Source organism: Esox lucius, chromosome 1 (genome assembly GCF_011004845.1).
Source record: "Esox lucius isolate fEsoLuc1 chromosome 1, fEsoLuc1.pri, whole genome shotgun sequence".
Lineage (NCBI taxonomy): Eukaryota > Metazoa > Chordata > Actinopteri > Esociformes > Esocidae > Esox > Esox lucius.
The window spans coordinates 34,893,172-34,965,260 of NC_047569.1; the positions used below are offsets into that span (position 1 = coordinate 34,893,172).

A 72,089-nucleotide genomic window follows, 5' to 3' on the forward strand; every position below is an offset into this window, starting at 1 on the left:
GACTATGGTCCCAGCTGCCTTGAGATCATTGACAAGATCCTCCCATGTAGTTCTGGGCTGATTCCTCACCGTTCTCATGATCATTGCAACTCCACAAGGTGAGATCTTGCGTGGAGCCCCAGACCGAGGGAGATTGACAGTTCTTTTGTGTTTCTTCCATTTGCGAATAATCACACCAACTGTTGTCACCTTCTCACCAAGCTGCTTGGCGATGGTCTTGTAGCCCATCCCAGCCTTGTGTAGGTCTACAATCCTGTCCTTGACATCCTTGGACTGCTCTTTGGTTTTGGCCATGGTGGAGAGTTTGGAATCTGATTGATTGATTGCTTCTGTAGACAGGTGTCTTTTATACAGGTAACAAGCTGAGCTTAGGAGCACTACCTTTAAGAGTTTGCTCCTAATCTCAGCTCATTACCTGTATAAAAGATGCCTGGGAGACAGAAATATTTCTGATTGGGAGGGGATCAAATACTTATTTCACTCATTAAAATGCAAATAAATGTATAACATTTATGACATGAGTTTTTTGGGGATTTTATTTTTATTTTTCTGTCACTCACTGTTTAAATACACCTACCATAAAAATGTTTGACTGATCATTTCTTTGTCAGTGGGCAAACGTACAAAATCAGCAGGGGATCAAATACTTTTTTCCCTCACTGTAAACTACCTGGCCTATATCTGATACACCATTGGATAATCATTGTAGCCAACAACCACTCGACTACAACAGTCTTTTGGGACTATTACTACAATACTATATATATACAGCTCCGGAAAAAATTTAAAGACCTGCACCTTTTTCTTTCCTTTCCCAAAAAGTCGAAAAGGAAGATTTTGAGTGAGGAATAGAAGGGTTAAAATTATGAGTTGAAACCATACACACGCGCACACACACACAATTATATTTTTATTTATTTTATTGTTTGTGTCTGGCATGGTTTCTAGAATAAACATGGTGTGCTAGAATAAAATACACCAAATTTTGTCTCAGTCTAAACAGCATAATAATAATTTATCTCAGTCACTGGGAGTCACTTAGGTAGCCCATGATACACTCTTATTCATGCCAAGGGGCCCTGAACTCCAGAGGGCCATTCATATTGATGGTCACTCTCACTCAGAAATCATATTAACCTAAGTGTATATTAGTAAGTAAGTGTATGAAATGTGTCATAACATTTCACTTTGCCAATCCCTCCACCCCATGGCAAAGTGAAAAGGTGTGCAGAAAATGAATTGAAAAATAATAAAAGCTGGGCTTGGATGTTTTTCTTTGTAAGAAAAGGCTGCCATCTTGCCACCCTACCCCATGGCTCATTCATATGAAGAATACGGGAGATTGTTGTCACATGTAGCACACGGCCAGTACTTGCCAGAAACTGATTCTCATCGCCCACCAGGGGGGGCAATAAGAGGTTTTGTCTGTGTTTGGGTGTGTGTTTGTAGCTAGCATGCAAATTAATGTTGTTAATTTTTGTTTAGATGTTTGGAACCGCTGACTGTCACTGATTCTCTTTATCTACTTTGCCAGAATCAGATTAACTAGTGGATAACATTCTTATACATCTGCGTCCATTATCCATAAAGTTGGAGGTAGTTTTGTGAGAGAAAGCATACTAGCATAAGCACAATTACTAACAGACACATACTTCCAGTAATTGGTCTAACACTAGTTAGCAAGTGCACAAGAACGGGTTAAAAATATATTTTTTAAAGTGCATGCTTGACATAGAACTATTCTTTCCACTCTGGGGATGTAGCCTAAAAAAAATGTCATTGCCAAAATCCGGAAATGTCCCTTTATATCTAGCATTTCGGTAGCCTATAAATATGAACTCTTCCTCACATGAAGGCTGAGCTGTTTACCAATATGTTGACATTGTCTCTCAATTAAGGTTGAACAGATAATTGGTCACTCACGGTACATGTTTCTCTCCCAATGTGTACTGTAATAGCCATACCATGATAAATGATGAAAGGTCATTATTTTGTTTGCTGAATTTTGGAGAGCAGAGGCTATATCTCATCAAATGTGTTTTAAGGCTATCGTATTTTCCCTACCAATAGACTGGTCGGACGGCGGACTGTAAATCACTGTCATTCAGATGGAAATAACTCAGAAACTGTAATTGAAATAATACAGAAAATAAAGGGTACTCTAAACTCAAGATAACTGTCATTTCATGAGAACATTTAAGATCTAACCGCGCCTTATTTTTCAACCGTCTTTATTTCTGCCTTTTATAGTTGGATCGAGTGCTGAACTGTTGGTATTGAAGGTTACCTCGTGCGTACTGCGTAAACAGCGCGGGGACTACAGGGATTCTCCTCTGGTCTCAGGCAGTAGGCTGCACACCATCCTCAGCACGCTAAATGAATATATCTTGAACCTTACCAGAGGTATAGAAAAGGAAAAAATGTAAACATGATTTGGATATTGTAAAACAATGTTTTGGTGAATAGCGTCCATAACGCCTTTGGTGGCGCAACTTCTCATTTGCTTTTGAACAGACTCGATAAACAATTTGAGAACTGTGAGCAGAATGCACTGCCAAACAGAGGACATCCAAAACGGTGAATGTGGATTTCTTTGGATTTAAAATAATAGGTCTACCTGCAAGAGTAGTGACTCTGTTATACTTATGGCGTGAAGGTAAGACAATTTCCTACTTTGACATTTAATCAGCCAAACAACCATACATGTATAACCTCAGTTAATAATTTAGATTTATTCACGTAAGGGTTATTTGGAACATAATCCACTTAATTTATAGTGATTCTCAGCCGTCAGTCGTAGGCTGAAACTAAATATTATGATAATGAGTTAGGATGATGAGGTTGATGGCATTTATAAAAAAAATATTTTATTGTATTTTATTTTTTATGATCGCTCATCACATTGCATTGTCATAAATGTCTGCAAGCCTTTGAGAGTACACTATGTTTAATTCAACCTGCTTTAGCAGGGAGTTTGCTGAGACACAGGTCTCCCAGATGAGCCCTGTGTTAACACATAGATAGATAACAACTACACAATACCTGTCTATACACTGTCACCATCAATGACAAAATACATAGACACATCAATTATAAACAATTTAATCAATTAGTTATAAAAAAATCTTGAGTAAATATGACCTCTAAAATCTGCCCAAATTGCATTAGAGGCACGAACTCCTGTACCTTTAGGCAATTTTGTAGATCATACTGGATAGTAAGTGCAATAAAACCAAAAGCAGATTTGCCTAAGGGGAAATTTCAGGTTTCTCCAGTTGGTTATCAGACTGTTTTGGTCTGGTAACTTGTACGTCACTATAAGGTAATGAAAAGTACAAATTAACCTAAATAGTATCAAATGTTAATGACTTAATACTCTCCAAATGAAGAGGAACAACTGGGGTTGGTAAGAGGGTTCAATTAACAAAATGTCATAATTATATCATAAACAAGTACTAAAACAATCAGCGATAGCACACTCACTGCACATCTCTATACCTGTATAGATATTGACATGTGCAACCAACACATATTTCCCACACTAGTCCATCTCTTCCGACCGCGTCGACTTCCGCGCATCTCTCACATGCAACGCTGTCAACGAGAGGAGATGGAGGAGGAAATTAAGTCCAAAAGCCAATAAAAGGTTCATTGTGTTCTTCCTATGAAGGTGGGGGTTGCAGTCTTCTGGGGTGTCTCCACATGGGGTTCAGGTCAACATCATCCATGAAGTGTCTGACCCGTAGTTACCATTTTATGTGTTTTACAGAATATGTAACACTGTATGTTTTTAGTAGTAGATGGTGTGATTGTATGAGATGCCAGATAGGCGGGGTTTGCACTGTTGGGACTTCTGTTTGTTTCATTGTGCCAGGCTAGTATAATGACAGAAAGCATCAGCAGTTTAACAGACAATACTTTTTGTAACCAGATCTGATGTAGATTAATTGTAGTATTTGTTGTATCCAAAATATGATCTGTATGTCTTCATACGTATATATGCCTGTTTGAAGCAGAGGAATACCTTTTTTAAAACGTAATAACCTTCCATGCTAAGCAAATGCAGAGAAACAATCAGTTGGAGAGCAAAAACCAGAAACAATAATTCATCTTGAATGACACTTGCTCTAAATGTTTCAGTTGCTTGTGAAAGTCGGTCCTCATCTTAATTAGTCTTTTTCGTCCTCCCTGGATCCGTTCTCCCCCTCCATCCCTCCACAATCCACTCCCGGACTATAAGAGACAATGCTCCCCAGGGAGACATGTTACTTCTTTACTCTCAGTAAATTGTCAAAGCTTGCTCTCTCCACAGACACTCACAACTACACACGGGGACTCGTGTACACAGACACACACGTGCAGACATGCATGCAAACAGAAACACACTTGCGCATAGACAAACAAAAACAAACATTCATTTGGATGTCCTTGGTGGTGACATCTGCATGGCATGATAAAGAATCACAGGTAGAAGATAAAGAAAAGGAAACATGTTAGGCTACTCAGGGAACTCCCTATGTGTTTGAAAAGATCTGAGGGGAAGATTCTATCTGTCATTTTGTCCAAATGTGTTTATTGACATAACATTGTTCTATTGAAAAATGCTGTAAATAACAAATTCATGTTCATTAGGTATGAAGAACACAAGATCAAAACAGCGGACTCCATTCAAACCAATGATAGTTTGTACGTTTTAAGCCTATTGTCTCAAAACCTTCCTTTTGCCTTTTTATATCTAATTATTGCCATTCAAATAATAGACTGTTGTTCCTACTGAAATAGAACAAAAAGCCAGACAAAGAAAAATAATGGAGAAAAGTGCTCCAGAGAAAGATCTCTCAGCAATCCTAGTATGAAACATGTTCAGTCAAAAGACCATTAACTGTGATTGTGGCACTAGATTTCAGCTGGTCCCCCAAGACATTTAATCAGAATGACTAGCCTTAAATTAAACCTCGGCACAAACAGATGGTGGTTGACATTGATAGACCCTGAGGTGTGAGCGAAACAAGCTTGAAGTGCAGAACCACTTTTTTGTGAGTCAAGAATTTAACAGAGGTTAAATGTTTCAAGAAAATGTTGCATTAGTAGAAAGCATTATGTACCCTATGTTAAGTATATACTGTAGTTTAAATCACTTTTTAATTGCAGTTTGTCATTTTTCCCGAAGAGGGCAGTGTACTAATTTGGTGTCATGCATGTACTGTACAGAATTCTACATCAACACAGTATGATGAATTCACTTCAGGATTTAAATGTTCGTTCCTACTGGTGAAGTCAACAATGAAGGTTTGGGAAAACCTTAAAACCAAATGCAACTGTAATAGTTTTCAAATTGAGCCTAGTGGCCTTTTTTCAAGACACACGGCATACAGACATTTTCCATACTTTTTCTGGTGTAACCCCCGGAAAACCGAGTGAAAATGTGCTTAGGTTCTTATTGTCACAATAGCAACATTTCCCTAGCAAAATGATACGACGCAAATTATCATTAAACATGCGCCATTAGAGTTTGGTTTTCCCTGTCCCTATCAGACACCAAATGTTCCCATTTTCAATGTTGTGCCTATGTGCTACATAAAAACCGGTCTCTGATATTCCTTCATTAAACACAATAAAACACTTCACACGGTTTACTATACTACAGAATAAACAACTTGCAAAACAATTCAGGTTTCCTCATATCCAAAGCCCGTCTTTGATATGGAGGTAATGAAAGTATAATGATCTGCATGTCATTTTGGCAGTAAATGGAAAACACTATAAAATGTAGTTTAGTTTTCAGAAAAAAACTTCCCTACCTCACACACATCCTCTCTCTCTCTCTCTCACACACACACACACACACACACACACACACACACACACACACACACACACACACACACACACACACACACACACACACACACACACACACACACACACACACACACAGTTTAACTTACACCCAAAAGGTAAGGCACCCAAAATTACACTGACTAGACAATCCTGCATCATTTTACTGTCATTCTTTAGTCACTGCAAAAGTAACCTATTTTTGTCAGTTCTTCCTATGTTTTCCTAACGTGTGCATGACCAATGGTTCTATTTTGGACTGACAGGTATTGTTAGCTAGCTAGCGAAGTACAGTGGCATGACTAAATGTTATTTTAAAATGGCCTAGGACATCATTTTTCTACACTTCTCAGACATAGTTGTATAGATGGCATTTCCTCAGAGTGAAGCATGTCCATCACTATGCAACCAGAACTGTCAATCCAATAATTTTGAGCTGCATTCACAAACAGGGCCTCCCTGCTGTCTGGTGCAGGCCACTTTCTCACAAAAAAGTACTTGGTAGAATATATTGTTTATTAATAACCTAACTTAAGAAGTTATGTTGCATCTTGCTACATCTGACATGCATTTGAATTGGTTAGATGATGGACAGAGCTGCTTTGTCTTGTCTTTGTGGTAGGTTAGGCACCTGCAACCTCAATGATGGTTGTTGGCTTTGAAATTCGTTCACCTCCGTCGCATGTGTGCCGTTAGAAACGTCCTGTTTGAACAAACACTGTAATAATTAGCAGTACTATGAAAGAAAAAAAAACAGTCCATTTGTACATACAATAATAATCATAATAGTTCTAAAACTAAAATAAAAGTCATTATTTATTCAAGAATCTAAAATTATTCACAATATTGTAGCAAGAGATCAAAGGCAGAATACTCTGTTGCTTGCTGCTTCAGGTACTTAAAATCATGACATTCGTATGGGTCACCTATGCAGACAACTAGCATGAACATAGGCAGAAGAGCTCACCAGGGACATGGCTGGTTGTTAGAATAGAGCTTCCCCAACATAATAAAAGAGCTTCCCCAACCAAATAAGGCCATTGGAGGCTTGTTATTGTCCAACAGGCTGATTTTGCCACGTATGTTGCTTCCCAGCTGACTGAATTTAAATATCTTGTAGTATAGCTTAATTCAAAAGAACTGCTGTAACTGAGTTCCCAGCCAATTGAAAACAGATTTTCAAGAAAATACGCATTTCTTTCCCCAGTGGTGTGTTTTATCCACACAGACTTGTTGGGAATAAAAAGCAGTGAGTAATGATCTAGTGGACAACATGTTCAGCTCTGCAGATTTCCACTAAAAACATTTGTTTTACATTTCCGAATGTGCCCAGTCTGGTCTTGGCACATGCGTTTAAGCCAACTGCTCACAAATTCAGTGTTGGCACAGTAGGCTACATTATAAGAATTAGAGATAGTAGCAAGATAATATGCATGGGTCTGTGTTCCATCACTTGTAATGCCACCAGTGTAAGGCCATGCATATTTATTGGAAACAAGCACCATATATTATTATAGTCATAAATGGATCCCATCATGTCGTTTTAACCAATTGTGTCAAAAATAACACCAATTTACCATCACATCTGGATGTACTATAAATCTAGATTTCTTTCATACAGCAGTGTGGGTTCTTGCCTGAAACCTTTTCTGCTTTCTCCAAGTGGCAGATGCTCACAGCTTCTAATATAATTTGGTTTCAATAGTTTGTAGCTAAATGCAGTAGAACTAGCACATTGTTTCTGTTTTATTTTTAGAGCATGGAGTTAAAGGGATACTTTCGAAAAATATGCCAAACCTCCCTGACTTGAACTTTGAGTGGGTGCAACTCTCATCCATGCAAAGTGATGGAGCATCATTGCGTGCTACGCCACAAGGTGATACACCCCCAACTACATAAATCTTTTTTTTATATACAGCAAATCAGTGCTAATTTTATCAACCAAAAATGTTTTGCATTTTGGTTGATGGAAATTCTGAGAGCTTTTCAGTGCGTTCAGTTTTTTTTCCTACTAACATAATATTCATGCCAGTTCATTAGATGCAAGACTTTACTTCAGACACGGATTTGAGAGAGGTTTTGCTACTCCATCTTTGTCAAACAGAAGCAGCTGAACAGTGAAGCATACACCCCTGTCTCATGGTTCTTTCAGGTAAACTGAAAATATACACTACAGTTCGAAAGTTTGGGGTCACTTAAAAATGTCCTTGTTTAAAAATGTCCAATTTATTGTCCATTAAAATAACATCAAATTGATCATAAACACAGTTAAGACACTGTTAATGTTGTAAATTACTATTGTAGCTGGAATCTATTGTAGCTGATTTCTTGTAGAATATTTACATTAGCTTTTAGAGGTCCATTATTACCCACCATCACGCCCGTGTTCCAATAGCTTTTGTCTTTGTTTAATCCAAGTGCATCATTTTAAAAGGCTAATTGATCATTAGAAAACCCATTTGCATCAGCAATGGTGGGTTCGATTACAGCCTCAAAATGTCCCGAAACAAATAACTTTCTTCTGAAACCCATTAGTCAATTCTTGTTCTGAGACATTAAGGCTATTTCATGTTAGAAATTGCCAAGAAACTGAAGATCTCGTAAAATGCTGTGTATTAATTATTTTGCAGAACAGTGCAAACTGGCTCTAACCAGAATAGAAAGAGGAGTGGCAGGCCGCGGTGCACAACTGAGCCACAGGACAAATACATTAGTGTCTAGTTTGAGAAACAGACAGGTTCTCAACTGGCAGCTTCATTAAATAGTACCTGTAAAACACCAGTCTCAACATCCATTCTGAAAAGGCAACTGTCTCAGACTGGCCAATAAAAAGCTCAGTGGCTCAGTGGCTATCCACCAAAGTGGCTTTAAGGTTGACAGGTGTTAATTTTATTCCCTGAATTCAGTGATTTGTGAAAATTTGATTTGACTAAAATGGAATTTCAGGATTCTTTTTTTGTCCTCACTGTTTTTGTCATTTTGACATTAACTAGAGAAAATCCTAGTAAAATGTGACTAAAATACAGTATTTTTATCAAAATGTCTAAGACTAGACTAAATAACAAAGAGTGCCAAAATGAACACTATCAAAAACAGGACAATAAAAAAAAATATCTGGTTACTGCAAACATGAAGGATTGATTGTGAGATTTGACATTGTGCATTTCATGCAGGGCTTACTGTAGGACACCCCGTGAAACCCACTTGTGCACAACAACACATGAGTGATGAACCTCCTCACATGAACACACCAGCTGCTTTCAAAACACATCAGACACATCATCCAAAACAACACCTTTAACAAGGCCGATTGTCAGAAGCCATTTATATTAATGTCTTTCTCTGTAGCCTAAACCAATGTGAGTCCTGTGCATGACACAAACAACTTTAGTGCTGATGAAAAAATACTGAAGCTGTAGGGCACAGTATCTATCGAAATCAAATAATTCCTTGTTTTTACTTCAATTCTTACTTGGCCATGGTGTGTTATTGGATCCCCAGTTAGCATCTGTCGCCAACTGCAAAGACTTTGACATTGCTTCCATTTTCAGTGGTCTTGATTTCAACACCCACAGACAAGAACAAACCTAAACCAACAGTAGGTGTATATATTGCTGATTCAGAATTGGTCCAGTCTGGACAGCTGTGGGTGTTTTTCCAAATTTTCTACATTCTACAGTAATATTAAAGACATCAAACCTATGAAATAATCAATCAATCAGTCAAATGTATTTATAAAGCCCTTTTTACAACAGCAGTTGTCACAAAGTGCTTTACAGAGACACCCAGCCTTAAACCCCAAGGAACAAACAACACTAGTGTTGGATTTCAGTGGCTAGGAAAAACTCCCTAAGAAGGCCGAATTTTAGGAAGAAACCTAGAGAGGACCCAGGCTCAGAGGGGTGACCAGTCCTCTTCTGGCTGTGCCGGGTGAGATATTAAGAGTCCAATTGGAATAATTTATAAATGTATCTGGGCTAAATCCAGAGTCTATTTGATTTTAGACTAGGTCAGAAGTATGACCAGGTGGACAAGGACAGGGACAGGGACAGCAATGGGCCTCCCAAACCGGGTACTCCGCAGGTTTGGACCAGGACCTCTTCTCCTAAAATTTTAAACTGGAGGGGACTGAGAAATATTAGAAAGTGCAAATAACATTTATGGAATCATGTAAAAAATATTTTTTTTACAAATTAATATACATTTCATATTGTAGATTCATCAAATTTTCTACTCTTTGACTCGAAGACAGCTTAGCAAAATCATGACAGTGGTCATCTGGAACGCATTTCAGTTAATAGGTGTGCTTTGTTAAAAGTGAATTTGTGGATTTCTTTTCTTCTTAATTTATTTGAGCTAGACAGTATTGTTGTGACAAGGCAGGGTTTATATACAGAAGACCATCTTTATCTCTGTGCTGCAGTAGTCCATATGGCAAGAACAGCTCAAATAAGCAAAGAGAAATGACAGCCCATCACTATTTTAAGACATGAAGGTTAGTCAATCTGGAAAATGTCATTTGTCACAAGTGCAGTCACAAAAACCTGTTATTTGCTATGATGAATCTGGCTCTCATGCGGACCACCACAGGACAGGAAAACTCTGAGTTACCTCTGCTGCAAAGGTTCACCAGCCTCAGAAATCTGCAATTAACTACAATTCAGATTTTAGCTGGCCCAAATAAATGCTTCCCATGGTCCAAGCAACAGACACATCTCAACATCAACTGTTCAGAGGAGACCGTGTGAATCAGACTTTCATGGTCGAATGGCTGCAAATAAACCACTACTGAAGGACACCAATGAGAAGAAGAGACATGCTTGGGCCAAGACACGTGAGAAATTGACATTAGACTGTTGAAAATCTGTCTTTGGGTCCAAATCTGAGATTTTGTGTTGGTACACGAAATAAACTGCCTTTTAAGTTCACTAGAAAATCGTGTCCTGTACACAAAAAAAGTAATTTTACGTTTGCATGTCACAATTTTTGTAATACGGAATTGGTGCAGATGGATTTTTTGGTTTCAACCACATTTGGTTTGTGATATTCTGGGGACAATGTCAGTGATTTTACAATTCATAGAATTTGACCCAGAAGGAGAGTTATGAGCGCTACGTTATCAATCACCCAACCTCATCCCAATTGAGATTTCATAGTGTTGATGTCTTCACTATTATTCTACAATTTAAAAATAAAGAAATACCCTGGAATAAGTGGGTGTGTCCATTTCTGGTGTAACCTGGGGGGAAAAAACTGAAAATGTGCTTAGTTTAGTTTGACTAACTATATGATAGGACACAGAGTATCTTGTGTCCTTGTGTCATTACGGTTCGGTTTGCTCTGCCCCATTGTACACCTGTTCCCTGAAGTCTCAGAAGAAGTGGAGGAAGGTCCTAAAATAGATATGTTTGGCCTCAACACTAAACACGGTTTTCTTGTGCAAGCCTAATGCGGCACATTATCCTGAGAACACCATCCATACCTTGAAGCATAGTGGTGGCTGCATCATGTTATGCGGATGTTTCTCTGTGTCAGTGCCTGGAAAGCTTGTAAAGATAGAAAGGGTAAAATAGATTACGCAAAAGTCCTGAAAAAAGTCTGCAAAGGACCTGGTACTCGGGAGAGGGCAACGACCCTAAACATACAGCCCATGCAACACTGGAGTGACTTGAAAACATCCAAGTTCAATATCCTGGAGATGAATACTTTTCCTCCTTTTTCCATTTTATCTCAATTTATTTTTGTGTAAATCACAGTCAGAAACACCTAAATAAATCCATGTGGATTTCATGTTGTACCACAATAAAATGTGTAGAAGTTCAAGGGGTGAATACAGTGTGGGACACTGTACATGCTACCTCAAGCTTTCTTTCAAATACTTTTCCAGCAATCACTTTCTATGGCTAGCTAGTGTTAGATAATTGATAATTCCTGTATTCTCCAAAATGATTTCTAAATAACAATTGTGCAAAAACTTGAAGTTCCATATATCCAAGGTATATCCAGGTTCATCAAATAAGGACAACTGCAACTACACACAAAACAACTCATAGCACAATTGGTATAACATGGAAACATGGGAAATGAAACAAAACAATACTAGATTTATTTTTCAGATCTCTCTCACCCTTCAATACACATTCTGACATACTAGAGTGTGTTATTTACCACATAAATCCCATTCCCATGCTCCTTCTGGCCAATTATGTGTGTAACTACTTAAATAAATATGGTTATTCCTTATTTGGTTTAGCTAAGTATGTGTTATGACTGACTATATGACTGAATATGACTGACTATATGCATGGGCCCCCTCACTTATAGATGAACAGTTTATTATTACCATAACCGGGCCCTGTCATATCCACCTGTCCCCATGTTAGCTACAGCCCTGTTTATAATACAGTGTAATAAGGAATTCATGTACAGTGGAGCAAAAAGTATTTAGTCAGCCACCAATTGTGCAAGTTCTCCCACTTAAAAAAATGAGAGAGGCATGTACACTTCAACTATGAGAGACAAAATGAGAAAAACAAATCCAGAAAATCACATTGTAGAATTTTTTATGAATTTATTGCTAATTCCTCTGTAAAATAAGTATTTGTTCACTTACAAACAAGCAAGTTTTCTGGCTCTCACAGACCTGTAACTTCTTCTTTTAGAGCAGAGGTGTCAAACCGGTTCCACGGAGGGCCGAGTGTCTGCAGGTTTTTGCTCTCTCCTTGTACTTGATTGGTTAATTAGGTCACTGATTGGTTAGTTTCTACCCTCACCTGGTTGTGTAGGTATGAACTAGGAACCAATTCATAGGAAAAACCAAAAACCTGCAGACACTCGGCCCTTTGTGGAACCGGTTTGACACCTGTGTTTTAGAGGCTCCTCTGTCTTCCACTCGTTACCTGTATTAGTGGCACCTGTTTGAACTTGTTATCAGTATAAAAGACACCTGTCCACAACCTCAAACAGTCACACTCCAAACTGCACTATGGCCAAAGCCCAAGAGCTGTCAAAGAACACCAGAAACAAAATTGTAGACCTGCACCAGGCTGGGAAGACTGAATCTGCAACAGGTAAGCAGCTTGGTGTGAAGAAATCAACTGTGGGAGCAATTATAAGAAAATTGAAGACATAAGACCACTGATAATCTCCCTTGAACCGTTCTTGGGTCAAAATGATCACAGGAACGGTGAGCAAAAAAAAGTGACAAAGGCTACCATCAGTAACACACTACGCCGCAAGGGGCTCAAATCCGTCAGTGCCAGACGTGTCCCCCTGCTTAAGCCAGTACATGTCCAGGCCCATCTGAGGTTTGCTAGAGAGCATTTGGATGGTCCAGAAGAGGATTGAAGATGGGTCGTGGTTGGGTCTTCCAGCATGACAACGACCTGAAACACACAGCCAGGGCAACTAAGGAGTGGCTCCGTAAGAAGCATCTCAAGGTCCTCCAGACCTGAACCCAATAGAAAATCTTTGGAGGGAGCTGAAAGTCTGTATTGCCCAGCAACAGCCCCGAAACCTGAAGGATCTGGAGAAGGTCAGTATGGAGGAGTGGGCCAAAATCCCTGCTGCAGTGTGTGCAAATCTGGTCAAGAACTACAGGAAACGTATGATCTCTGAAATTGCAAACAAAGGTTTCTGTACCAAATATTAAGTTCTGCTTTTCTGATGTATCAAATACTTGTGTCATGCAATAAATGCTAATTAGTTACTTAAAAATCATACAATGAGATTTTCTGGATAATTTTTTTAGATTCCGTCTCTCACAGTTGAAAACTACCTATGATAAAAATGACAGACTTCTACATGCTTTGTAAATGGGAAAACCTGCAAAATCGGCAGTGTATCAAATACTTGTTCTCCCCACTGTATATGTAAAAAATGGGTGGGGCACAAACCATTTCAAAATATAGGATACATATCAGTAAAGCTACAAAACTCCCTCTTGCTACTGATATGTTTATTTAACACATCAACAAACAGCGTGGCTCCACACAACACCTTTAATGACAGAGCGGTTTGCTTCTACCAGGTGATGTAGGACACATACTGGAGAAAGAGAGAGAGAGAGACCTTCTTGTGTAATTGCTCTCCTTCTCTCTCACACACATATAAAATTACCACTGTCACATTTACAAACCTAAATTAGGAATGCAACCAAGCTCAGAACCAATGTGCCTACAGGGCCACATGCGAACAGCAATGAGCTCAACACCACTGAAGGCCACAACAAAGCGGAAAGACAACCTTTTAGGGATACAGATCCATTCTATGACAACAACCTTAATAGATAAGCATGGTCACACTGACACTAGTCACCATCTATATCAATCGATCCAGCACAAAAATATGACCAATGCACGGACCAGCACCACAAAGGCAGGATGATAAAATATGCTTTCACTCACCAAGGCTGAGTGCTCACTTAAAGAGAAAGGTGGCATGGCGATTCTTCCTCTGGGCAAACCTTTCGATGACTTTGGGAATGAGGTCATGTAGCTGCTGAATTAGCTGGTTTCGATGTACAACATGGCCAATTTGTGGAGTAACGGCTGTCCCATGGTATTGCGAGTGAAGGTTTTTACCCTCTTCAAGGTGGAAAAGTTCCTCTCTGACTATGGATCTTAACAGAGACAGGGCCGTCTTACCAGTGTGAAGCCCAGTGTGGCAGTAGAGTGGTCAGCTCAGACTTAAACTTTTTCTCATTTCCTAGAGGCCATAGTTTGCCCACACAGTCAAGCTCAGATGTAGGGAATGACAGGACAAATTGTGGGAAGAGCGAGCTGTCAACCAGCCTGGCAGCGATCAGGTGGTCACTTTGTGAAAACCTCTGCTCCACCTGGGAGATGACTTTGTCGAATGCCTCCTTCATCACTGGCGCTGTGTTGATTACTTGACGGCCTGGCTCGTCTGTTCCATTGTGAATGGTGGCAGCCCATTCATCAGTTTGCTTCTGCATATTCTGGACATTCTCCTTGAAACGGGTGAGCGCACTGCTAATCCCAGATGCATCAATGCCCCGTTTTTGCAGAGTTTTGTTTAAAACATAAACTTCTGGCATAAGGAAGACATTTCCAGCAGCTGGGGACGTATGCCTCACTCGGTGGCCTCATCCCATCCTGGTTGTTAGCATATGTCCTCCATACACAGGAGCAGTGCAGCATGGTTTTCCCAAACTGCATTGACAATTCTACTTTTAAAGTTCCATTGTAAAGTTGGTGGCCTTGGAATGCGTCTCTGTGTTGCCTCAGCAAGTGCCGCAACATGTTTTGGAGAGCCAGAGAAAAAGGTGGCAAAAGTTTGCAGTTCAATTTGCAAAAAACACCTTCAAGGTGCTCATCCTTGCTGAACAAAGTTGCTGCAAGGTCAGGTTCAGCTGGTGAGCATAGCAGTGAACAAACTGGGCATGTGAGTATGTCCCTTTCATTAGCATCTGTACCCCATGGACGTTTCCACTCATTACAGCCGCACCATCAAAAGTCTGAGCGATCAGCTTTTCTCCCAGCTTCAGTGGTTCCAGCACACCCTTGATACTATTAGAGAGGCCAGTTTTATCTTTGACTTCCACAAACTCCAAAAACCTCTCTTTCACTGTATTGTCAGGCAACATGTATCGCAACACAATCACCATTTGTGACATCAGTTGTCTCATCAGTTGTCTCATCTGCCTGGCCTGTATGGCAACAAATGATGTCTCGTCCATTTGCTTGGCTATCTCCTCCCTGTACACTTCATACATACAGTCTAACAGTTCATTTTTACAGTGCTAGATGTCCCTTTGAAGATGGGCTGAGCGTCAGTGCCTCTGAAGTCTCGAATCGCCCTCACACAGTCTCGAAAATGCATCTGAATATTTCAGGATTCAGGGAGTCCACTGACTCGTCGTACCCGTAGTGCGGTTTCAGATTTTCCACACAGTTTAATACATGTTATGATCTGACTGAGAACCTACCTGTTTTCCTCCACCTGTTTGTTATGCTGCTCAATGTAGCGCCTGTATGCACTGTCAACTTGGGCTGCGACATTTACCCTTCCAAGTAGCCCAATTTCACAGCATTGTCCAGATGACTCCCGCTGCTCTCATGTTTTGCAATCCTTTCAGAAAGATGTTTCATATCTTTGTAACCCGTCCTCGACCAAGTACCATCTCCACCAAATAGCAGCCATGGAAAACAGAAGATTTTTTTAATGCTAATTGTTAGCCACTTTTTCTTCAAAAACCACTCCATGTTAAACCCGCGGTTACTTTTAATAGCGGTTTGAGTGATGACAATATCCCGTGGCTGATCGGCACCAAGTCGATTTACTTCAAGTTTCCTCCAAATTAAGGGGTTCAAACAGGTGCTCGAGTATGAAATCCACTTTATTCATTTTCTCAAGTTATCTGGCGTTTGTGAAGCTAACAAGCTAGCTAAGACAATCCACCCTCCAGATAGACAGCCAATCAGGTCTGAAATACGAAATGACGCTGTAGTGAGACTACCGGCTGTCAGCCCCACTTGGCATCAAATTCGTGTGATCTACATTGATCACACTAACATTCTGAGTGTGCATATTAGTATTTTCACATGTACAATGTATATTGTATTGTGAGAGAGGGGCTAGCCCCACATTCACGCTTAGCCTATGGCCTACTACTGCGAACTCGAATCGGCAGAACGCAGTCTGTAGCAGCAAGGCAGGGACCAATGAACATGAAATAAAATCCTAACACAAATGATATGCAATTTAGGAAGATGCTATATTCATAGACAATAAATTATAAGAAGTAATCTTCGAAAAATAAAAACAATATCATTTTGTTGCAGTTCTTTCTGTTGCCCCTAATGACCAGTCGCCCCTTTACGGACCTGGCTAAGTCCGGGACAACGTGGTGTGCAGCAGTAAAATGTGTCTGTGCGCTTCCAATTTTCTATTGTTAACTGGTATTATAACTTGATAGCAATGTTCTATCATGAGCCTGTGTCATCCTGCTGCAGAACATGTGTATGCCTCATGCCTAAGGACAACCCATAGTCATTGTATATTAGCCATATACCTTCCTCACTGGCCTTATTGCTCTAATATAGCATTTAGATTATTCTTCCTCTAAAATTACTTCCACACATTACAATGGCTGGTCCCGGGACCATATAAAGCACGGTTTGTGGATATAGATGCTTTCTAGCACATATGTAGTGCTTACAAAGGCAGTTTAAAGCTTTTTTACCCTCAACATCATTGAAAGTGGGACTGTTATGGTAATGTTTCTTTCTTGGAGCATTCAACAAAGTGTTATCAGCTTCAACAAGTCAACAAACAATTCAATTTCCCTAGCTGCAATAAATGGGACCAGCAAATCTCCTTCCAAAATTAATTATTTAAGTGCTACTCATGTTAAATGTAGGGAGGTTTGTAGATGTTATGCAACTGTCATTTGAATCACCCCCTCAAATATCCATCCTATGGTTTAGAGAATAGTTACTCACCCATATCTCTATGGCTTAGAGAATAGTTACTCACCCATATTTAACGCCTGTATTTGATTAATTAGATTTTCAAACCCTACACAGAAAAACCTCTTTGATGCACATCAATTTGTAAGCCATATGCTTTTGGACCATAAAACAGCATCAAAGAAATTGTAGATGGTATTTTAGTTGGAGCATAGGAAATATAAAATGTTATTAATTTAAAAACACGCCCTTGTTGATGTGTAGCAACAACCCTTATTATAGTATTTTGTAGTCTATTTATGTTTCTTTGTTAATTTTCAGTTTTTTATGATAAATGATTAGGTGCATTCATTTTTTAAATGAATATCACTGAGCCACTGAATTGCTCTGTCTTATTGTACGCAATAAGGAATCAACATGAAAAATTAATTATATATTTAAATATTCAACCTGATTGACTGGTAGAGAATCTGCTAGAGCACTCTACACTCACCTAAAGGATTATTAGGAACACCATACTAATACTGTTTTTGACCCCCTTTCGCCTTCAGAACTGCCTTAATTCTACGTGGCATTAATTCAACAAGGTACTGAAAGCATTCTTTAGAAATGTTGGCCCATATTGATAGGATAGCATCTTGCAGTTGATGGAGATTTGTGGGATGCACATCCAGGGCACGAAGCTCCCGTTCCACCACATCCCAAAGATGCTCTATTGGGTTGAGATCTGGTGACTGTGGGGGCCATTTCAGTACAGTGAACTCATTGTCATGTTCAAGAAACCAATTTGAAATGATTCGAGCTTTGTGACATGGCGCGTTATCCTACTGGAAGTAGCCATCAGAGGATGGGTACATGGTGGTCATAAAGGGATGGACATGGTCAGAAACAATGCTCAGATAGGCCGTGGCATTTAAACGATGCCCAATTGGTACTAATGGGCCTAAAGTGTGCCAAGAAAACATCCCCCACACCATTACACCACCACCACCAGCCTGCACAGTGGTAACAAGGCATGATGGATCCATGTTCTCCATCTGTTTACGCCAAATTCTGAAATCAAATTCTGAAATTCAGAAATCGAGACTCATCAGACCAGGCAACATTCTTCCAGTCTTCAACTATCCAATTTTGGTGAGCTCGTGCAAATTGTAGCCTCTTTTTCCTATTTGTAGTGGAGATGAGTGGTACCTGGTGGGGTCTTCTGCTGTTGTAGCCCATCCGCCTCAAGGTAGTGCGTGTTGTGGCTTCACAAATGCTTTGCTGCATACCTTGGTTGTAATGAGTGGTTATTTCAGTCAAAGTTGCTCTTCTATCAGCTTGAATCAGTCGGCCCATTCTCCTCTGACCTCTAGCATCAACAAGGCATTTTCGCCCACAGGACTGCCGCATACTGGATGTTTTTCCCTTTTCACACCATTCTTTGTAAACCCTAGAAATGGTTGTGCATGAAAATCCCAGTAACTGAGCAGATTGTGAAATACTCAGACCGGCCCGTCTGGCACCAACAACCATGCCACGCTCAAAATTGCTTAAATCACCTTTCTTTTCCATTCTGACATTCAGTTTGGAGTTCAGGAGATTGTCTTGACCAGGACCACATCCCTAAACGCATTGAAGCAACTGCCATGTGATTAGTTGATTAGATAATTTAATTAATGAGAAATTGAACAGGTGTTCCTCATAATCCTTTAGGTGAGTGTATATTACCCATTCAATAACAATATTAAAATCAAGGTATTTAAAGAAACAAGTTAAGCAATGAAGTACAACATATTTGTACTTTACATTAGGTTTTATGAATTTCAGTAGATTGCATTGTTGTAAAAAATTGGTTCAGCCTATGCATCATCATGTCTAGCCATCACTAGCTAACAGGGAAGAAATCTTTCAGCAAACAGCAAAAAAAATAATTACTCTTGTTGGTCAGAATAAGCAGTGCCCTTTATGGATTTTCATTTAAAAAAGCAATTGTATTGTAGAATTACAAGATGGCAGCTTATGTGGAACAGATAAAAACAATATTAATAAAAATATTTTTGAAAAATCTGAACAGCGCTCAAAGAATAAATTCAGGTTTTTAACAAGGTGAGACAGCTACCAGTTACTAGCTGCACATCACCCTGAACCAGCTGCACATCAGAACAACCAACTTTTGCATGTCGCATGACATGCAGAAACATGGGAATCTCATTCAAATTAGAAAGGAAGTGGTGGTTAATTAAATAATGGAGTCTGGCAAATTCGCAAGCAAGCCTTCAAAAAATTCAACAGAACTATTTAAAATGAAAAAAATAAATAAAAGGCAAATCCAGATGAACTGGCAGGTTTGTTCCCTCCTATGCTTTAATCTTTGCAGCACAAAACTTCCATTTACTGTAGTCATTTGGGGATGTAACAAGTCATTTGGGGATGTACGCTATTTCATGTGGTTAAGGCTAGTAGCTAAGCAAACGTTATGTAGCTATAGCAGCAGTACCACACTATCATGTTGTTTACTTTGTTAGAACCTAGACTAATAAAATATTAGACTTTAGATTTGGTGAGACCAGGGTTCGAATCCTGCTCGCAGATTTGCCCAGAGGCCCACAGTTGCATGGTGGATGAATTGAGCTAGCGTTCGGAGTGGTTGCTTTTGCTCGTTATGCTGTGGAAACTTTTATGGAGGCTTGGGAACCAGATGACCTAAGAATGCATTCCCTCCCTCAGGATTTCTGTCTAGATTTCCTGGTTAAGTGTGCATCATGATAAGAACCAGCGTCGTATGTGCTTTACGTCAACTGTTCCGATTATGCCGCAATGAAGCAGTGCCTTGATCACAAATTCAATGTTGCGCAATGAGGGAAATAGACTTGGTATAGAAAAAATACAAAAAATAGACTGAGACTTCTTGAATTGGGATGCTGTTTGTGTAGCATGCCTGTCATATCAAATGTTACAGATATTACAAAGGAAGAAAGAAAATCAACTTGAGCCTGTTACAGCGCTATGGTGTGGTTGATGTAAATTATTGCACATATTGAGAAATGACAGTGTTTGCAATGTATATTAATGCTGTTACAATATGAATATTCTTCTCATATTTCTATGCATTTGCACTACCAGTTCCAGACCCCACCCATACACGCATTTTTCAATATTGAAACCTTGCCGTTAATTAACACATCAATATATGTATTTAGGAAAGATGGGATAGGTTTATTTTATTTATTCTTTCATTTCTGCAGTCTATTCATCAAACCAGGCTATAATTGACAAAAATTGGAATAGACACTGATTCCAAGGTAATACACGGCTATTTATATTTAGCCACAAGGATTCATAGCCTGAACTTGGATAGCTGCCATTAGTAATTTTAACCAGGAAAGATGCCTAAGGCGGTTAGAAAACAAATCAAAAACCTTCTATCACTGAATAAGATCAAGAACATTTCCTTGTTATTAACAGATGTTTTTCGTAGTCCCAGCCACTTCTATATAGACTCACACGCACATACACACTTTATCAGACACACAAATAAATAGTCCTCCTCCATTTGGGTTTCAGCTCAACCTAGTCCTTAGTCAGCTGTGCAATGGCAATATGATGAGTGTATGCTGGGTGGTTGGGCGGCTTTTGGGCAGATGTAGGTCACTGTGTGTTTATCCAGGTCTGTACTTCTGGAAAAGTCACCTAATTACAGATGATAAATCAGGCTTATGAGGTCAGCTTCTCATCTGAAATCAAACAAATCCTTGATAGAATACATTAACAGCCTGTCAGTGAACTGAGAGACAGGAAGATACAGGCTATTCTGGAATGCGTGTTTCTTATAAAGGTTTCCAGGGTTTTTATTCTGAAGATCCATATATTGCCAGTGGGCATATTGGTCTTAGCTTACACACTTAAACCTATTGTAAAGGACATCAGTATCAGTTTGTGTAGAAAAGATCATACTACTCAATAAAATATGTTGTGTTGGAGAAACGATTGTGTTGAAATTAAACTGTTAACCTCCCACCAAACATTGAGGCCAAAAGATGATCGTTTGCTGATTTTTTTTGCATTGATCTTTAGCTTTTGCTTAATAACACTGTATGCTCAAACCATACAAACTCCACCGGTATGAACTGCAGGACAATCCCACTGACGTTTGCGGCACAAAATAAGCTTTAAATGTATCTGAAATTGTGAATGTGATTGGGAGATACAATGGTCTTCTTAGGCCACAACTCCAAATCTTGTGCCATGGCCTGGTCTAAGAGGCTGGAGATACAGTAAATATCCGTCGCTTTTGTTGATCATCTTTGAATCAATGTAAACTGTGCACAGCAGGTATACAGATATAACTGGATGTTGGCAAGGACAACCAGTGAAAACACAAAGCTTTCAGTAAAGACAGTGAGAACAATCTCACATAAATAAAGAATTAGAGCAGGCAAATAAATGACTTCAGACAGCAAAGGGCATCTGTGGGGTAAAGGAATAGTCATGTTCCTTAGGGCAATGCTTTCAGATAGGCAGGAGGCAGGGGCTCGTGAGAAAGGGACAGAGAGAGAGAAAGAAAACCCCATTGCTAACGTCTAGTCTTCATCTAAGGAAGGTGCCTGACAAAGAAGTGAGCATCCACACAAGCAAACTAAAACTGGTTCTTGTGAAAGTTTCCAGAACTGTTTTACGTTGAATATCTCATGACACGAACACAGTCCGGTTTTGCTATCGTTTTGTATTGTTTTTCAAGTAACCAACCAGATGTTACATGAATGTGTCGGTTTCTCACAGATTATGTTGCCGATTTTACGTGGAACCTCAATGTTTTGTGAACGTTCGTTGGTTGTTGATGCTGATGCCGTGCCCTATATTTTTGTAAATGCAAGTAGCATACGTTCTCGTAATTAAAGGTGTCTCCAACTAATTGTTCCTCTCCATTTCAGGGCCCGTCGCTGGCCTTTGTCACTCACAGCAAATGGATGTCCTTGCACAGTATGCCTACAATGAGAGTTTCTGGGACAATGGGAATGGAAGCTTGGATGACACCGAGAGTGTGCAGAAGCACCCGTACAATTACTACGCCATGCTCCTAACGCTGCTCATCCTGGTCATCATCTTTGGCAATGTGCTGGTGTGCATGGCCGTGTCCAGGGAGAAGGCCCTCCAGTCCACCACCAACTACCTGATCGTCAGCTTGGCTGTGGCGGACCTGCTAGTGGCCTCCTTGGTAATGCCCTGGATGGTGTATCTAGAGGTAGGCTGACTGTCCAGCAGGAATTGCTGTTGTCAGGAGGGTGGATTTACATTGTGCGCCCCCCACCCCTCCCCCCACCCCCCACAGTTGCTGTAACAAGGTCACCTGTACACCTGACATGCAGAATGTACCCGGGCATTTTATATATGTTGGGTTGTTGTATTTTGCTGTAAAACTTTTTTCAATGCATCTTCTTTAGTACAGGGGTTCCCAAATCTCATCTCGATATTGGTATCTCCGTTTCACCACTATATTTAAAAACTGAAATTTAGAATATTTACTTGCTTAATCTGAGCTACAAAATATTGTTTTAAACATTGTTTTAAAAATATTTAAATCCAAAGGAAGTACTGATTGAGATGCATAAAGGAAGATCATCAGGCAATAATTGTGAATGATCTTCAGTGTGGAAAAGAACATTATCTTTGATGATGTTCTTTCACCCTGAGTCTGATTTAATGTCCTATCTGTTCTAAGGGGATCTGCATGAGGCAGAAGACGCATGTCCCTGAGTGTCTGGAATGGGGATTTGGTAGTATAATAGTAAAACATTAAAATGTTAAAACGGTATTTGTAAGAAGAAAACAGAAACCGCTGTGTTTATTACACCCACATTTTGCAGAAACCAGAGGGGATGCAACTGCTCAGTTTTTTGGGGTATATGCTATTGGTGAGAAAGACAATATGATTTGCTGATTTTTGCACAGGAAATCTGGTTGTTAATTGAATGGAAACCTAGCATGTGTCACAGAACAATCTCTTGTGAATGTTTGTTGCTTAAGTTATCATAATAAATGCAATTTACTGTGCACCACATGGAGAAAAACCGCTAAGCCATATGCTCTGTTCATAACCAAGTGACTGGTAGAACTGACCACTTAGTGTGAAAAAAGCATAATGGCTTGACTTGGGTGCCTAGAAAAAAGGTCTGCACAGGTTTTATAGCAAACCCATATATTCTGGTCTTGGTACTAACCAATGGTTTGCCAGTACGCTGTGAGTAGACTAACCTACGGTGAGATTGACACCTGTCATAGTGTGAGGACACACAAAATAGATTAATACTCGCAGTGTGAGGACACACAAAATAGATTAACACTCGCAGTGTGAGGACACACAAAATAGATTAACACTCGCAGTGTGAGGACACACAAAATAGATTAATACTCGCAGTGTGAGAACAACACAAAATATGTGCTTTCATAGTTATTCTTTTCATATTTGTCCATAAAGGTGTTCCCACCTCAATTATTTTGCGTAATCAAACCCGGAACCTTAAATAACCAACTGTCCCTTCTAATAAAAATGTCAGGAAATGAATGCCTGTTCCAAATAAGCAATGATTCTCAATCAATTGTTTATGGGGTTTGAGGTTCGGGAGTAAAAAATACGGGGCGTATGATAGAAACCCTATCGTTGCAAGTCTATTCTGTATCAGTCATCTGAATGTTTTCAATTGGGATGCCAGCCCGTATTTTTTTCACATCGCCCAATCACACGCTTTGTTCGAAATACCTCAAATGGCCGGTTTGCCTGCCTGTGAGGAGGACACTGACAAGTCCGCTGCTCTGACTGGGTAGAGTAACTGTTTTAATATTTAAGTGTCTGATTCCGTCTGATAATTTAGATTGCTTTTGCCTTCTACATGCTGGCGACTAAATCAAAACACGAGGATGTTCGCCAGCAAACCATCAATGCGCATATTAAGAAGAGCAAAAGTGAAGGAAAAAGTCTAGTGACAGAAATAGTGTCTGCTCGCTGCAAGTTTGGAGTTAACGGACACAAAGTCACACACCGCTGAGCACTGTTCCTGATCTCAGCTTTTAGTCTATAAACCTGGAGTGACATCGTGACATATAGGGCTTGTTTGCATTAGGAGAGAGAATGAGGATGACTAGATAGACTCATCTTGGTTTGCATAATTCTTTCCATGGCGATTGAATATACACTGGCATGTTTGAGACACACCACCCACTACTGTGGCCGTCAATCTAGTAAAAACTGAGTGATATGCGTGCACACTGCACAGACACTTGATATAATTCTGACTGAATTGCCTTCACACTCGCAAAACTCCAGGGGGGCTCTATCAAAAAAGTGGAGCACTACCTCGGAAGTTGGCCTTCTTGAGCTACTGATGTCTGCAAGTTTACACAACAAAATAATCTAGCATCTCCAGTCTTCTTCGCTAAGTCTCGTGAAAATGTAGCGTAAACACGCCCGTAGGAATTTTGCCAAATGTTTCTTAATACTGATTACATATATACATCTGTTTCAGTTAGCTGGTCAGGACAATTACAACCCCATTTCCAAAAAGTTGAGATGCTGCGTAAAATGCTAATAAAAACTCAATGCCATGATATGCAAATAATGTATCCCTATATTTAATTGAAAATAGTACAAAGACAACATATCAAATGTTGAAACTGAGAAATTAGACATTTTATTGTTTCTGGAAAAATACATGCCAATTTTGAATTTGATACCAGCAACACGTTTCAAAAAAGTTGGGACAGGGGCATGTTAACTACTGGGTTGCATCACCTGTTCTTTTTAAAATACTCTGTAAGCGTTTAGGAACTGAAGGGACCAATTGTTATAGTTTTGAAAGTGAAATGTTTTCCCATTCTTGGTTGATACAGGATTTCAGCTGCTCAAAAGTTCAGGGTCTCCTTTGCTGTATTTTTCATTTCATAATGCGCCAAATGTTTTTTTCAGATCTGAACTTCAGGCATGTCAGTTTAGCGCCCAGACCTTTGGTCCCTCTCCTTGACCTAAGAAGCTGTGTGATATTCCACCAGGTTTAGTTTTTTAGAATTACACAAATTTTCCAGTCTTTTGTTGAATTTGTCCCAACGTTTTTGAAACAAGTTGTTGGCATAAAATTCAAAAAACAATTAAGGTCTCAGTTTTAACATTTGGTATGTTGTCTTTGTATAGAACTTTTTCCTATTGAATATAGGATTTCAATGATTTGCACATCATTGCATTTTGTTTTTATTTACATTTTACGCAATGTCCCAACTTATTTTGGAAATTAGGTTGTAATAAAATAGGTGGTTCAACATGACATGGTTGGATTAAGTCCTGGTTAGTTATACTAATCTACTTGATCAGGCTCATTGATTTTGCCTGACCCTCCCTGTCACATTTAAATACTAACATTTAAAAGTACTGCATGGCTTAAAAGTGAATCAGAAAAAAGTGTAACTTAATAAAAATAAAAAATAGATGCACGCCCTGCATCTTGTTTTCTGCTGCCAAGTTACCATTAAATGTTAAACATTTTAATTGAAATCCAGTCAATCATAATAATAATTGCCTGACAACAGGATTTGTCTTCATGTTGTTAGTTACTAATTGAGCCATGCTGCGTAATTGTGTAATTTAATTAATCCACATTGCATCCTTGGAATTAGCTGACTGCTTGCTGAGTAAATAAAACATTTTAAAATGAAAACTATTAACACATTAGTGACATTGATAAAGGTGCCCAATGGAGGTCAGATGATCAGGGCTGAGTGAAGAAATGCTAACATTATTAATGACTTACCATCATGGAAATTAATGACAGTGCCTACAAATCTAATTTTAACTTAGCATGTACAGCAGCCGCACAGACAATGTCAAAATGTCATTCTGACAGTAAATGACTGCCTATTATTTATTGATGTGACTTTTAAAACCGGATTGTGTGAGCAAAGTGTGTGCTGCCTAAACCGTGGGTAAACTATATAAGGTTGAATCGATGAGCAGAGACATGTCACATCGTAAAGCAGCAGAACAGTAGCCTTGGGCAACAAAGCAATCAAATTGACTTTCAGCAAAAAGAAACGAGAGCTGAAAGTAACACTGTTTTGGAGAAATACCTTGCTGTGTTAGGGTTTTATTTGTGAACTTGGACTTTGGCCAGTGTGGTGTGAGGCAATTGAGACGGCAGAAAAATACACCTGCTGTGTGTATATATCAATGAGCCCACCTCCTGATTTCAAGGGCTATCAAATGACACACTAAAATCTATAGTCTGTCATGTGTGCTGGAGCAGAACTGTGACTTGATCTCCTGCTCTAGCATTCAAGAAACCCCCTATGATTATCCTGTGTTTTTGTGGTCTACTTCTGGCAAAAGGTTGAGAAATGCCACATACTGTAGACTACACTCATTATGCAACCTTTCCACAGTGACCTATGGCTCTCTTTAAACATGCCTCCCAATGGTATTAAAAAGGATACCAAGTTTAAGGTCATGTGTGGATTAGGACACGCTTAACAAGACGTTAGGATATACCGAATTTGATTTGATGGTTTGTTGTGCACACATCTCATTTAGTTTGTTTTACTCACCAACGGCAGCATTGCGGTCTTTACAATCCTTGGAAATGTTACAAATTCAATCTAATCTTACACAGTAGGATTCAGTTTTGAAACATTACAAGAGCTTATTGTTAGCATGAGAATATATGCCTTAAGTGAAACAGACAGAGTTTATTTTCCATTGTCTTTGAATTTTTTGGTCTGATTCGCTCTCTCGAATCATTAGATTTCAAGCAGAGCAAAGAGATGTCACATAGGATTATGCTTCACCACGACCTAAATAAACACATGTTTTGTTATTAAAATGTTGTGTTTGGTTAATCGCCCCGCTCCAAGTAAAAACCGCAATTTGCCACGAGGCCATTGTCTATTTGTTTTCAATTTGGTGAGATCTTGTTCAGGTTCAAGTTAATTTATCTGCCTAGTCTAAGAACAAGCCGTGGTAATGTGTTTGTCACAGTCTGATGCTGGAGCACTGTTGCCCTTTCTCACTAAATGCTAAATTAGCATTAATTATGAATACGCTTCAAATTCAGTCGACCAATGCTAAATATGGTATATTGAGAGCATATTTTTGGCATGTGCAAGATGACCTCGGGTCTTGAGATTGGTTATTGGCTTTGATGAGCAGCTCCGAAAGATGCTTAGCCTCTCTTCTCCCAGCCAGCCTCACAGTATGTTATAACATAATAAGATAACGTACAATCTCAATGCAAAATGACAAAAACAAAACGTCAGCCCTAAATGAGAATATATGTGTCGGTTCGCAATTGACATTAACATTGCAATTGGATTTCTCGCTACACTTCATTTACTATGTTGCCGTCAGTAAGGGCAGTTACAATACTGAAAAAAAATCCATGCTATTGTCAACATCACTAACATCATGTAGATATATATTCCAATGAATGCAGAACCAGAGTCCCTAGTATAATCCATATGACCTGATGTTTATGGCTGTTTGTTATGAGTTCCACTTCCATTAGTTAGTGAGCCTAGTATAGAGAAGTTCTTGTTTGGCTTGTCAGATGCAAGGACATAACCTTCTTTGAGCCTGAGCTTGGGTTAATTTATAAGATACTGGAATTTCTGGCTGTTCGCACAAAGAAATAGGTGAGATACAGTAATCCGGCTTGACGACTCTAAGTGAGATACAAAGCACCCACTGTCAGAAGTAATATGGAGGTAAGAAAGTGTAGGATTTTCCATGGTAGGCAAGGTTCGAATAACATTAAGTCATGCTGGGTTGTTTGCAATTGGCTGCAGAATGGGAGGCCTGTTGATGTGGAGAGGGAAGAAGCTTTGTGAATAAGAATGGGTTCATCGGCCTCTTAAAGCTGAATCCATATACATTCAAATCTATATTTAATGTATACAGAATATCAATATTTTTTGTTGATTTGCTTTTTACATGACAGGGAAATTATGGTGATTATAGCAGGCATTGGCATGTTCATGACAACAACTGAATGATCTAGCTCTGGAACAATAACGGTGTGCACTTCATATCTGACTGACACTTGAAACTGCTGGACGGGGTCAAAACTAATAATTGTGTTATTTATAAATGTTGTACCATATTTCTTTCAGGTGGTGGGAGAGTGGAAGTTCAGTAAAATCCACTGTGACATCTTCGTCACCCTGGATGTTATGATGTGCACGGCCAGCATCCTCAATCTCTGTGCCATCAGCATTGATCGGTAAGTGCCCTGGGAACTGTTGCATGTTAGCGTCAGATGTCATTGTGGATTTGCAGTGAACCTCGTTCAATTGAAATGCAGACAAAATGCACTTTTGAAGCAGTTCATTCTCAAGTGCCCTTTTCATTGCCCAGGCAACACACTGTCCGTAGGGCCTCGTGTTCTAAAGAAAAACGAAAAAATATATAAGTTACACTATTTTGGCGGGAGGCCTGCCATTGTAGTCAGGGTTTCAAGGCATAGGAAGAGGTGTCATTTGGAAATGTTTAACACATCAGCAGTTTTTCATGTACATTGACATTTACTTAATCAGACAAGGTCAGCTAAATGTTGCCAGGGAAGGTAGTTTAGGCATCAATCTAAAACTACAAATCTCACATGGGGGAGCTCCAATTAAATCTTGCTTAAAGACTACATGCATGTCAATGAAGTTCAAGTAGTTCAGTCGAGTTCTATTAAGTTTGGGCCCTAAAGACCTACTTGTTTAACCATTCTGGAACATGCTTTTAAATACCTAGGACAACATTTATGGACTGCTTATTCTGCAACGTTTGCTTTAATTAATCAGAAGTATTTTATTAAGCCATTGGTGCTCAACTCACTTCCAATCGCTAACTCCCCTGTTGCTGTGTTTTGTTTACCACCCAAAAAGTAAACGAGAGTGAGAAGAATCCGGTATTTCTTATGTGTGAAGAATAAGGTATATTGCTGAGTAGTAGTCAGTGTGAACATGACAATTGCAAACCAAGCACCTATCAGCTGTTGCTATTAAATTTATGATGTAAATATCAATGGGTTTTTTGTTACTCAAACGCCTGGCCAGAACAATTGTTTACCTTGGTCATATGGATACTGTAGAGAACTAAACCATAGTCTGTATGGAGAAATGCTAGATGCAAAAGACCAGCAAAGACTGGCTCGTTGTAGAGATACTGCGGGCTTAGATAGGAAGAACTGCTCTTATCAGTCATGACCCATTAGTTAAATATGTGACTTTTCTGCGTGTGTGTTCATTATTATTTAATATTTTTGTAATTTTATGTTTATATTATTGCTAAAAATCATGGCTCCACTGCAATTGAGACTGTGAAATCAAGTCCTAGCTTGATTTCTCTGTATATCTCTGTGTATGTATGGTAAAATAAAAATATCTAAAGACGAAAACTGCCAAATACACTATGCATACAGGATAGCGCAATGGCCTGTGACAAAGGCAAGTCAGAACAAGCTGCTCTTCTCTGAGCAGGCAATCCTTAAATAACCTCTCCCGGTCCTGCTGGAGTTGTATGGCCTTGCATGGAGGGTGTATCATAAACATGGGAATTTACTCAGTGGGAGTTGGTTCAAAACATGGTGCTTTCATTTTAGTATCAGATTAAATTAGATAATAATTATACCCATTTATGATGACACCTGCCCTTCTTATGATTTTAACAATACTTAACTCGAAATGGGAGTTAAGTTAATTGTATTTAAATGAATTCTACATGTTTTCACATACACTGTGTTTTATGTTGCAGATAAAGACAATATTTTACTGCACATTTCCTAATGTAGTCCTTTGATTAAAATACTCTAAATATAAAATAAGTCTTAAATATGCATTTTACGAATTAAATATGCACTACTGAATATGTATTACCCTTGTTTTCGTAATTCAGCTGATGCGCTTAAACAGAGTGCACTAAATACATTGGTGATTGCCCACATTTAGTGTCTCCATTACTTAACAATTAATTAATCCAGTTCATTTGGAGATTTGCTTTGCTAAAATCAAAAGATGACAGGTACTTTAGGTCACTGCCATATAATCATCACTCCTTCTAAGACCACCATTGAATGGCTGTTGTGCCAGGCCTACATGTGCTGTGTCCTATACCCTGGGGATGAGGTTAAACATCCAGGCACCAAAAACAATACTACTTATCTTCACAGGCAATCCAGAGCTGTAATGCTGTTTTCTCTAAAAGTGCTAATGTTGCCTTAGGCCTTAAAAGCCTTTTCCTAAGGATTTCAGCCGAATCGCTAATAAGGTCACACAGCAGGCTAGAGGGTAATTGATAAGGCCCCTAGCAGGGAGGTTGTAGAGGTTTTATGCTCATAAACACACTGAATGCACATTAAGGTTCATGCACATTAAGCACCTTTTTATTGTCGTGATTGGCATTAAACCTCTATTCAACTGAATAAGCAGTTTTTCCGGATTACCTAGCTAGTTTCTTGTCACCTCAGAGTTTCCCTACCATATCTTCTACATTTACATGTCTGCTAAAAGCACAGCACAATACAGATTACAGTTGGTTTCCCATTGTTGTGTCATCTACAAAGTAAAAAAAAAAAGAGCCAGTTATGTAGAGTTCGGTAGAGTTCAGTAGAGTTCGGTGCTTACAAGACTGGGGTTGTGGCTTCAATTTGCACAGGAGGATAACAAAATGTATGCACTTACTACTATAAGTCACTGGATAAGAGTGCCTACTAAATGCAAGAAGTAGAAAATCGGTGTGGATTTGTAAAACCGGATCATTTCCTGTTTAACCATTAAGTTCCTTCCCTATCTTTCCTCCACTTTGCTTTCTTCCAATACAGATATACAGCAGTCGCTATGCCGATGCTGTACAACACTCGCTACAGCTCCAAAAGACGGGTCACTGTTATGATCTCGGTGGTGTGGGTTCTGTCCTTTGCAATATCATGCCCCCTGTTGTTCGGCCTAAATAACACAGGTAATAGCCGGGACTGTAGGCTGCCTCTGCTCTGCACTGTAATCGTTGCTATTGCGCCATGCTCCCAAAGTATATTCACTTTTACGCCGGTGGGATGCAGTGTGTCAATGATAGGTGACGCTAAACTGTATGGCTACTGTGAATGGGGACAACATTGTCGTGGTCAGTTTGATCGCTCCTCTCATACATATGTAGTATATCCATCCAAAATGACCCCTATGTATTTGGCCCTGATTTGACTGTCATTCTAGTTTTCTGTATTGACCGGTGTGACATTTTGTTTTTGTGTCCTAGCAACCCGTGACGAGGACCTGTGCATCATTGCCAACCCGGCTTTCGTGGTGTACTCCTCCATTGTGTCCTTCTACATTCCTTTCATCATTACTCTGCTGGTCTATGTGCAGATATATGTGGTGCTTCGGAAGCGGCGGAAACGGGTGAACACAAAGCGCTCATGTCAAGCGACTGATGACCAGAACATGGGCCCCACCTTAAAGGTGACTTGGCCTAGACTGCATTCATTCATGAAGCGTGTGACACAACCGGAAGATTCCGTTCAATCCATTGCAAAAGACAAAAGTGTTTTTGTTTTCTAAGACATGCAATAACAAGATAATGATTTGGTTGTGGGTGGCAAGATGAACATAGATGATTCTAGTCAGGGTTAAAAAGAGAATGTGCAATTATACTGAAACATTGCAAGAGACATTTCATAATGATGAGCTTCATATTCCACTGTTATTTATCTTTTGACATGACATAAACCACTTGGCAGGAAAGCTAAAATGCAATATTCATAATTTCATTTTCAAACAGATTTGGTGACATAAAGCAGATTATAAACCCATAGGAAAATACAACAAATCAATGTAGGTCCATTGTACATAAGGGATAAGTCAAAAGATGGCTGAATCAAAAATCTTCTAGAAATCTTAACCACAGGACACCATTCCACGGTGGCCTGTCAATATGAAACTTGTCGTCACCATAACAAGAGTATTGATTCCATCCCTCTCCTTAAATGCATTACTCTGAGACCACTCTACCTGTGTTGTGACTGTGTGCCGGCTTTTCTCGCTTGTTGTTTCAGGGAAAGTGCACTCTCCCTGAAGATGTGAGGCTGTGCACTGTGATTGGGAACCCTAATGGGAGTTTTCCAGTCAACAAGAAAAAAGTGGGGAGTCAAATTTGTTGTGCTATTCTCTATTTTATTAGAGATGCCGTCTCCATTCTTCCCATTTCTTTTTACAGATTTTTATCATTACAGTTTTTACACATTGCCCAATTCACAATTTACGGCCTTGCCTCATCGCAACAACTCCAGAGCAGCTTTTGGAGAGTCGAAGATCGACATGTATCCTCCCGTTCACATCTCAGTAGGCCATTATCACACTTCAACGAGGATGTGGGCAGCGACACACACACGCCGGAGCAGAGTGCATTCCTCAGCCAACAACCGTGACTGAGCCTTTAGGTGCCTGGCCCTACTGCATGGAGTCGCCAGAGCACAGTAAGGCAAGGCAGCCACCCGCCGGTCCATTCCCAGACCGGGCTGTGAGTCAATTTGCGCTGGCCTCTGCGTCCTGGACTCACACTCCCGGCCACCATGATGCAGCCGTAATGCGAGGCGGTGACTTAGACTACTGTACAACTATGAGGGCTGTTGTCCTCATTTCTCCTAGTGAGCAAATTATAAAGGAAAAATATTCAACGCTACTACTACTACTACTATATCAACTACTACTACCACCACCACTACTAGAACCATAACAGAGTTACCCTAGTACCACCAGTAGTGTAGTGGAGGGTAAACACTAGTAAACGAGGTTTGATGTGTTTTAGCCAGCGGGCCCAACAATTTACCCACCTTTTGCAGAAAAAATCTTTGAAATTATATGGTCTTTTTTTTTTGACCTGTGATAAATCTTTTTATTTTTTACCGCTACATCTCTTAATACCGCCAACATTATTAATATACTTTTAATGGTTGATAATCATTTTAATTTGTTATTTTACAGTAAACATTAATGGATTATCTTTGTCAGCAGATTTTCATCAAAGAGGTAGCCCATGAAGGTGATGATATGGAGTTGGACGAGTTGACCAACCGCAAGAAACAGATGCATGCAGACAGTTCTTCCGCCATGCCTGTCAGCGATAAACCCATCTCACCAACCAAGGCCAACACTAGCCCTAACTCCCCACCCCAATCCCTGCCTGAGGGCCCGCTTAAAGCGGAGAAGAACGGAGAATCAAAGGATGCTGTAGCTGAAGTGCCTAAAGTAGCTAAAGCATTTCAGACTGAGGCCTTAGCCAATGGCAAAACCCAGACTTCTATTAAACAGCAAGCCACTCTCATGAGTAAGCGGAAGATTTCCCAACAGAAGGAAAAGAAAGCCACTCAAATGTTAGCCATAGTTCTGGGTAAGTTGTGTACACTACTTTAAATTCTGTTGGTATTTTCAAGAGATAGCTGGGATACCGACATTGAGGTGAAGCCTTACTTTACTTTTGAATGCCATAAGCACTGAGACAACCTTTTTGTTTCTGAAACATAGGTACTGTATAACCTATTCCCCTTAGTAAGCCTTACCTTGACAAGAGTTTACAGGTGAGATTTATAATTCAGTAACCTTAATAATTATTTATAGACCATATTTTATTTATTTAAGTAAAAAAAGGATTTTGGATCTGTGAGATATGCCATTCAAGTTACCAAAATATTAAGCTTTAGATAATAAAGACATCTAAAGTACAACCAAAAAGACAATTCAAAAAAATGAGTCTCAATAAAGCAGGCATTTTGTGTTTTTCAAATATATTTGGAACTGATTCATATCTGACACAATATAGATCCTATAATTCCTCTTCTCTGACATACTGTATACTACCATTCAAAAGTTTGGGGTCACATAGAAATGTATTTGTTTTTGAAAGAAAAGCATTTTTTTTGTCATTTGAAATAACACCAAATTGATCATAAATACAGTGTAGACATTAAGGTTGTAAATGTAGACATTGTTAAGGTTGTAAATGACTATTTAGCTGGAAATGGCAGATTTTTTTATGGAATATCTACATGGGCATACAGAGGCCCAATAGCACGCTGTGTTTGCTAATCCAAGTTTTTCTTATTAAAAGGCTAAATGATCATTAGAAAACCCTCTTGCAATTATGTTAGCACCGCAGAAAACTGTTGTGCTGAGAAAATAAGCAATAAAACAAATACAACTTTTGAATATCTGGACCATCAGCAATTGTGGGTTCCATTACAGGCTAAATATTTCCAGAGACAAATAACTTTCTTCTGAAACTCGTCAGTCTATTCTTGTTCTGAGAAATGAAGGCTATTCCATGCAAGAAATTGCCAAGAAACTGAAGATCAGGGATATCAATCTGTCCAGTCAGGAAGCATAAGCGATTGTGAATCAGTGTCACCTGTTTTGGTGCAAATGGTGCACTGGAAAGGTAACCGCAAGACAACCCCCAAAAAGGGAATGGTTTTGCAGGTGGTGGCCACAGAAAACTGCTCTCTCCTTATCCTTCCTGACTGATTCTTCTCTAGTTTAGCTTTTTTGCTAGTGTCCTTGTCACTACTGGTAGCATGAAGCAGTACCTGGAGCCCATCTTCCATCCTGACAGGTTAAGCGGGGGGTCTGAGATGGTCAGGGAAGGCATATCCTTGGAGGGTCAGACAGTCCTCCATGTCCTAGCCAACGGTACCCTGACTGCTGTTAAGTACCAGGATGAAATCCTCAGTTGGCCCTGGCAGTTCCTGGATGACGAAGGCATTGATGCTATTGACTGGCCCTCACGTTCTCCGGACCTGAATCCAATTGAGAACCTCTGGGATGTTATGAATCGGTGCATCCACCGCCGCCAAGTAGCGCTACAGACTGCCCATGAGCTCACCGATGCCTTGATCCAGGTCGGGGAGGAGATCCCCAAGGACACCATCCGCCATCTCATCAGGGGCATACTCAGACATGCTCGGGAGTGCATACAGGCACGTGGGGACCATACCCACTACTGAGTCACGTTATGAGTTGCTGTGATGAAATTCACGCAAGTTGGAACAGTTGTTTACTTTTGGTGTGAGCTGAGCCCTCAATCGGTTGGTGATTTTGGTTTCCACTGACCATTGTTGAAAAGATTAAGATGGGCAAAAGAACACAGACATTGGAAAGAAAGTGTTATGGACAGACAAATCTAAGTTTGAAAAGATGCTGGAGGAGTGCCATCATCTGTCAGGCATGGTGGAGGCAATGTGATGGTCTGAGGGTGCTTTGGTGGTGGTAAAGTGGCAGATTTGTACAGAGTAAAAGGGATCTTGAAGAAGGAAGGCTATCACTCCATTTTGCAATGCCACGCAACACCCTGTGGGCAGCACCTGATTGGAGACAATTTCCTCCTACAACAGGACAATGACCCAAAGCACAGCTCCAAACTATGGAAGAACTATTAAGGGAAGCAGTCTGCAGGTATCTGTCTGCAATGGAGTGGCCAGCCTAACCCTAACCCTTTTTGAGCCATTTCCAGCATGTCCACAGCAGATTGACCATATGGTCGGTAAGAAGTGCCCATCAAGCCAATCCAACTTGTGGCTTCAGAAAGAATAGGGTGAGATCTCTCCAGATTACCTAAAATCCAAAAGGTCTGCTTGGCTGTAATTGCTGCAAATGGAGGATTCTTTGACGAAAGCAAAGTTTGAAGGAAACAATTATTATTTAAATGTAAAAAAAAAAAATTCAAGGTGAACATTTTTCCGGACCTGTATTTCCCATTCAAACACATTTAATTTATGTTTTCATGGAAAACAAGGCCATTTCTAAGTGTCCCCAAACTTTTGAACGTTAGTGTATTTGTAATCAGATATGGATGACCTTAGATCCCAGTCACATTGGGTATTGATTTAAAATGTGCAGGTCTTGTGGGTGTATGAATTTCACAGATACAACCTTGCTTGGACATACAGTCACCTCAAGAAGTATTGGCACAATTCATAACATTTTACAAAAGTAAATGCAAAAAAAACAAAAAACATTTTGCACTCACCAAAGATTAATTTCGAGCCCAAATATAAGGAGGAACCATATACTTTTATTACAATACAATCATTGTGTTTGCAACCCCACAATCAATATTTTGTAAAGCCTCTTATTGTGAAGTTTGATTTGGCTGGCACATACATCTGGAGGGAACTTGGACCACTACAAGCTGAACATTTCAAGATCTCTGATGGTTTTAGGTTTTGGGTTATACTGCCCTCTTCAGTTTAGACCACAGGTTTTTGATTATTCATGCCTGGAGAGATGGCCATTGTAAAATATAGATTTTGTGGTCCCGCAAACATTCAGGTTTTGGGTGAAAAAATCCTGGTACCTAGTGGAATTCATTAAGCCCTCTATCATAACAAGCGCCCCTGGACCTCTTGTACCAAAAGAGCCCCAATAAAATATATGATCCACCACCATATTTTACTATGGGTATCAGGGCCGTGTCCATGTATGCAGTCCACTTTTGTCGCCAAATGTGCTTATGGTCTTCATGACCAAAAATATAAATTTTATGTAATCTGACCTCAACAGATCATTCCAATTGTAGTTCAAATAATCATTGGCAAAGTGTAGGCTCTATAATGTGCGGCATGGGCTTAGTAAGGGCTTCTTTCGTGCAACCCCTCTACGAAGACCTTGTTTACATGGAGGATGAGCAGTCCCCAGACCTCAACAAAACAGAATATATTTGGGATGAGATCAGGGCCTTAGCTAATGTGGGTAAAGGTGGGTTTGATTCATGGGGCCCTTACTTGGCAGGGCCCACTGATCGTAAAAATATCAATGTCATTTATAAGTGAGGGGGCCCAGGCATGTATTTTTTCTGGGGGCCCAGGATTCCTGGCAACAGCCCTGGATGAGATGGAACAGACTGCTGAACAAAAGAATGTCCCCCTTTCCAACCTGCAGCAATGCAGTTAATTCCCACCTCCATGTGAGCCTACCGGGAAGTATTGCTAGAAAAAAAGCAACTGTCAAAAAAAGGATGCACATACAAAACAGAACATCATACCTACTATAAAACATGTATGTGGATCTTTGATGTGATTGGGCTGTTTTGCTTCCAAAGGTCCAGTGACAAGTGTTAAGGCCAATAGCATTAACAAATCAGAAGTACCAGAACATTTTAGACCCTGGTTAAGTATTGGTCATGTGTATATCGTCCAGGAAGATAAAGTTTTAATACAATTTTACTACCTGTGTGGTGAATGCTCTGCTTCAAAATAAAACAGGGGAATGAGACAAAAAGCTTACATCATCGTCTGTGAGGCAGACAATGATGCAACAAAAGGAAATGTTTTTCAGTTTAATCGAGGAGAAATACATTTTTATAAAGGATAACATGATTAAATGTCGACATCAACCACCAGACATTAGGAACCAAAGGCTTGGTTTGTCCACATTTCACAGTCTGTCTTTCTCTCTCTCTTCAGGTGTATTCATCATTTGCTGGCTGCCTTTCTTCATCACTCACATATTGAACACCCTCTGCACTACATGCAAGGTTCCTCTAAAGATGTACAACGCGTTCACATGGCTGGGATATCTGAACAGTGCGGTGAACCCCATCATATACACCACTTTTAATATAGAGTTCAGAAAAGCTTTCATCAAGATCCTGCATTGCTAAGATTAGCATTAAAGGAGAAGCCGGAATAAAGACAAGCATCATATGCTAATAAAATATAAATATCACCCAAGTGAGGATAGTGATCATGACCATGCTTCTCAGTGACGGTCTTTGAGTCAGTTGGTAAATGCCATACCGGAAGACTTGGGGACTTCATGGATTCATTGGCGGCTTCATATTCTCTCGAATGAATGTATAATGAGGAATAATGTCTATATCAATAAACTGTTTCTTGGACAATGTTGTTTTGGTCTTAACCATTGTGCTTGTCACAACCATGTAAGGAAATGTAAAAGAGGCACAAGAAGATGTGTTCAGAGCCATTAAAGCAAACCTGCGTAATATGTGTATATGATGTATTTTGATCATGGACAAACGGCGAAATATCAACAAATCAGTGTTCAACTCGGTATTTAAACTGATCATATTAAATTGGTGATCTACTGTTGTAAGATCCCTGCAGCTTTTAACCACCTACAGAATGGAATGTGTATTATATAGAGAGTACAACTTTTGACTCATGGTTATGGTGAAGTCCCCTTGAGAAGAGTGATACATGAAATCATAATGGTTATTATTATTCAAATACAAAAACCCATTACAGCATCCCTGGTCAAGTGTTCCTATACAGCTAGAAGGGCCAGCAATAGGGTTTTTGTACAGTTAATATAACTTGATGTATATGCTTTTTATAAACACATTCAATGTGATTGTATGCCTGCAATGAAAATGTGATGCATGTTACATTGCTCCTCTACATTCTCATGAAATGTAAGTTTGATGAAAAAAAACTGATGTCCAATAAATTAAGCTATGTGCCATGTAATGCCTTATTCTTTGAAATGCTTCATCAGAGATGTCAAACAAGTTTTTCTGTCCTAAAAAGAGATTTTTCTAAAGATCTACACAACCTATTCCAAATAACATTAGAATTTGTTTAAATTAAGTGGTTTTGGTTGAAAACCCTTTGGCAGCTTGTACATTTTAGTCGGAAGCTCTTACCCAGAGCATCTTAAATATGTTGTATTCATCTTAAAATAGCTATAGGTGGCCAGTCATGACTCAAAGTTACTTCCACATTTCTCGTTTGGCCGCCAGTTTTCATTTTAGTCAGTTATCCACCTACATTCGAACATCAGTGAATACATGCTGATACAGAATTTAGCAATATTCTATCTAATTCTGAAGATGACATAGTTAATTCTAGTTATACTTATGTCTAGCTAGAATAATATAATGTAAGTCATTAAAGATCTGCCGTTTTTTGGCTTTGGTCAGGAGTCTAGAAGTCGGGGTATTGAAACTTTGCTAAATCAAACAGATATCAGTTATCTCGTTATTAAATACACAATAGTACTGTATACTTAGCTGAATACTAAAGTATGATTGATCCAGAGTATGTCATTGTCCAAAGATGCATTCCCCCAAAATGGTGTACAATGTAATTTGTGTCAATATGCAGCCAATATCATCAAATCCACGTCAAACTTGACATTTCATGGCTATGATAGTAATTATATTTAGGCACAAATCGAGAGGTTTTAAATTTGTGTTATTTGCAAAAGACCAATTCCAATGTATTAGCCGGCGGTACTGAAGGATGTAAGTGCCTTACACCATTTCATATGAAAATTCATTTAAAATGTCTGTCTTCCAAAAGAAAGAATGTGACCACTCATCCATCAGACATGACACCTTCCATTTCAGTCTGTTTTCTGTGTATAGGTACATGATCTAATTGTATTTTACTGATGCAGTATATTGTCTCAAATAAACACTGCACATTCTGTGTTGCATTCCCACTACTTTACTTCTCTTTAATTGGAACAATGGATTTGGAAGTACTGTCCTGTGTATTAGCAACTAAAAACATGTCTCTCTGGGCAAGATATTACCGTGGTGCACATAAAACATACTTTGTTTCCCTTTATAGTGGAAAAATCTTATGCAATATGCATTTCACAAAGACAAATGAACAATAAATCTTTAGTGTAAAAGTTCCATTAGTTCCTTCTATGGTTTAAGAGTTTGCTAAGCTTAATATACAGACCCCAACTTCTAGGACAATATAATTTGCCCCATGGCAACCTTATCAGACGCTGTGGAGTCTCTCTACAACAAAGCAAAGCCAGAGGTTCAAAGCAAAACACCTGACCATCTGGTCTGTGCATGCTACTTCACTAGAATAAAATATTTAAATTAATGCATGTACATGGTTATGGGTACAATTTGAGTTTTTTCACATATGAACATTTTTAAAATCAAATGAACTGGATCTATTAAATATGTGAAATGACGAGTATTTAGCACAAACAATTAGGCATTACTTATGTCACAGTAATTTAAAGGATATCTGTGTATTGGTACCTGTATTCAGAATGAACATGGGAACCGAGTGGACGAGGTGGTGTGTTTGCGAGGTGGTGGGATATGTATGTGTTTGTGTGGGTGGGTGAGTGTGAGTAAGTGAGAAAGACTGTGTCACTGGAGAGTATGTTTGATTGAGTATGTGCCAGGTGTGGGCCTCAATGAGCTGGGGTGTGGGTTTTATTTGTCAGAGTGTGTGTGCATGAGGGCTCTAGGGTGCAGATTAGTGTGCAGGGCAGGTCGTTACTGTAATATTCTGACAAGACGGCGTTGCAATGGATAGTAGATATTATACTTCCTTCTGACTAATTAAGCAATTTTGTGTTTTTCGTCATATCGTACATTGATCATTATGTTTTCTCTATTATAGCTACCTATGACAGAGAATAAGGTCCAAACAATGATCACTCCACACCAGCGATTACTACATGCCAAGCCCTAATCTCAAGGGTTTGGAAGTGAAGGTGGCATCCTAACAAAACTATTCCAGCAAGCAAACCAATCACTAATACCCCCCTTGCTAATGGCAAACAAAACAATCAAGCAAAATAAAACAAAGGAGTTACGGACTAGGCTAACCTGTGGTCTGAAGGTATCATTGGCACTCAAGAATATATACACCCGTGTTGGTCGTGTTCATCATGTTCCGTTACAAGTAGCTCTGAGTTTATGATAGAGACGTCCTCATTTACTGTGTCCTACTGACACTTGCAAATCTGCTGAGAAGAGGAATTTATGTATTGCATTGTATCATGTTCGTTGAATGCAATGCTTGGAAAAAGGTCCTGTAAATGAAGAAAGTCACAAAAGCAGAATTAGTACCCTAACTACACATTTGTCTTCTGAGTAGTCCTGTCTAGGTGTCATGAAAATGATTGCTGTGACCTAAAGGTTAAGTCTCAGTAGGGGTCAATATAATACAAGGAGTTGCTCTCTGACACATCGGTTTTTCAGTATTGATCACAAGGTTAGCTAAGTACCATAATTGTAATATTTTTTTTTAATACCGATAGTAGAACACTCATGCTAGATGAAAGTGGTTAGAAGTAGATCTAAAGAAAAATATGTTTCCTTAGTTAACTAATACAGTACATACATATACTCAATACTTGTAAATTGTCTGCCCTCCTCTATTTGCACTTTTCGTTGTACTGTACTGTTCAATGACAATAAATTTGAATCAAATCTAGTATCATTCAAGTGCATGGAAATCTTACCTAAAGGCTTGAAATCTGTCTCACCTAATTAATTGAGGCTGCAAAACCTTTGCGCTACACACAAAGCCCATTCCCGCCTTCCCTATGGCAAATCTGATCCTGCTTAAAGCAAAAACTCCATCAGGAAGCATCAGCGAATTCTGAACCACAAGACTGTTTTGCAAACACAAACTGGACTATGTTCGCAATATTGGCATGTTCAAGGGCATTCAACATTTGTTTTACCTTGATTGTTCCTATCCACAGCAGACAATGGCTTCGACACCACCAATTGGACAAACCACACGCAGAACTGCAGTACACTATAATACTAGAACCGGTAGTAATACAAATGGCAATTTGTTCAGTTTAGGTATGATTACATTTGCTAATGATTATTTTGGATGACGGTGTTTGCCTGTAGCATAGCAATTTTTCTTTTTATTAATATTTTTATATCAATATACTTGGGGGTGATATTTTGAACATATTTGGATATTGGGGGGCGGGGCGTCCAACCAAATATATATTAGAATTAAGGCTTTGCATTACATTGAAATCGTAACATCAATTTATTTGTAAATGTGTACAATATGACACGTTTTAGTTGCATTCGTAACATACACTACCGTTCAAAAGTTCGGGGTGACTTTGAAATGTCCTTATTCTCCCTGAAAAGATACATGAAATGACTGCATAGGAAATATGGCAAAATGAATGGGAAATGTTGCAACTGACAAGGTTATAAATAATGTTTATTTCAATAATTTATTGAAATAATTGTTGTTTCCTTCAAACTTGGCTTTTGTCAAAGAATCCTCCATTTGCAACAATCCCAGCCTTGCAGACCTCTGGCGCTCTAGTTGTCAATTTATTGAGGTAATCTAAAGAGATTTCACTCCATGTTTCCTGAAGCACTTCCCACAAATTGCCTGAATTGTAGAATTGAAGAACTAATCATTTTGCACAAACATAATAATTCAGCACTCAAAAGTGCGTAAGTGTGCTCTTGAGTGTGCATAGATTCTGTTCTTATTGGTTCTTACCAAAGAACAAATCCCAAATAAGAAAACATTGGTGAATGTAAGAATCTTTGTGGAAACTGCATGAGTGGATTTTAAAAAGGAATTTCTTCTCAAGAATGGTTGGAATGAGGCCCAATGTTCTGTTGTAGGAGGAAATTCTGTTCTGTGAAGGGATTAATACAGAGTGTTGTATGAGATCTTTAGTTTCATGAACATTTCTATGCAATAGCCTTCATTTCGCAGAACAAAAATAGACAGACGAGTATCAGAAGAAAGTGTAATCGAACCCACAATTGTAATTGCCGGAATGTTCTTTTCGAAAAACAAGGAAAATGATAAGTTGACCCCACACGTTTTGACAGTAAGGAATAATTAGACTTTGCCAATTCATGACAGATTATAAATTTTAGAAGCGGATAAGTACTGTACCACATTATACACATTCGGCGGTCACAGATTTGTTGTGAAAACACAGGTTGTGTTTTCCTCTGCTACCAGGTTACAAGGAGAGATATTCCCAAGGAGAGAAATTCCCAAGGAGAGATATTCCCAAGGAGAGATATTCCCAAGGACGACAACTTGGAACACCACATACTGCGTACTCATGATGTGTACCAAAGATTTTTTTAGGCAGGATTAATAGACAAGTGGCGAGGAAACCTATAACAACATATCACCCTTTACAAGGATGTGTGCACAACCCCTCGCTTGTATTGCTAGTTCACCCACTGCTGAATAGTTTGCTGACAATAGTTAAGAGTTAACAAACTCATTAAAATCTTTCAAAAATCATTCCTCAATGATGAAAAAGGGAGTTGTTTTTACTAGGAATTTGAAAACCCTAAAAGCCTTCTGATGTGATGCAAATCTTGATTTTCTCTGTTGTTATTCTTTTTACAACATGTCAGTCTTCTACATTTTCATCAATAGTAACATGGCACTGTGGGAGAAAGCATGAAAATAACTCTTTGCAAGGCAAGCCCACTGAGAGGCATTGGTACTGAGTTTTCAACAGCTTCCATTTTTGCAGTGTGTGTGTGATATCCCGAGGTAGCCGGTATCTTCCTCAGGTGCAGCTGCTTTCTTCAACATCACAGGCTCAATGCATCATCTACTGTCAGCTTCCACTCTCTTCCTATCAGATTTCAGATAGGGGATCTTGACTAGACGACTCTGGCTCCATATCCCTGTTTGATACATCGCTCTAAGAGCATTTCAGGCATCTTCTGTTGTGGGTTGCAGTAGCTTTTTAATCTGTTGCAGGTGTTAGGATGAAAGGCATTTAGGAAATAATTTTCTTTAAACAGGGACAACAAAAACATTGACCATGGTCTGAGAGACACTGCCATTTCTCCAACTGCATCTAGTATCGTCCCACATGAAGAAGGAACAGATTTTATAAAAAGGTAGCTGACAAAAAAGTGTCTATTAAATATATAAATAATAGCATTATGTCAAACTCACTAGAAATTATTTTGGGTGCATACAATTCTGCAGCCTTAAATACTTAAGGTGCTCAAGCAAAGTGAAAGTAAAACCTGAGTGGTGGGGAGAGTTGGTTTGAATGTGTTGTTGTAATTCGGTTTACTTCCACAAAGTGAATTTTAAAATACTTCCAATCAGAATTTGAGTAAATTTTTCTAGCTCTGATCCATACATAGATTATTTTGTGATAAACACTAATCGGTCACTACCAGAGTTGGGGAGAAACTGATTACAAGTAATCAGTTACGTTACCAACTAAAATGTTGTAATTGGATTACAGATACATTTGAAAAAAATAAAAAACATTCCTTTTGGATTACTTCCATTGAAAAAAAAAAGTTAAGAATAATAAAGTTTAGAATAATAATAATAATAAAGTTCATAATTTTAAAACCTTGCATGTTTGATTTTTTTTATTTAATGTTTTAACCAAAATAAGAATTGCGCGTTGTGTGTGTGATCATTATGCGCACAAAGGTGGGCGTGCATAAACAGATTAGTGTTAGCGCTAGGCAACACTGCATGTAAGACAAGGCATGTAACAATTATGCAATTATACAATTATACAATTATACCACATAATACAGCACGTGGCACCGAAATGTACTCTGGGAATTTACATACAAAAAATATTGCCCTGGGGGATATAGCCTACAGGTTACTTTGACCTAAAAGTTTCCAGAACATTATCTATTAATTATTCAGGACTTTCTTTTACAGAACAAACACTACACTTTGGTAGAAAAAATTTAATGAATTTCAAGGTTAACCAAGCTAATCTGTTGTGCTCATAAGTTTGCATACCCTGGCAGAAATTGTGAAGTTTTGGCATTGATTTTGAAAACATGATTGATCATACAAAAACACTGTATTTTATTTTAGGATAGTGATTATATGAAGCCATTTATTATCACATAGTTGTTTGGCTCCTTTTTAAATAATAATGATAACAGAAATCACCCAAATGGCCCTGATCAAAAGTTTTCATACGATGAATACGATGTCTTCTATAAATCGAAGGGCAGAAATGCCCTCGGTTTGTTTCGACATCTGCTTCAAAATTATTAGACATTAAAACATGTATTTCCATTCGTCATTATTCCAAACCGCCCATGGCTCAGGTGACTGAGATCCATGAGGATCTGCGTGGTCCTTTTGGCCACTGTCCAGTGTAAATGTCCTGGAGGGTAAACTGTAGGCCCTCAGTTGGCATGTCAGCTGACCTCACTGCTCTTTGAAGAGCCAAACATTTACTGTTGATGCAGTAGTACACAACCCTCTCTCTCACCGGAGTCACAATATTGAGGGAGTTTGGTACATTGAGTTACGTGTTGGAACCACTCCACCAGCAAAACATCCCCAGCACTGTGTTATATTTCATGGTGACAGTGGCTGAAGATGTGTCAGCATTTCTTTCATCAGTATGTGCACATAGGCTGGGGAGTGGAATCTTATGAACAAAAAAACGTTGTTTCCTTTTCTTTTCCAAACTAATTTGTGACGGTCATCGTTTCAGTGACTTCATACACTAGTATAACATCACATGCAGAGGCCCACTTCAGTACACTGCACATGTAACTGATACTAAACTAGCAAAACTGCACTTTTATTTCCTGTGCAAGTTGGGAGGGTGGGCGGTGCTTCATGATTTGGATCTGCACAGCGGAGGTTAGGTCCCCGGCCGACACCACCTTGGCTCAGCCTTTAGGAATTCAAGGATCCTGTTGGGCAGTTCTCATAGCTTCTCCATGAGTTCTGTGGGGCTTTTTGGTGATGAAGTCTGAGCTGTAGTCAATGACCAGCATCCTCCCAACATGGCCTTCTCTCAATTCTTGCTGACTTCACGAGCAGCAACCGTTGCAGTCAATGGTTCATATTTTCCCATTTTCAGTAGTTGTTCAAAGGACTCAAAGGGACCCTGTACTGGAGATATGGTTAAGTAGGGGTGTGGCTTTCATAGCTTTTTAGGGCCATTTGTGACCTTTAACTAGGTCCCAGTCATCTGCTGTGCTATTTTGTCATCACACATAAAGGGTAATCACAGACACGTTTGTAAGATTACTGAATCGTAAAGAGGGAAAATATAATGAGTAACAATAATAACTATTTGGAAAGGGCTAGTCAATAGTAACAACGTGCTCCACATTAGAGCAAAAACATTGACAATAACAAAGAAAGAAATGAGAAAGGAGAGTGAAACAGATGGCTAAAACTAAACAATGGTCAACATGAAAATGATACATTTGCAGGAAGATAGGAGGCGCTAGTTTTGCATTGCTCCACTACTCCTTGGCAAATCTCAAAAGTAAAATTGTAAGCCCTGTTTTCAATATTACCATAAAGAGCAATGGGCCTCATTCACCAAGTTTTTTTCTTAAAATTGTTCATGAGAAAAATCCTAAGAAAAGTTTGTGAGATTCATGATGTGTTCTTAAACTGCAGAAACCTATGTTGCTGTAATGATTAATCCCGTTGTCCTCGTGAATTGAAAGAGCGTCCAGTTGCTCCTAATTAACATAGGTACATCTGCCCCTTGCAGTAAAAGAGGAGGTGTTCATTCTCTCATCTTTTCAGTTGACGAAAAAGTCAGTTATCGTCACCTATAATGCATGCAATGTAATTGCATCAGTGTTATTCACGTATGAAAGAAAAACAAACATTGTTTTGTCATTAAATGAAATAGTTTTGGCAGTAATGGTCATCTTCAGTCTCGCTAAGGCTCGACTAATAAATATTCCAAGTAGTAAGATACTTGTAGGCTTGTTACTGGTTTGTGAGCTATTTTAAAGGCCAGTGGCAAAAGCCATACAGTTCATAGATGCTATTTGTTGTGAAACATTAGTCAGTTTATTTTTGTCTAGCTTAATATTAAATGTTTGGCATCATGTTAATTTGTGAAGAAATTATGTTGAGACACAATTTTATGACAAAGTGCTAATGAACTGTAGAATTGAAGAAAATGCTATTACTAATTATTTGGTACACACATCAGCACTCAAATGTGTGCATGTTTGCTCTTGAGTGTGCGTAGAATCTGTTCTGACCTAAGAACAAATCCCAAATAAAAAAATAATGGTGAATGTCAGCATATTCGTGGAAACTGTGTAAGTGGATTTTAAGAAGGAATTTATTCTTAAGAATGATTGGTGAATGAGCCCCAATGTTACTTTCCAGTTATCCTGTATGTAAAGGAAGATCTGTAATTTTGGTGAGTTTAACTACATTCTTCAAACTAATTCAGGGTATACATACTATGTGAATAGCAAAAGGTTCTTAAATTACAACAGTTTGGTATAATTATTTGAGTGCAAGGATGACAATGCTTTTAAATATGACTATATACAGTCATTTTTAAGAGGGATTTTACAAAATACCCACCACAGCACTACATCCTGTTCCTTTTCCAGGTAGGTCTATTCAAAAGTGTGAAGGAAGGGAAAGCATGTGTTTTTATTCCATCCAGGCGCCTCCTGAAAATGTTTCCCTACAGTGGCTTTTAAACCCAAAAAGGTTATTTGAGGCTTTTTTAACTTCAGTGTGAAAGGCATGTCTTATTCCTTATTCTGCTATTTATATGTAATCTTGAACAGAGTCTGTGCATATCCCTTTTAGTTTGGGATTCCTGCAGGACTGAATCTTGCATTTCCTTGGAGCTGGCATTCGTTTCCCAACCACTGATGTGCAATTTTGTGTATTCCATGTCTGAATATATATAAATATATATATTTGTGCCATTAAAACATGTTCTGACATCACTATTCCCACCATCTCATCACAGGCTGCTGTGTCGTAAATTGTTATTTTTCCTCCATGTGCAGAACCCAATTGAATATTTAACTCTTATTCATTGCCATTGCTCTGTAACAGGCTTCCCTAAGAAATAATAGATAGTTTCCTACAACCAGGATCTGGCCCCTGTCAATTAAAACAGCACCTTGAGTCTTCCAAATCCTTTTCATCCGATGCTGTATAACCTTCAATGACCCCAAATACCAACCATTAGTGTACCATCGGCAGTCACTGTCCATCAATACTGTATGCCCCCCCCCCCCCCGCCCCCCCCCCCCATCCGCGAGGACGAAACCGGCAGGTCCCCACAATGTCCACACGTTACACAACCATCTGTGACACTGACACTTCTCAAGTTTCACTCAAATATCAACAGTATCTTTTGACAAGCAATAACCTCAGGGGACACACTGCATAATCTCTGCGCGGCCCTTACACAAAGCATCATGGGAGTACAGGGATATGCCTTCCTTGGCCTTGAAGTGTATATATGCCCCTGACTGGAGTTGTTTTTTGTTTTTCCTCATCTACTATTGCCCTGAAGTTTGATGCCCCAGATTGCCATGCTCAAATATAGCAGTGGTGTGTTTCAACACTAGCTCCTCAGTGAACTGAGTCAAGATGGTTTGCATGGCACTGCATTATTGAAAGGTTTCCCCACACAAACTGTGAGTGGGCACCCAGAAAGACTCTTAATGGACTTGATCTCATAGCGTTCCATGTGATTGCTACAACATCAGCCCTTCCAGTTTACCCCCAGTGTGAGCTGTGATGCTGTATGGCTCAGAGGACTAATTGCGTTGCTGCCTATTGAATGCTAGATGGGAAACACTCAGAGACGGAGAATCTTACTGCGTGTTGAAATCAAACAGGAGACTTTGAAGTGCAAGCGATTTCATCCCAGGATTTCACCTCTCTGTTTCTTCTATGCTCATGATTAACTGATGAGCACATATCTAGATCTATCCAGTTAAATCCATTATATCATCGGTTCATTAGGATCTTGGCTTTGCAGCAGCAGGATTGGACAGGGTTGGGTCCAGGAGATGTAAAGGTATAGCAGAGGGACAGTACCACGTCTCTTTTCATGCGACACTAAGAATTAAGGGCAACGATGGTGACAACTGTGTAGCTCAGTTGATCTGGGTTCCATTCTCATTTCCATGCTCAGATGAGAAACTGTGAAAATGTATGCACTCACTACTCTAGGTGGTTCTGGACAACCTGAATGACAAAATGTAACTAGTAGAAAGATTTAAAATCACACTGGTTCCAAGACATCCTGCTGTTAGGAACGGTTTTATCTAGGTTTTCTATCTGGATACTACCTGGATACAGGATCGTTACAATGCTCTCTTCGTGACAGAGATGACATTAACTAAAAAGCAAGAAGAGGAATGTAAACAAATAAAACATTCTTTCTTCATCACATCACAGAACGTTCTGTATTTTAACCATTATAAATACACAAATTCCGAGACCTGTCTAACAGCCAAAATGCTCAACATTGAACAATACATTTTCAGGTAGAACAAAGAAACAGCAGTAGTCCAGACCCGTGGTCTAGACAATCCTGAGGAGGAAATATTCTGACAGGTTTTACTGACAGGTTCCTCCGAGCCTGTGAGTCATGTGACATTGACTTGAGTTGGCCCACCGGCAAGTAGCCAGGCCACTTGTCTCAGCCTTGCAGCTGTTAGATAAGCAAACCGCTGGCCTAAAAGTCTGCATATTGAACGTCTTAGTAGATTAGCATGAAGGACAGATACAGTGTCTGAAAGAAAATACTATTGTCAACTTGTCCTTATAAGCTTCAAAGCTCAAGCATTATTCAGATGAGAAACATTTTGATCCATCCACTCAATTAGTTTAACCTAGCACTTCTCATTCTCTCCTTTTCACTAAAGTCAAGACAAAGTCATTTGTAATAATTTAAACCTTCCAGGCATGGTATCAATCTAAATCTCAGTACCATTTATTGGATTTGAGGCTGGGGATTGCATTTGAGGCTATGCAGGCTGTTGTTAATTTGTATTGGGAGTACAGAGGAAGATTGGAGAGCTGTGGGAGCTCCCACGGTGTCCTGGCCAAAATCTGTGGCTTGTTGAGACAAGCCAATGCTGCCTCCTCCCTCCTCTAGAGTCAAGAAGATGTGGACAATTTAGTTACCACAGCTGAGCCACTGGCAGATATTGTGTTTGTTTTTCTAATGTGTTAATAAGACTGTTCTAGCGGGGCTCCAACCAGACTCAACATCCTGCTCAGATGATTACCCTGATGCTTTCATATTTAACTCATATTCATCGATACTGTAGCATATAGCATTGAAGGGTTATTGTGTACGAGAATGAAAACATTGCCTCAGCTGCCCTCTAGAAATATTCTGTATTAAATGACATCAGCTGCAACAAGTTTGTAATTTCCACCTCAGATCTTTGCACATGTTTCAGTAATTTCCCTAGATATTTGTATGATGAATCTTAATAAGAGTTGGACATCTGCTGAGAGATTAAATATGACTGAGGTAGATAAAACATACATTCAAAAAAGGGTTCTTTGGCTTGTTACTATAGTAGACACTTTTTGACTGCGTGTAGCCCTTTTCTGAAGGTTCTGTAAGGACCACGTAGGATGTAAATTCTCCTTCTCCATTGTATGTCCTTGTTAATCTAAGGAATGGGCTCCCTAAATTTTCTTTGTCTTGGACCACACCTCAGGAGTACCAGGCATGGAAAGACTCGTAGCTGTCCCTGTCCAAAGTCCTCCTGGTTGTGCTGCAGATCAAGATGATACCTGGCGATTCCAGCTGCCACTCCGCTGACCAATCTTCCCCCCTGGGTTGTCCCTGTCCTTGTCCATGTGATCATGCTTCTGACCAGGATTATGTTTAATAGACTCTGGACACAGCCCACATGCATTTATTAATGAATGTGGGCTGTGAGAAACTAACAGTCATGTGTGCTTGTATTTTATTTTGGACCCCTGCAGGAATAAAACCCACAATCCGGGCATGGCAAGTGCCACGCTCTGCCCACTGCGTTGCACAGGACGAGTGTTTTAATAGGTTGTCACAGCATCTTCCCGTCGAGGACAGTGGTGTCACATCAAAGAGTTCCCCGCTCTATGCAGTCTTGGGAAATCCTCAAGCCTCCCGGACGATAAGGCCGGTTGGAATGCGATCGCGCAAGGACCCACTCACTGAGTATGAAATGTGACAGGACAGTGAGTGGAGGATTTGTATAGGGGTTTAGGATGTGATTGTTTCAAGGAAACTGGCAGGCTGTGAGGGGAACGAAGCCATTTGTCAGCCATGATGGTGTTATCTTCGCCGAAGCCTGAAGAATGAGGAAAGGAAACAGATAAACATCTCAATCTCTGTTTTTAATTCAGTCTTTCAGAAGAGACAGGATGTGGAAGGAGTTTGTCACTTTACAATGGTTACACGGTTTATGTTACCTTTCTTAGAAATCTATTTATTTATTTATTTTTAAGTCGTGGCCATTCTGTCCCTGACTGATGTAAATAAGTATATTTGAAAAAAAAAATGTTTTGCCAGTTTGCACACAAAGTCAAACTGAAAGATTCGACTTCCACATTCAGCCAAACTCCTCTGAACAGATGAGGTGAATGGGCTGCTTGCCTTGGAAATTGCCAGCTTGGGAATTGTCGTTATAAATTGGATTTCACAAACAGCTTGTGTGTGACAAGCAGTTCTTCTTTTTTCAGGCACCACAAAGTGTCTTTTCCAGATGATCCTGTGGAGTGTGCTACCTTTGGATTCCCATTCAGCATTAGAAAAAGCAGATTCTGTGGTTTCCAAAAACACATTTTGTACTATTAATGATGGACACTATTTAGAAAGAGAATGGAACAGTGCGCATTAACTTTCTTAAAACCGGTACAATTCAACAGACCAGTTGGTAACTTTGCCCAAATCTATTTAAATGTTTATAGGGTTTTGTGTTGGAGCCATTGCTAAGAAAGCAAAAATAAAAAAGCCCAATCAATTCACCAACAACTGGAAAATCTGATATTTAGCTACGGTCAGAATGCTTGATTGTGAAAAATCATAGGCCTAACAGGGATTAATTAAGAGGCCAATTCTTCACTAGCGACACATATCGCAGTTCCCTCCAGAGTTTGAATGCAATGTTGTGGATCTGTCTTTGCAATTACTGCTCCATCCTCCCCAGACCCCTTAGCAGCCTCTGGAAATCTAGGTCTGATGAAGGATGTTTCGGATTTTGTGCCACTTTTTCTGTTTTAACTTGTAACAGTATGCTATTGCAAACGTGAGCACAACGTGAGAACGTAGGCATGGCCCATGCAAACTTTAGCATGGCAAGCTATTGAGGCAAACATACGAGATGTTTGAGGTATGGCTTAGTGAGACCTGGTGCAGAAGCAATACACGTTGTCCACACTAGCTTACCACCATATACAAACATATCCACAAATCAGCCAGCCAGGCCTTATGAGTGAGAAGATGAAATTACTCTGAATATTATTAAATATGAGAATTGAAGATAAACTACATCAACTAATGGCACTAATGACCAGCTAATAGCATCGCCGTTTCCAGATGTCAATTATTTGCTTGCGAGGCACCTAATAGCTTGCTAACCATTTTTTTATAATGAGTGAGTGACGTTGTTTTGCAGGAATCACTATTCAGTTTCCTTTGCTGGAGGCATTTGGTATATTATGAATATCACCTTGTCTGTGCGGAGCCCTGTTTACTGCTTCCATCAAAGTGGAAATATTGATTGAGTCATGCAATATCTCCAGCAGTCGTCCCAGTGGCAGCATGCAGTTGGTCACAATATTATTTTAATATAAACAGGGTGGTGGAATTACAACCCCATTTCCAAAAAGGTTGAGACGCTGTGTAAAAACGTAAAGAAGAACAGAATGCAATGATTTGCAAATCATTGAACCTATATTCAACAGAAAATAGTACAAAGACAAAAGGTCAAACGTTGAAACTGAGAAGTGTTATTGTTTCTTGAATAATACACATCCACTTTGGATTGGACTGTCTTTGTACTCTTTTCAGTTAAATACAGGAAAAGATTATTCGCACATGGGTTTTCTGCAGAATCACAGCTTTTTTGGAAACGGATTCATAGATGGTAATGAGATGGGTGCTCTTTCCAATAAATATTTAAGATATAATTCTTTTCACATTATGATAGATGCCTGGCTGCCATTTTACATGTCAAATAATAAATTACTGATTCTAATTGTCATTTTGGCAAGCCTTCCCACGCAGTTTTCGACTATAATGCAGTTGCCAAGACCAGGCTGGGCAATTTTGTTTGTTATTTTGTTTTTTAAATATTTGTATCCTGTAAATGAAGACATGAGAGGTAAGTTCCTTTTGGGTTCACTACATTATCACACACTGATTTTTATTCTTTTAGTGATATAAAATATGTTCGTGGTTTGAAAAGAAGCATAGTGTTGTTTGCTTGTGTTGTGTGTTCTGTTGATCCTCAATACGTAATTCCTCCATGAATATCGCTCGTCAGCACACAACACAAGCAAACCTACACAGAAAACTGGGGGACAGGGAAAAGTATCTCTGAGTAATGTGAGATTGAGGGTGTTGCCTGGTAGCATAAAGCAGTTCCGCAGTATCTCTGCTGGTTGTACTGACACTACGGGAAAGGCAATTATGCATGTGGCTGAGCAATGCAAGGGGATTTCTGGCGAAATACCTTCAAACTCATCAGCCCCCAGTTGAAGTTTAAAACGCAGTTAAGCTGTAATGCAAACGTAGGCTTGTGGCTATAACAACCTGATGAAATCTCCCCAAAAAAGTAATCTTGGGCGGCCCAGGAATTATACTCTGGGGGTGTTTTCCTAGTGGTACACTGAGTGGCAGAGGTGGCTAATATGACAGCCAGGAGAAAAGGTTTTCTGAATCATCACCCTGAAGAATCAAAGGACATCTCACCGCCAATTACCTGGGTTGAGTCAGAGGTGCCCAGGCAGAGGAGCCTGCTTTTGGGAGTCTGTTGAGGCAACACCCCTGGGTCAACAGCTGGATCAAAAGCTGCATTAGTCATGTTTTCAGTAACTAAGCAGCAGAGGCCTCCCCATACCACTAAACCCTGTGACTGGCCGTCTTAGCAATAATATATCCATTAAGCTCTCCTGGGGCTACGTGCACCACTGATTAGATATGTGTGGCTCTCTCAGGGAATGTTAATGTATAAAGTTACTGCAGCTATGTAAAAAAAGATTTGGCAATTCTGACATTTTTTATTATTTTTTTATCACCGCATTTTGCATGTTATTTTTCACCATGTGACATTGTTTGTTATCATAATAGCGTTTTAATTGTAGTTTGGTTAATAATTAATGTCCAAAGACTGTGTAAACATATTGCACTCATTAATAAAACAGCATTTTGTCTCTAAGTAGGACAAGGAATGTCCCATGGAAATTGGACCACTACAAGTGTTCTTTCTATCTAAAATCCTGTTATTGACTTGCATCTCGTGCTGTGATGCAATGCTTCTTTGCTGCTGTTGCATTTGAAATGGCATTAGCTGCCGTTGTCTCGTCATCTTCTCATTTCCTTCACAAACCGTGTTAGGCATTTGCAAACCCAATTAAAGCCTGATGGAAACTGTCAGATGTGTCACCGTGGTTGTGAAAGGTCGGACTGGAGCCATTGATTGAGACTAGATGGTAAAGATGAGTTAGATTTTTCAGGGGATCTGCTGCCAGCTAACATGCTTAGTTCTGGCACAAACTCCTTTGTGGAGCCAGAGGCGTTTATGAGTGAGGAGTGTTTATCAAACACTAGATCAGAAAAAAATGCAACAGTGTCAGAAAGAGATCATAATGTTTTGGTTAGAGAAATGCTGTCAAACCAGTCTTCTTTTCAGAGAGGGCGGTTGTAAAAGTGATTAGAATGCTTCACATTGATATCATTCCTTTCTGGTGAGATAAATGTTGTAGAAGGGTCAATGCAAAGTTCCTCACAGGTTTCTGTTCACTTCATCTCCCAGAGAAGCGTTAAGTAGGTCAAACCGATCAGATACATTGTGAGTACCAGCACCTTCACAGCGGGTAAGCCTAGCAGCATTCTAGTGGACCCCTAGCCAAACAAATTCTCTTTCATGACTTAGCCTCATGGCACAATGTGTAGAATAGCTACGAAACAACACATTTTTCTGTCTGCCGCATGGCAGAAATGTTGTGAATTACATGTCAGCTCCACCACCAAAAAATCTGAAAAAGCCAAAGAGGCAGAGCCTTCAAAATCCACCATGGCAGTTTTTATGTTGCGTTTTAAAATGCAACATTCATCTACTGCAGCTCTTCTTAATGTGAAAATGTAAAACATCCATGTCTGTGTGGTGGAGGGTGGGGCGAGAGAAACAAATCAAATTAGTATTTTGGAGGTTTGTTTTTCTAAAGAAACGGGGATTCGGCAGCCTAGTTAATTTCTCTGCCTGAAAACAAGATGTTGGAACTCTGCTCAGGCATTTTGTCTTAGGTTAGAGAATTTATCAAAACTGTTAGTGGGGCTCCTTTGACATGGTCAAGAGAACATTAGTATGTGAAAATGTATATTTGTCTTGTGCATTGTGTATTTCACTTCAATTCAATACAATGTGTCACCATGGAAACTGCAATAAAATGGTCCTCCCGGTTGATCACATGCAGCAGAGAACAATAAACCTTCCCTTTTGCCAGATAAAAAAAAAATTTGCATCATGAACTCACGGCAGTGACATCATACGATAAGGTCATCTTGAACACGCTAATATAATTTAACTATATTAATTAAGATAACAGAATGTCTTTAAGCATCAGTAACAACATTGAAACATTGAAATCAGTAACAACATTGAACACATTTCCAGACAACATAGTGAGTGCGCAAATTGGTAGAGAGAATTGGTTCACTTATCCCTTGATCTACCTCTCTCCCTCTGTGGCTCTTGAAATACAGATATTTTTAGCAAATTCTTTTCAGTTCCTGCAATTATGGTGGACGAGTAACCCGGCCAGCTCAGTGCAGCTTTGCTCGCTTGGTTCGGCCCAGCTCGGTTCAGTTCAAGGCAGGCTTTGCTGGGCTCGAACGTCTCACTAGCAGTCCTGTAGCAGCAGTGCTGCCTCCTCTTTCTGACACCTCCTGGCCAGTGTTAGGGCTGTGCAGCCTGCCAAGTCCTCAGCACTCCTATCCGCCCCGTTCAACAGCAGGGCTTTGATAATGGGAACGCTGCCGTTCTGGGCGGCCAGGTGTAACGGGGTGGACTGGCTTCTGTTCCGCACGTTGACGTTTGCTCCGTGCGAGATGAGCTGCAGTACGCCGGGGAAAAGGGCGCCGTTGCACGCCAAGTGAAGCGCTGTGCAACCCCTGTCCTCCGTAGCGTCGGGATCAGCCTTGGCCGCCAGCAGCATGGAAACCACTTCCTCCTGCCTGTGGTGACAGGCCAGATGAAGCGGAGTCCAGCCGGCCGGCCCCTGTATGTCCACAGAGGCCCGGTGGGCCTCCAGCTCTAGCAAGGAGGCCCCGTGGCCCTTCAGCGCTGCCAAGTGCATTGGCGTCCAGCCTTGCAGGGTCCTGGGGTCCGGATTGGCTCGGTTGCCCAACAGCAGCCTGCAGATGCCTGTGTGTCCCTTGATGGCGGCAAAGTGTAAAGGGGTGTAGCGCCGGTTGTCCACGGAATTGACGTCGGCGCCATTCTTCACCAGCTCCCTAGCCACCCTGTAGTGGCCCTCCTCAGCCGCCAGGTGTAGACCCGTGGCCTGGGAGTTGTCCGTCCCGTTTGGGTCGACACCTTTGCCGAGCAGGAGCTTGGCAATGCCAACGTGGCCATAAGCACTGGCGATGTGGAGCGCCGTCCTCCCCCGTATCTCCTCCTGCTCATCGGCGCTCCCCAGCCGGGACAGGAGGAGACGCACGACGGCCTCGTGGCCGTTCTGAGAAGCCAGATGAAGCGGAGTCCACCCGTCTTTCTCCTTAACACCGGGACTGGCCCCTCTGTCAAGGAAAAGGCGGACGACTCTGCTGTCACCATTCTGAGCGGCAAAGTGCAGGGGCGTCCACTTGTCCCCATCACTGAGGTGGATGTCTGCTCCTCGCTCTGTGAGCAACGAGCAGACCTCGCTGAACTTATAAAGCACGGCCATGGCAAGAGGGGTGTTCCCCCCGACACTCTGCGAGTTCACCTCTGCTCCGAGACTCAGGACATCCGCCACGCTCTTTGTGTCTCCACTGACCACAGCGTAGTGAAGGAGGGTGTTATTGTCTTTAAATAGCATGGACACGTGTTCCTTGCTCAGGGTCTGTCTGAAGCCGTCAAAGTCTTTCTTTGATAGAAGATGGAGAATACCGTCCCCGGTGTTGCTGTCTGTGAACGTAGATATTCATACGAGATAAGACACAGATGCGTACCGCACACGCAAAAAGTTGCGTAAAGTGTATAATTGTCTGCTGCATAATTTGATTGTTGCAGTAACTTATCGAAGTGTTTTTCAATTTGCCTTCAAGCTGGGCTTTTTCTGAGCCTACAGAACCTGACTCAAATGCATCATTTGTATGTGCAAAACATATCCCAGTTGAGACCTCAGAATGCAATTTGTCACATTTCTGTCATTTTCTGTAATTAGTACACCATTTCCTGCTTCAGTTCCACACTAAAAAGAGTTAATGAATACATTTTAAATGTCAGCCCTAGAGGCACTGTGGCACACTGACGTTGAGTTAATGTGTTTTCCCACGTACTCACCTAGAGGGTCGGTGAGTGAGTATGTTGATTTCTAATCGGATAGAAAATGACACCGAAAAAGTGTTAATAGCAGTCATTATAATTGTATCCAATAACTTATTGATGTACATATTAAAGGAGATGTTAAGCACCACTTTGATTAGTAGTGCTAGTTACTACTGGTATTTTGTTTTTTCTCTACATGGAATTAATATACAGTAATCGTCCCTTGCATTGGAAATGTACCATATGAACGTCTGATCCGAGTTCATGGAGGAATTTGCATGGGAGAGGGAGGCTCTAAAAGGAGAGGGATATAGAGAGATGGAGAAAGATGGAGGGGGAGAGAGGGAGATATATATATAGAGAGAGAGGGAGGGGATGAGAGGGATATATATATATACATATATATATATATAGAGAGAGAGGGAGGGGGAGAGAGGGATGTAGAAAGGAAGGGGGAGAGAGGAAGATGGAGAGGGAGGGGAAAGGAGAAATAAAGGGAGTGTTTCTGTTATCTCAACACTGATGACTGATGAAGCACGGAGCACTCACTCTTCTGCAGCTGGGTGACAGCTTGGGATAAGCAGGTATGTGTGCCTCCATCCCACTGCGACATCCACCCAGTCCCAGGATGTCGTTGAGAGCCTCTGTCTTCCGTACCGTGTCTGGGAACGAACAAAGAGACAAAGATGTTTGTTCATGAAAAACAGAAGCACAAATGCTGCCCGCATCCATCATACTCAGAAGGTTAACAAGGCATGTGAAAAAATTATTATATTCATTTGAAACGATGTGACAAAAAGATGAATCTGATGTTCCATAAGGCACTGCACATTCTTTTTGTTTGCTTAGTTTTTACATTCATTGCTTTGGTCAACAGTATATTTAATGGCACTGAAAGATGAGGAATGGGTTGCATGTTTTGTCATAGAGACAAACAGGACCAAGTCAGTTTTTAATCAGTGTCCATTTATGAACCAAATAACTAATTATTATGCATAGTTATGCTATAATATGGAAAGTACCTGTTGGCTTAGTACAAGAGGGTATAATTCAGCTAATCAAATTGTAGTGGAAACGTAGTTTGATGCATAAATCAAATCCCAACGATACGCTTACATCCCCGGAAAATTGCTTAGCGATGTTGCTAATTTTGATGCGCTACTGTATGCATAAACTTTGTGTTCATTAGTATTCATTAACATGGCACCTTAATCCATTGCCTTCATTTCTTGCCTACCTAAAGGTGACCTGTGGCTCCTGTGAATGTTTCAATCAACACAACGATTTCAGGCATGTTGTGTGGTTCCCTAACAGGTGGGCTCGCATTGTGAAAAAACAAGGGTTCTGCACATTCACTTACATGGAATGTGTAGCTGTGAAAACAAGACTTACAAGGTGTTCTTTGTTTCGTATAGGGAAGACAGTGGCAGAGAGGGCCAGCTCCAGGCATTAGCAACATAAACAGTTGCTTAGAGCCCCCGACCGCTAGGGCGCCTCTGACAGCTAGGGAGCCCCCGACCAATAGGAGAGAGGGGGCCCCAAATCAAATTTTGCTTATGGCCCCCAAATGGCTAGCGCCGGCACTGGTAGTAGTGACAATAAAAGACCCTCAAAGTGACTGCTATTTTATAGATTTCCTCTAGATTTTATAGATTTCCTCTAGCAAGGGCTGGTCTATTTTGTTTGACAGTTTTTTAACATGTTGGCTATTTGTTTCCTATGCAGTTTCTGATCAAGTAAAGTCTTTTTTGTTGTCCACAAGATAGGCTTGTTTTGTTGTCAATTGGTGTTGGATATGTAAAGAGAAAGACAATGTTGTCAATCCTCATCCCAGATCTTTTCACAGTTTGACCGTGATTGAGGAGTAGGTTGGCAATAGCCCAATAGCTGAAAGAGGTGTACAGAGTAACCAAACATTTGTTGGTTTACACACAGGGTCAGGCTGTGAAAAAGTTGGAAATTAATTGGCTACTGAAGTGCACTTGAGTCAGGCTCTTAGCCCCAACAATGTCGCCCCATCCAGGGGGCAATGTGGCTGACTCTGTGCAAGTGTTCTAGGGTTGGAAAAAAACTTTCTAACTGAATGGACAAAAAAAAAGGCTATATTCTGTTCTACCATACAAATAGATCTGGAATCAGCTGAAGTGTTACCTGAGAATTCTGGCCTCTCTCCGGGGTCCTGATCCCAGCACTCTTGCATGATTTTGACCATTTGATCACATTCACGTGGCTTGTCATCGGGGATCATTTCAATGCCCGGCCTTCTACCCAAGGTCACCTTCATCAGCACTGTTGTCGTGGTGCTTCCTTTGTTACAGGAAGTGGCAAGAGTAGCTCTGTCAAATACTTTTGTGTTTAATGTAATAAGATACAATACGAATAGGATCAGAAATACCTTACCAGTACTCACGTTTACTACCTTGGTAAGGTTTCTTCTGGGTTAGAATTTCCCACATCACAATAGAGAAGCTATATTGAAACAAGGAACCCATAAGACCTCTCTGACTTGACAGGATAACTGTTTTTTCTTTCCCCGCATGTCCAATTCCATTAAATCAAACTATGATCAAAGTGTATGACTTATTTGAAACAATACTGAGGGAAGTAATGACTTCAGTAATGACTTTAGATGACTTCATCAGTAGGGAATACGTCTGCGTAGATAGAGAATGCTAACCTATTGATACAGTTGTACAGTGTTTATATGTGAGTATGAAGGAATTCCTCCAAGGCAATTATAACAGTACCTCACCTGTAAACATCAAACTTTGTTCCAGAGCCTTCGGGGCACTGAGTGAATAACTCTGGAGGAATGTAGCAAATATTTCCTCTCAATGTCAAATTCTCAACTAATTCTTTCTTGCTTCCAGTCTCGTCCCACTTAATAAAGCCAAAATCTGAAATCTTTGAAGAGAAATGTTCTTCAGACAGAAAATCATTAGTGTACTGCTGAGTTTGTATTTCAAAATAATTATACACTTTTTAAAGACATTCAGGATTTTGGAAATCAAATGCATTTTGTATTACCCTAGGGTCAGATAAACTGGATACTGGATAACATTCTGTCCAGCATGAAGGAGGAAAGAGGCAGTTTTGCAGACTATTGCTATGTCCCATAGACCTTCAGCTACTGCAAAACTGCTAGTCTATAATTTCACTAACGCTGTTTGGCGTTAAACACAGATATAAAAATGGTATCCATGGCCCGACGGCCTCTCTGAATACAAGAAGTAAATAGCTACAATGCCTCTTAAATAATAAAAAGCACTATAAAAAGAAATTATCTTTCATTTCACTCAAACCTAACGCCTAAATAATTGCTAGAACTGCATATCGGTCACCTTTACGTGGAGGTGATCATCTAGAAGGACGTTTGAAGGCTTGAGGTTCAGGTGGAGAAGTGGCGGGCTCAGGCTGTGAAGGAAGTTCATGCCCATGGCAACCTCGTGGATCATCTGGAATTTCTTGGGCCACATCAACGTGTGGCTGGTGAGGAGACGATCCAGGGAGCCGTTGCTCATGTATTCCATAACAATGGCAGGAGGCTCATTGCACACCCCATAGATGGACACGATGTACCTGAATTTAGCTTTCTCCATGTTGGATGCCTCCTCTATCATTCTCCTGTCAAGAAAGAAAGGACTGCTTAGCGAGCGAGTGTTTGCAGGTTTTTAACCTAGCAAGGTGGCTCCGTCAGAATCTTATGCTATTGCTGCAGACCAGACTTGGGGATTTGGCCCCATTCATGGTGATTTTGGTTGTTTCTCTGTATGGCTGTTTAGTTACATGACCAGCATCAAAGCAGCACGGACTGCGTGGACCCGCAATGCCCTAAAACCAGCTTAGACCATCTTGAAATGTATGGTTTATTTTTCTCAATATTATTTCAGCTGGGCTCAGTTACAAATCTTTTGCTGTTACCCTCACCCTGTCTAATCTAACATATTGACTTTCCCAGTACATAGAAATAACCAGTACTAACACACTTATGTGCTCTCTTATAGTTATTGTCATTCCATACAAAGCAGTGATTTACTTCAGTGAAGGATAGGTAAGTCTCTCAAGGTAAGTTTAAGTCTCTGTTTTTGAAGCCATAGTTACAGTACCTGTAGAAATTGCTGCCAGTGAGGTTGGTACTGAAGCTTTTCAGGGCACACTTCTCCCTCCAGAGCTTAAGTTTCACTCTGTAGACCTGACCAAAGCTTCGATCCTTCAACTTAATCCAGTCAGCTTCAAAGTCATCTTTCTTAAAGATCCTAAATTTCCCCACAGCCCCGTCGATACTATCCATGGGGGCAGAGATCCACCTCTATGTAACAACACGTCTCTAATCTGACACAAAACCAGATAATTCTTTCTTAAGGGTCTCAATGGTCCATAAAGTGTTTAGACAGCTCCTCAGGATGACTCCTACTGTGTGGTTTGCTTTGGGTTTAGGGAGGAGTTGAGTCACTGCTTGTTTGCATAGCAATGTAACAAGGCAGGTTTTCACTGTGCTGCTGGTCAAAAGCATTGCTCAGGTTCTCATGAGAGAGAGCAGGAAGCAAACCTGATATACCAGCTTCGATGCTCATAGCTCGTTTGATAGGTGTAGCGTGTACTCACCCAAGTGCTGTGGTGACCTATTACACACCAATGTCCTACAGCATGTGTCACCCAAATATCAATGAATTGTAATGTAGACAATCCATAATGACTGTTACCCATAAATGGATTTTGTCAGTTCTTGGAGGGTGTCCAAAGCAATCCTTCCAAACAAATATTAGTGTGTGATAAATTTATTTTACAGTTAGTTTGGATACTTCGATAAGGCCAGATGTTTGGTTTGAATGAATGAAGACAAATTATGTGAACAGCTGAAAATGTACCTGACTTGATTCAAAAGTATTACCAATTTCTTGCCATACACTTCTTTATGATTATGGAAATTATACCATTGTTAATGATGTAAGTAATGACACAGCATTAAAGAGATGTTACTCTCAAAAATCAATTATACATGCTTGTCTTGTCCCTGTGTTTTAGAGTGTGGCATATGGCAAAACAGATGGGCTGGGACATCAACGTACATCAACAGAAGAACATGTTTGAAGTCTGACAATTCCAAAACAATGTCCCATTAAATACTTGCTCTTGAGTCAGCTTCTTGGGCCAACTTAGAGTGCCTTTCAGAAAATGTGTAAATGAGTGCATAATGAGGATGTTATGAATTTCCAAAGTGGGGGAAGGCTTCTTAGCTCTACATGCCTGGTCAGCCTTATTAGCAGAGGGCTGTTCTGCACAATAGTAAAAAATAAATCTTGCTGTGTTACTTTCTCAGCTGGAATCCTTCTAGAGAGAAAAGCATTTAATTTGTGTGACACTTGCCTCCCCTGGGCTCAAAGGAAAAAGGCCCCATGCAAGCTATATATGCACACACCATGTGACTATTGGACAACAGCTCAGACAAATTGATAGCCATTGTGCTTTGACCTCAAGCGGTCTCTTACACAAATTTCAGTCAGGCTTCCGACCTCACCACAGTACTGAAACGGCACTGATTAAAGTTTGAAATGATATATGGCTGAATACTGATTCTGATAAAATAACAGTTCTGGTTCTATTAGATCTCAGTGCAGCATTTGACACTGTAGATCATATAACACTTATAGATGGGCTGGAAAATTGGGTAGGACTCTCCGGGACAGTCTTTGATTGGTACAGATCTTATCCAGATGGCCGGAGTTACTTTGTCACCATTGGTAATCATGAATCTGATAGGGTGGCTATGTCATGCGAAGTTCCACAGGAATCAGTTCTCGGACCGCTTCTGTTCAATCTCTATATGCTACCTCTGGATCAAATTCTACAGAACAACAACATTAACTACTATATATCAACTATGCAGATGATACTTAAATGTATATAGCTCTCAAACATGACCACAGCTCAATAGACTCTCTGTGTCACTGTATAGAGCACATAAATACCTGGATGAACCAAAATTGTCTACAATTAATTGAGATTATTGTGTTAGGCAACAAAAATAAAAGATCAAGTATTAATAAAGAGCTGGATTCTTGGGCCTCACAGTTAAGTTTTATAAATATTTTTGGGAAGATTTGAGAATCATATATTTGAAGCGTTAAAAGAATGTATAGTTAGGAAAGAATTGATGACTAGCATGAAACAGGGTGTAATTACTCTGATTCCAAAAGCGGGGAAAGACAAACGGCAATTGGACAATTTAAAACCGACATAATAAGTGAGACCCAGTCAGGCTTTATAAAAGGAAGAGTAATTCATAATAATATAAGACTTGTTATGGATTTATTAGACTATAGTGATTTAATTGATGATTATGGTTTTATACTCTTCCTTGATTTTTATAAGGCCTTTGACTCTGTTGAGCATGAATTTATTTTAAAAACACTTCATTATTTTGGTTTTGCCGACAAATTCATAGTTAGTATACATATGCTTTATTCTGATATATATAGCGGTGTGTCTTTGGGACACGGGACTTGTGAAAGATTTAATATTGGTTGAGGAATAAGGCAAGGTTGTGGAAGCTCTCCCTTGTTGTTTATAATGATTGCAGAAATTCTGTCTATTTTAATTAAGAACAGCGTGATTGAAGGTCTGAATTTGATGGGCAAACAAATAATTATAAGTCATTTGGCTGACGATACAACTTTGTTTCTTAAAAATTTGTTCCAAATTCCTATAGCATTACAAGCTATCAATATTTTCGCAAAAGCCTCCGGACTTCGGTTAAATTTAAATAAATGTGAATTATTGCCATTAAAAGACCAATCCATGCAATCACTATATAACACAAAGGTAAAAACAATCTCTGAAAAACGAAACATAGAAGACAATGTTGATAATTGTAAAACATATCTAAATAGATGGCTACAAAGAGATCTCTCCATTTTTGGCAGAATATTGTTACCTAAAATTGATAGTTTATCTAGATTAATATATCCAGCTTACTCCCTTCCAATAGCACCCCAAATAGTTAAAACTATCAACAAACTAAATTTCAATTTAATATGGTGGAATAAATGTCATTATATAGCCAAGCAGGATTTAATTAGAACTTACGAGGATGGAGGTGGTAATGCAATAGATTTTGATTGTATGAATGGTATGTTGAAAATTAGATGGTTGAAAAACTATATTCAAAATCAAAATTCATTGTAGTCTTTGGGGTGTAACGATCCATCTACTACATCGATGTATCGATGTATACTCCTATGATCCAACTACATCGATCTGTGCTCAGCAAGTTTGCCTTCCGGACGATATATATCGATCTAACATCGTTTTAAAATGTAATCAATCGATTGTATCGATACTAGGAAATAACCCATTGGATTTAAGCACGTCAGACTTTATAGGAATGTTTTTTCTTAGCACTTCTAATGATAAAGGCGATAAACGTTACTCGATTCAGTTTGCCTATCCGTGACGTCATCGCCCCAGGCCAGCAGCAGCGCAAAGACAACAAAACAGCATGGCAGATAGCAGAGGAGAAGCCGACGAGCGAGAAATTATCAAGCCACCATTGCGGTCCAGTGTGTGGAAAGTGTTGGTTGCACTTTATTTTTTATATAAATTTGGTAGTATTTTTATGTTGAAAAACAACAGCAAAAGTAGCAGGTAAACCTACTGTTAATTAAACCTGAAGAGATGTTGGTTGCACTTTATTTTTCTAGTAATATAGTAGTATTTTTATGTTGAAAAACAAAAGCACAAGTAGCAGGTAAACCTACTGTTGAAATGTTGGTTGCACTTACTGTACTTTTATTGAAAATGTATTGAATATTGAAAATGAGAGCAGAACATTTTAACTTCCTGTTAATTCAACCTAAAGTGTTGGTTGCACTTTATTCAAATAAAATGTGAATGCATTTGCCATTAATTGTTGTTTACTTGTTTGTTTATATCCATAATTAATTGATACCTGATTCCCTTACAAGAAACAAAAGGAATCTAGGAAACTTCACCTGCACTGTCCAGTATCCAGGTATTTATTTCAGTCAAACGGGTTGAATTTTTGGCTGAAAAGATACTGAATCGATTTCAAGTCACTGAATCGTTTCGGATCGTATCGTTCTAAATGAACCATTATCGGCCTTGAATCGTATCGACAACCACGAATCGTGATACGAATCGAATCGTGGTTAAAATGAATCGTTACACCCCTAGTAGTCTTATATTATCAATCAGATTTTTGAAAAAGTAGGCAGCATTGGTTTTCTTCTAAAATGTGATTTTGATTTTAAGAAACTTCCTATTAAACTGTTAGATTTTCATCAACAGGTCCTTCTGTATTGGAAACTAATATTCAAGCATAATTTCACACCACACAATACACCTATTTGGAATAATAGGTATATTTTAGTAAATAGAAAATCTCTTTTTATTCCAGAATGGTTCTTTAAAGGTGTCTGGGCAATTGCTCACTTCATGGATGTGGAAGGAAATGTTTTACAACATGTTTAATTCTGTGACAAATTTCAAATTAGATGTACCCAAAAGAAGTTTAAACAGATTGTGAAAGCTCTCCCAGTATCACTTGTAGCTGTGATTAAGCAGGATATAATATACTCAAATATCATTCCAACCTTAAGACAACTTTGCATTAATGGTGTTAATTTTGAGGGCGGTTTGAAGCCACTGCAGTGGGCGTGGTTTCCTTGGGGATTTGAATGTTTTCTAAATATTTAGCTTTACACTTGGCGACTCATTTAGATTTAACATTTAGATATATATTTAGATTTAGATATACTATTAAGATTTAACATTTAGATTTAGATATAACATTTAGATTTAGATTTAACATTTAGATATATATTTAACATTTAGATTTAGATATAACATTTACATTTAACATTTTTAGATATAATATATATATATATATATATATATATATATATATATATATATATATATAATTTCTGTCTCAAATGTGAGGAAAATGCACTAAATGTGAGGAAAGTGAGCTAAATGTTGAAAATGTATCAGATAAAAAATTGTAACCGAAATTTTACATTCGGCACCCCAAACACATATACATTTTTAAATCCAGGTTAAAAACACTTCTCTTTTCACGTGAATATGATAGAGCACTTAAACTTTACCACACTGTTGAGCCTTACAGCTTCCTATGTTTTTATCTCATTTTTATTCTTTTTATATTTTTATTGTTTTGATGTTTTTCATTTGAGTATTTGTTTTTATGTCATTGTATTTTTATATATTTTTTCTTTGTAAAGCACATTGAATTGCTTCGTTTTATGACTTGTGCTATATAAATAAACTTGCTTGCATGCTTTGCATGGTGAGAGTCTTGGGAGACCCAGAAGTGGCTTTTGTGTGAACATTTCACCAGTGCCCAACAGCGCCACCTAGGCTGATATTAATTCTAAGGGCTCCATTCAGTCGAACCCATATACAGTGTTTACACAGCACCCCTTTTTCAATTGTTCAAATAATTCACAGACTGATCCTGTATAAAAAACTACTACAACCCACACATACAGTTAAAGTATGCAGTTTTTGAAACAGAAGTGTGTTGAAAGAAGATTAATCTTGTGAGAGACACTGAAATAATCATTGATGGCAGGTTGGCATTGGTAACTCACTCTGTATGAGTAGATAAATGGGTTGATTGCCATTCCACAACAGTGGACAGACCATTTTGTCTTGTGGCCTCTACTGTCTTCATGCTCTCCTGCTAGGATAAGCGGTCAGGTTTTTTAATACAGATGGGGCTGTTTTTAATATACAGCTCCAGACAAAATTAAGAGACTACTGCACCTTTTTCTTTCGTTTCCAAAAAAGTTGATAAAGGAAAGTTTTGAGTGAGGAACAGAAGCGTTCAATTTGCAGTGTTCTCTTAACCATTCTGTTGCTCACCCAAAATCTTCCTTTTCAACTTTTTTTGGAAAGGAAAGAAAAAGGTCTCTTAATTTTTTCCAGAGCTGTGTGTATATATATTTATATATTGATATTTATCTCCCAGAATTCACCTATTGGATTAAATATATAAAAACATAATGAATAGACCAAATAAACAACACATTTGAATGGAAACTTTATTTATTCTATTTCTATGTATTTATTTCCTACTAACCTTAATCCAGGAGGATGACTTCGGAAAAAGTGCAAGTGTACCTATGTGGTAGGTTTAACCAGTGGATATAACTGTGGATAATACATGTAGGCCTAACCACAATAAGTACCAAATTGATGCCATTGACAGAGATAATTTTACAAGCCTACATTGGCACACATAGTTTGCCTCCAGAATGGATCATTGTAAATTAATCATCATCAGTGTTATTTTCATTGTAAATGAATCATCATCATCATTGTTGTTTTCATTGTAAATTAATCATCATCAGTGTTATTTTCATTGTAAATTAATTATCATCAGTGTTAATTTGGGGCTGTATGTGTCTGGTCTGCTGCAGGAGCATCTGTCCGCCAAGAAAACCGGTTGCTAAAAGGAATTACCCTCACCTGAAAAAGTAAAAAGAAATCTGTTGATCATTTATGGAACGAGGCTATTAACCCTAATCTTTCCCAAGTCATTGCTGTAAATGGAATGCTCTCAGTTAACTTACCTGTTAAAAATAAGGGTTAAGAAAAAAAAAAAATAAGAAAACAATAAAAAATATATCGACTAACGATGTTCACCTGTTCTGACTTCAAAAGGGAATAACGTTCTTCAGTGGGGAACCCCAGAAAATCAAAGATGCTCTATTGGGTTGAGATCTGGTGACTATGGGGGCCATTTCAGTACAGTGAACTCATTGTCATGTTCAAGAAACCAATTTGAAATGATTAGAGCTTGTGACATGGTGCATTATCCTGCTGGAAGTAGCCATCAGAGGATGGGTACATGGTGGTCATAAAGGGATGGACATGGTCAGAAACAATGCTCAGGTAGGCCATGGCATTTAAACAATGCCCAATTGGCCTAAGGGGCCTAAAGTGTGCCAAGAAAACATCCCCTACACCATTACACCACCACCACCAGCCTGCACAGTGGTAACAAGGCATGATGGATCCATGTTCTCATTCTGTTTACGCCAAATTCTGACTCTACCATCTGAATGTCTCAACAGAAATCGTGACTCATCAGACCAGGCAGCATTCTTCCAGTCTTCAACTGTCCAATTTTGGTGAGCTCGTGCAAATTGTAGCCTCTTTTTCCAATTTGTAGTGGAGATGAGTGGTACCCGGTGGGGTCTTCTGCTGTTGTAGCCCATCCGCCTCAAGGTTGTGCGTGTTGTGGCTTCACAAATGCTTTGCTGCATACCTCGGTTGTAACGAGTGGTTATTTCAGTCAAAGTTGCTCTTCTATCAGCTTGAATCAGTCGGTCCATTCTCCTCTGACCTCTAGCATCAACAAGGCATTTTGCCCACAGGACTGCCGCATACTGGATGTTTTTCCCTTTTCACACCATTCTTTGTAAACCCTAGAAATGGTTGTGCGTTAAAATCCCAGTAACTGAGCAGATTGTGAAATACTCAGACCGGCCCGTCTGGCACCAACAGCCAGGCTCAAAATTGCTTAAATCACCTTTCTTTCCCATTCTGACATTCAGTTTGGAGTTCAGGAGATTGTCTTGACCATGTGTTTGGTTGATTAGATAATTGCATTAATGAGAAATTGAACAGGTGTTCCTAATAATCCTTTAGGTGAGTGTATAGGCTATAGCCTATACAGTAGATTCAAGGGATTTGTTTCTATAAAAATTTGAAGGCCTACAGCAGTTATTTTCAACAATAGATTGTCCGTATGCAGCTTTAAATTATTTATCCCATCCAATGACCTAGCATATGTATTAAACTCTCAGCAATGGGCATCGCCTTAATTAAGTATAGCCATTGAATCCAGCTTCAATCCCATGTACTAATTATAGACAGATCTCTGTCACAGATGCAGGGCTGGAAGAAAATATCTGGAAATAGGCAAGCCATTCTAGAAAAAGTTGCTGTGTTTCAGTGAAAGGCCAGTGTTTAGTGATAAAGATAAGTCTATTTTAAATTATTCCTTTTGATTTGTAGACTCCGGCTATATGGCGAACCACTCCGTGCTTTTCTGCGCTAATGCATTGTAACGACATAATCCTTCATAACCTGACTAAAAAGGTGTATAGCTTGGCCTACCTTCTTGCCAAAATGAATTTTGCAGTGTCAGGCTGATGGTGACGCAGTCCAGGAGAGGCCAATAAGGACTACAGGATATGCACATTTGTACATCAGATTTCAAATGACATGTAATATGCTAGGTCTATGAGCAGAATAGATTTTAGGCTTGTCGGACATCAAACTAAAACTCTTCTTCATGGACACTCTGTAGACGATTGATGAATTGCGCCAGACCCCAGCTGTCTTCCCATGATTAAATTGTTCTGAATAATTAATAGCCATTCAAGCTTTCAAAAAGGCTTACATGAAGTGAGGGTGTTCTCTAAATCTGTAGCCACAGATGGCTATGCTGATCAATGTCGTATTATAGAGTATTTCAACTATCATGGAGTTTATAGTTTAGTGCTTGTTGTAGAAGTGGTTGAAGGCAATGTCGCAATGTCCTACACATACCTGAACCACTACAAAGACTATCATTCAAAAATTTTCTAAATGGTATTTTTCCTTCTTTTTACTGACCTTGCAGATAGGTTCTTCATTGACTGAGGAGCGCTTGTTAATATTGGATTGTATGGTTGTCCCACAGGCATGGCAATTTAACATAAATTCTATTCACATATCTCAGCCGGTGTTGATTATAGAGCTTTCTGATTCTACAATGACCCTCACATATTAAGTGGTATAAGGCAATAGCACATCATGTTGAAGGATGACACACATCACATAGTTTTATCAGACTGAGAAATTCTGGCAAGATAATTTAACGAAACAGTTTGTAAATCCCAAATGTGTGGGCTACAAACACTGTATATGACAGCCTGTCAGGGATACGAGATGGTGTTTTAGTGTTGTTAGTCTTTCACTTGATTTGTAAGATTAGATTTCATCATGAGACTGTCCTCCTGAATTTGTGGCCACAAATAAAAAAAATCTACACTTTGTGAAATGAACACAGGTGCTGTGATCGTATGTTTGTTATGCACACAAGCTCCAAATGAGCTATTTGACGGTAGGCATGTCATGTCATTTCTCATTAAAAGAGTTCAATGAGTGAAAAAAGCATGGAGATGGACAAGGTCAACTGTAGGTCTAGAAAAGTACTTTTATTTAACAAAATATTTAATAATATTAATGAAAAAGAAAGACCCTATGACTTGATTCTTTATGTTAATTAAATCTATTTTGCCTTTGACAAATGCTTTCTAAAAAGCTGATTGTATTGGAAATAGCATTAATGATGAATAACAAAATGATGTTGAGTATATTATTTATAGTGTAAAACAATTGTATACAGCGATTCGACTTAATAAATGAGAAAAAAACATTTCCTCATGTTTCATTGTGTAATCGAAAAGGACATATTTATTGGCCAAAAAGCACACAAGCCAGACCCTATCTCTTGCAGCAGCTAATTGGTAGTTAGGTGATATTGATTGACATCACTTAATGGGCAGGAATAAAGAAAATTGGATTTTCCTATTTGGACATTATTGAACGAGGGGTCATTTAACATGCAACATCAGATATTTGTGGGTATATCAATTTTTTCATGATTATATGGCCGTTCTTAATTGCTATACTGGCGTTGATAGCTGTTTGACAAACTCATTCAGCAGACGCACGTTTCTGTTAATTGCAGCAGAACCATGTATGCTAGTTAAAGTATGTACTTTCTACCCCAGATGCAACATCTGATTGTGCTGAAAGGAATGATACATGCCACGTCTTCGTATACGTGAATGACAGCTAGAGATATTTAACCCCTGACCACAACCCCCACCTCCCCCCACTGCTCCACCTCCTCAACAAAGGAAATCTTATGAAGGTCACAGAGAGGGGACATCTCTGTCTTGATAACGGGTCACTGCTTCAAAATCCCTGGAATGAGGTAGGATAACTCCCTGGAAGAAGAGGTGTCACTTTCGGGTGATTATCTTAATATTTTTAAAAAGAAAATGCACATTGTAAATAGTCAGACATTTTACAGATGTTCTTTATTTACTGATGTCTGTGGCCCTAACACTGTTACACAGCTGGTTCTCATGGCCTTGGGGAATTCCATTTTGATGTCATTCCAGGCATTTATAGTTTCTCTTTTTTATAACGAAAATGCAACAAAAAAAAAGTTATTGCACAGCATAACTCGTAAAAGTGTTTCATTGTGCTTGCCGCTGAGAGTCTGCAGAATTTAGATATACAAGCACTATATTTTAATAGAAAGGAAGACCATTTTATGTGTATAAACCTTGATGAAATAGCCCCTTAAATAGCCCTGTTGTAAGGTCTGTTCACAGTTCAAGCGCTCAATCACCACCTGGACAACAGAGACTCCGCATCCCAAGACACCAGTAACAGCAAATGTAGCCCTCTTCCTGGCTCCCAATCACCAGAATACTGATCACCAGTTCCCCATTGTCTAT

At 39.5% G+C, this 72,089-nt stretch overlaps 2 protein-coding genes across 9 annotated transcripts; one reads left to right on the forward strand and one right to left on the reverse strand.

Moving 5' to 3' along the window:
• The first annotated feature begins 1,991 nt into the window (after window positions 1–1,991).
• drd2a (dopamine receptor D2a) lies at window positions 1,992–38,726 on the forward strand. Of its 6 annotated transcripts, none has more exons than XM_020042739.2 (10): window positions 1,992–2,403; window positions 2,515–2,656; window positions 4,633–4,686; window positions 22,184–22,494; window positions 28,398–28,507; window positions 31,094–31,230; window positions 31,525–31,727; window positions 32,321–32,404; window positions 33,279–33,654; window positions 37,721–38,726. In XM_020042739.2, exons 3-10 carry the CDS (start codon window positions 4,635–4,637, stop codon window positions 37,915–37,917), a joined length of 1,470 nt encoding a protein of 489 aa, XP_019898298.1. In that variant the 5' UTR covers window positions 1,992–2,403; window positions 2,515–2,656; window positions 4,633–4,634; the 3' UTR covers window positions 37,918–38,726. The 6 variants fall into 6 exon arrangements, with proteins under 6 accessions (XP_019898298.1, XP_019898265.1, XP_010869993.1 ...); XM_020042706.2 differs by having other exon boundaries at window positions 1,992–2,156; window positions 2,251–2,656; XM_010871691.3 differs by adding an exon at window positions 33,789–33,841 and having other exon boundaries at window positions 1,992–2,656; window positions 37,721–37,797.
• Window positions 38,727–54,069: 15,343 nt separating this feature from the next.
• On the reverse strand, window positions 54,070–61,914 carry ankk1 (ankyrin repeat and kinase domain containing 1). Of its 3 annotated transcripts, none has more exons than XM_020043674.2 (8): window positions 61,626–61,914; window positions 60,861–61,143; window positions 60,272–60,423; window positions 59,939–59,988; window positions 59,671–59,826; window positions 58,069–58,181; window positions 57,535–57,565; window positions 54,070–57,156 (listed from the first exon to the last, which is right to left on the reverse strand). In XM_020043674.2, the coding sequence occupies exons 1-8, from the start codon at window positions 61,808–61,810 to the stop codon at window positions 55,889–55,891; spliced, it is 2,238 nt and encodes a 745-aa protein (XP_019899233.2). In that variant the 5' UTR covers window positions 61,811–61,914; the 3' UTR covers window positions 54,070–55,888. The 3 variants fall into 3 exon arrangements, with proteins under 3 accessions (XP_019899233.2, XP_010869951.2, XP_019899270.2); XM_010871649.3 differs by having other exon boundaries at window positions 59,930–59,988; XM_020043711.2 differs by lacking the exon at window positions 59,939–59,988 and having other exon boundaries at window positions 59,671–59,855.
• Between the last annotated feature and the right edge of the window lie 10,175 nt (window positions 61,915–72,089).

Bases quoted from the DNA above. Each gene is read 5' to 3' on its own strand.
- drd2a (XM_010871664.3), top strand. From the start codon at position 4,635: ATGAAGAACACAAGATCAAAACAGCGGACTCCATTCAAACCAATGATA. The intron at 4,687-22,183 runs GTACGTTTTAAG...TCTCCATTTCAG, and splicing joins ATTCAAACCAATGATAGTTT to GGCCCGTCGCTGGCCTTTGT. The intron at 33,655-37,720 runs GTAAGTTGTGTA...CTCTCTCTTCAG, and splicing joins AATGTTAGCCATAGTTCTGG to GTGTATTCATCATTTGCTGG.
- ankk1 (XM_010871649.3), bottom strand. From the start codon at position 61,810: ATGGATAGTATCGACGGGGCTGTGGGGAAATTTAGGATCTTTAAGAAA. The intron at 58,182-59,670 runs GTAACACTTCAG...GTTCGTTCCCAG, and splicing joins AGAGAGGCCAGAATTCTCAG to ACACGGTACGGAAGACAGAG. The intron at 57,157-57,534 runs GTGAGTACGTGG...CTACGTTCACAG, and splicing joins CTCACTCACCGACCCTCTAG to ACAGCAACACCGGGGACGGT.